Raw genomic sequence first — 72089 nt, 5'->3', positions numbered from 1 at the left:
CTAGCCGAATAAGGTTGGGTCTGAGTTTCCGTGACAATGGCCGAATGTTTCGAATCTTGATTCTTCAATGTTCAACTCTCCGGAATCTCTATGACCCCCAATATTCGGCTCTCACAATATGAAATGAGAAAAGTCCTTTGGTTATGAGTTTTAAAAAGTGTTTTTAAAACTTAATTAAACAACTTATAACTCATAATTAAATACACAATTCAAAACTTTATTGAAAATTCTATTCAACACTTAACCACACTCTTTTTAAAATTCAATTCAAATTTTTTTTATCATTTTGGTCCAAAAAATAATTTTTATATTTAAAAAATATTAAAAATAAATAAATATATATTTTTAAAATAACACGTGGAGATTGGCAATTGAAAAAAAAAACAAAAGAATACTGTTTCTGTCAACCGGTAGGATGATCAGGTAGATCAAAAATTTAAAAATTATCTGTTTTACCAAATATGTTTTTAAAATATATTTTGAAATTTATTTGAAATCATAATTTGAAAACTCAAATCAAATATAACATTAAAATATAAGGATAAAATTAATTTTAAAAAATTCTACTAAACACAATCTTAAATTTTTTAAAAGAAATTATTATTTTGGAAAAAAAAATATGATCGGTCTACATTTATTTAGGGTGTGTTTGGTAACGTTTACGTTTTCAGTTTATATTTACAAAAAATTTATAAACTGATTTTTGTTTATTTTTAGAAAAACATAAACTAGAAACGCTTTTGGTAATTGACAAAATGTTTAAAAAATTTTAAATATATAAAAAAGAGTGAGAAATGGCAAGTGGTGGCAAGTGGCGGCGGAAGACGGTGGTAGAAAGTGGTGACGGTGGGTGGTGGACAGCTGGTGGTAGTAGTGGGTGGGTGGGTGGCGGTGGAGGGTGATGGCGAGTGGGTGGTGGTTGTGGTAATGGTGGTAGTAGTGAGTGGTGGGTGATGGTGGCAGATGAGTGGCAGATGGCGGGTGGTGGTGGGTAATGGCAGGTGGGTGGTGGTGACGGGTGGTGGTGGTGGGTGTGTGGGCGACGGTGGCGGGTGGTAACGAGTGGGTGGTGGTAGTAGTGGTGGTGGTGGTGGCGGGTGGTGGGTGGTGGGTGGTGGTGCCAGATGAGTGGCGGATGGCGGGTGGTGATGGGTGGTGGCGGGTGGGTGGTGATGGGTGGTGGCGGGTGGGTGGTGATGGTGGTGGATGGGTGACGGTGGCGGGTGATGGGTGGTAGCGAGTGGGTAGTGGTGGTGGTGGTGGCAGGTGGGTGGCAGATGGCGGGTGGTGGTCGTGGTGAGTGGGTGACGGTGACAGGTGGTAAGTGGTAGCGAGTGGGTGGTGGTGGGTGGTGATGGTAAGTGGGTGACCGGAGGGTGGTGGGTGATGGTGGTAGTGGTAGGTGGTGGTGGCGGGTGGGAGGCAGGTGGCTGGTGGTGGCAGGTGGTTGGTGAGTGGTGGTGGCAAGTAGGTGGCGGGTGGTGGTGGCGGCCGGTGGATGGTAGTGGCGGGTGGTGGTGGTGGTGGCAGCGAGGGGTGGGTGGTGGCTGGTGGATGGGTGGTGGGTGGTGGTGGCGGGTGGGTGACAGGTAGCTGGTGGTGGCAGGTGAGTGGTGAGTGGTGAGTGGTGGTGGCAAGTAGGTGGCGGGTGGTGGTGGCGGGCGGTGGATGGTAGTGGCGAGTGGTGGGTGGTGGTGGCGGGTGGGTGGTGGCTGGTGGGTGGGTGGTGAGTGGTGGTGGGAGGTGGTGGTGGGGGGTAGGGGGTGGGGGTGGGGGGTGGGTGGTGGTGGCAAAAGACGGTGGTGGAAAATGGTGGCGGGTGGTGGCTAGTATTAGGTGGTAAAAAAAAAAAAAACTCTAAATTCAAAACTCAAAACGAAAACACATTTTTTGTGTTTGTATTTTTTGGCCAAATTTATAAACTGAGACCACTGATTTATAAATCAAAAATTTTACTAAACAAATTTTCATTTGAATTTTTTTAATTTTTATAAATATAAACAGAAAACTGAAAAGTGTTACCAAATAGCAAATATACCCATGGGAGGGCGCGTTGAACACGAGGCATGAAAGATTCCAGTCGTGGTGATCAAACAAACTTCTGTCTGTTGCTCCACTTTTCGCAACTCTTTTGTCCTTTTGCATTGATTTTATGGCTATTAAATTTTGACTAGTATGATCTGTTTGAAAAGTTAATAAAAAAACAATTTTTTGATTTTTTTTTTTACTTTTTAAATTAAAAATTTTGATTTTTTTTTTATAAAAAAATTAAAAAGACAAAAAATTAATTTTTTTTTAACTTGTTGCCAACAGATCCTTATTTGTCACCACCACCCTTGTCGTTTTGATTTTTCAAAAACATATGTTTATAGTTTTATACAAAAATTCAATTTTAAAGAACTGTCTATTTAACAATCGGATTAGAGAATAAGTAGAGAAAATTACATAAATAATTCTACACTTTTGTCTTAGCAATAAATTAAACTTTATTTTTTAAATTTCTTCGATTTAAATCTACCTTTTCAGATTGATATCAATTTTAATAATTCATTCTATTTCACTTAACATAAATTAATAGAGTTGTATTTTAAATTTGTGACTTGTGAAATTATGATTTGAGTGTGAAAAATTTGTTTGGTTATAAGTTTTAAAATTTTTTTTGAATTGAGTTTGAAATTTTTGATGTAGCATATGATATTTGATTAAAAAACTTATAATTTATAGCCAAGCATATAACTCAAAATTCTATAAAAAGGTCATAAAAAATTTTTAAAAAAAATTGAAAAATATTTTTTTTTAAAATACAAAAAAATAACAGGTGCCAATTGCTAAAAAATAGAAAAAAGAAAAAAGAATACTATTCCCGTTAACTATCCGGACGTCTGAGTTGGTCAAATTTCAAAATTCAAATCCCACTTGAAAAGTGTTTTAAAAAATAGGTGTGAAAATATATTTTGAAAACTCTATCCAAACAGATAACTCAAATATAATGTGAAATCATAATTAAAACTTCACGCAAAACACAATCTTAATTTATTGCACAGAAATTCTTTATAGCCCGAATTTTCCTTGCCCAAATGCTGCCTGAGCACAGGTGGACAACACACCTCAGCAGGCAAAGGCAAAGCACCAAGCCCAATCATCCTACAGTTAGAAATTATAATTTGACCCCAAAAAGTTTGAAAAAATTACAAAAGCTATAAAAGATAAAATTATATTGTGTGTAATCTTATAAGTAATAATTATATGCATTTAATTAAAGCACTTAGAGCTAAATAAAAAATAGTTTAGATTATATTTCCGAATTAGAAAGTGAGTTAAATAGATTAAATTATCTTTTGGCTATTACCTCGGGACAATCTGCAATAAATTATAACTAGAGCATTTCCAGCATTAAGGAAAAAATTTCCTTAGAAAAGGCCAGTGTAGATTACTAACGAAAGTTTTACAAGAGTTAATATTAAATTAGATTTGCAATCGCCGCTTGAAATTAGTATTAGAGCCCAATTCTTGACCTTACCAATAACATTAGCGTGCATATTAAATATAGAGCAGAAGTAGAATATAATAACTTAAATAAGGAATAGTCCTCTCCCATTAGGAAGGGTGCTCAATGGTTCGTGGAATTACAGGAGGCACAGACGGACGACCAACAGCACAAGATCATTCCATGGCAGCCGGAAAAACCATAGCACAACCAGAGGATGAAGCCAACGGACAAACAAAGGAAGAAACTAATCTTCTCGAGAGACATCTCAGGAAAAATGGACACCCACCAGGTAACAACCCCCGCTTCAGCTCTTTCAAAGAGGTCCTCGCCTCCCATTTCCCTTCAGAAAGTAACCCCACTCCCCTTCCTCCTAGGACTGTCACTACTACCCTCCTCATTGAGGAAGAAGATGAACCTCCTGTACCCTCAGAGGACTGTGAGCTTCCATACATCACCTTTTCTCAGGAAGAACTAACTCGCATTCGCGATCCCTAGAATCAGTCACTTATTGTTAAACTTATGGGTCACAATGTGAGTTATAGTTTTCTCATGAATAGAATCAACTCGCTTTGGAAAACTTCTGGTCCTATCCATGGGATTGACTTAGGTAACCACTACTACCTCATTAGATTTCAACTAGAGTCTGATCTTCACAAAGTTCTCAAATGATGGTCCTTGGTTTATTGGTGCAAATTTTCTGGCATTACAAAAATGGGAGCCTGAATTTCACACAAACAAAGCTTCTATGTCCACCACAGTCATCTGGGCTCGACTCCAAGGCCTACCTATTGAGTATTATGACAGAGGTACTTTGAAAAGATTGGGTAATCTGCTTGGTACACTCCTTAAAATCAATGTTCATACTGAAAACGACAATAGGGGAAGGTTTGCAAGACTTTGTATCCAAGTGGACTTATCCAAGCCTCTTATCTCCAAGATTAAAGTGGGTTCTTTTATCCAAAAAGTGTCTTATGAAGGTATTACCTCCGTATGTTTTGATTGTGGTCGTATGGGTCATAAAATGGGTGATTGCAAAATTTCCATCTCTGCATCCACACCAACCCCAGTTACGGTACAGACTCCCCATGAACATGTTGATGATCAACCCTTCGGTTCTTGGATGCTTGTTGAGAGAAAGAAAACTATGAAGAAAAACCTCACCGCCAGGAGAGTTGTTGGTAAAAAGGGTGATCAGAACCAAGGACAAAATCGCGACTCCTTGCATGGAAATGAAGGTCACAAAGTTTGGCAGCAGAAAGTGTCCCAACCATTGGCATCCTTGGGCCCTACATCTACCACGCCTATCTCCAATCCCTTTCAAACCCTTTCTGACTGTACAACCTTTGACCAAACCTCCTCTTCTGTCGACCCCAGCTGTCCCCCTACCCTCCTATCTACCTCCCCCACTCTCTCCAAACACGCCCTACCTTTTGCACATCTCCTCCCCTCTCTGTCTACGCCTCTCATCTTAGCTTCCTCTTTGTCACAAACCTCTGCACAGGTTATCCCCTCTGATTCGCGGATCTCTGCAAACCCAGTAACCCCTGCGATGGATCTCCCCTCTTCCTTAAACCCTCTCGCCCCTGTTTTCATCCCCACCTCCACCCCTAATAGCCCAAACCAAACCCATGCCTCGCCATCGCAACCATGCTCTGTTCCGAATGAGCCCATCCCAGCCACACTCCTCTCTTCAAAACTCAACCCCAGATCTGGCTATCCCCTTTCGCTTTACCACCATAGAGCCACAAAGTCAACAGGGCTGGTACATGATGGCAGGAGGTCACTACCAAAGGGTGGACGATCGTCTGATCCAAGAAATTCAAAGGGATCCCACCCATATCTTGGGGTGGTTCAACCTGGAAGTAATGAATATTTGGATGACCCTCTCCCCCCTCTTCCCTATTCCAGCACAACTTCTTCCTCGCCAAACTGTGGTGGTAACTTACCTGTCAACACCCTTCACCCATCTCTCCGATTTCCTTCCACAGGTGATCCAATTGAACTAGATTGTGACCCAATCTACCCAATTTCTCCAAAATCTCCAAAGTTTCCAGAACAATCTAGTTGCGGAGACTCTCCTTCCAATTCCAGAACCTCCCTCCCCCCCCCCCCCCGCTGGACTTTCATCGCCTCTTCACCATCCCAAGGGAGTTCATTCTCTCAGGCTAGCTTCCCAAAGTAGAGAAAATCCTAGCAGAGCCAGATCTCCTTCGCCTTCGTGTTATCGCCAAATCTTACATGACGCCCGTAAATTGGGCTCTAGAACACTCAGTCTGCCTAACCCCTTACTAGAACAGGAAGAAGAAGACCAGCTTGCACCCAGGATGGGTGTCTTCGCAGGCAGACCTGAACTTGGGGAAAACCCCCAACCCTCCCTTGTTTAAGTCTCCAATGAAAGTCCTATTGTGGAATTGCCGAGGGGCAGCTAACCCCCATTTCAGAAGACATTTTCACAATCTAATGAATGAACATCAACCTTACTTGGTTGTTATCACTGAAACCAGAATTAGTGGAGATAGAGGTTGAGAAATCTGTGAAAGCCTTGGCTTCCCCAAATTTGAAATCTCAGAACCTGTTGGTTTTGCTGGCGGCATTTGGCTGCTCTGGAATGATCTTGAAGTCTGTTGCGACATCCTCTCAGTGACTCAGTAGGAAATCCACGCCTTTGTTCAGGTACATTCAAATTCTACTAGTTGGTTTTTCTCTGCTATATGTAAGTCCTCACTATAACCTAAGAAGAGATCTGTGGGATAACCTTAAGCTTTTTGCTGATAACCACAACTCTCCTTGGCTTATAGCGGGTGATTTCAATGAAATTCTTTCAAATGCGGATAAATTTGGCGGGCGAGCTATTAATCCTTATCGTTCCCAGAGATTCAAAAGTTGCTTAGATCACTGTGGCCTTATGGACTTGGGTTTTTCTGGACCCCGTTTCACTTGGACCAACCTTAGACAAGCTGGTGGCATCATCAGAGAGCGTCTTGACCGTGCTCTTTGTAACAATGATTGGCACCTTTTATACCCTGACACAAAAATTTTTCACCTCCCCAGAATCCACTCTGACCACTGCCCCATTCTTCTCAACCTTAATTCTAGTCTCCGTAGAACTGTCCGGCCTTTTCGCTTTGAGTCTATTTGGTTCTCTGACCCATCCTTGTTTTGTGTTGTCAAAGATAGTTGGAGTAATCCCACAAACTCTTACGCCAACTGTGTTTCTAATTTCAAAGCTAGAGTCTCTCTTTGGAATAAGACTACTTTTGGAAATATCTTCTTTAGGAAAAAAAGACTTGCCGCTAGGATTCTTAGGGTTCAAAAATCTCTTGGCTTTGGTTCAAATTCATTCCTCATTGATCTTGAAAATTCTCTCATTAATGACTATAATGGTATTCTCAAAATGGAGGAAGATTTTTGGGCCCTTAAAGCCAGAATTAACTACACTCTTGATGGTGACCGAAACACAAAATTTTTTCATGCTTCTGCTCTGTCTCACCTTAGAAGAAATAAAATCTTTGCCTTGAAAAATGCCAACAACTCCTGGTTGTACGAAGAGGGTCAAATTAAAGAGGTTATTGTAACTCACTTCAAGAACCTCTTCACTTCTTCTAGTATCTCCGAAATTCTTTTCCCTCAAACTACCCTCACTTTTCCCACCATTGATAACATTCTACATTGTTCTCTTTCTAATCCTCCATCCCTGCAGGAAATTAGGTCTGTTCTTCATACTTTCAAGCCCTAAAAAGCTCCCGGCCTTGATGGCCTCCACCTAGCTTTCTTCCAACGCTGTTGGAATCTCATAAAACACTCTGTTTTCCACTGTGTGAGAGAAGCTTTTGTCACTGGCAAGATCCACCTCGAAATTAATCAAACCCTTCTGTGTCTCATCCCCAAATCTGACCACCCTGAAACCATCACTCAATTTCGTCCCATCGGGCTTTGTAACACTATTTATAAGGTGATTACCAAAACTCTTGTGGCTCGTCTTCGCCCCTTTTTGAATGACATCATCAGTCCTCTCCAATCAAGTTTCATTCTGAACAGAAGAGGAATTGACAATGTCATCATTGCTCAAGAATGTGTCCATCAATTCAAATCCAAAAAAGGGAAATTCGGGAACATGTTCATCAAGTTAGATCTTGAAAAGGCTTTCGACCGTCTGGAATGGGGTTTCATTAGGCAAGTCTTAACCTTCTTCAATTTTCCCCCTCTCTAGATCAACCTCATCATGTCTTGTGTTTCCACTCCATTCATTGCTATCTTGTTTAATGGTGGTTTGACTGATTCTTTTACACCCACTAGAGGCATCCATCAAGGCGATCCCCTATCACTATACCTTTTCATTCTCTGCCTTGAATACCTCTCCATCACCATTAACAAGGCTTGTGTTGAAAAACTCTAGGCACCAATCAAACTAAGTAGGGGTGGTCCGCAACTATCTCATCTTTTCTTTGCGGATGATCTCATCCTCTTCGGCAAAGCTACTAAAAGAAATTGTGAGTGCATCAAAAATATTTTGCAAGAATTTTGTACCTAATCAGGCCAGAAAATTAGTTTCCATAAATCTAAAGTCTTCTTTTCAGCCAACCTCAATGCCGAAACCCAGGATCACCTTGCCCTCACTCTCCAAATCCCAAAAACCACCAATCTTGGCAATTATCTGGGCTGCCCTATTCTTCATAACAGACCCAACCGAGGCACCTACCGTTTCCTTGTTGAAAAAATTCAGTCCAAACTTGGTGGTTGGAAGAGCAAATTATTATCAAAAACTGGTCGCACCACACTCATTAAAGCTGTTAATGCAACCATTCCCTCTTACATTATGCAATGTAATTACCTCCCCATTTCCACTTGCAAAGCTCTTGACAAAATCAATAGGGACTTTCTTTGGGGTTCAAATTCTGAGATATGCAAAATCCATGCCATTAGTTGGGACACTGTGACCAAACCAAAAAACTTTAGGGGTATGGGTATTAGGCAATCCAACCTTGTTAACCGTGTTGCGATGGCTAAATTAGGTTGGCGCTTGCAACGTGATAAAGAAGCCTTGTGGGTTAAGGTTCTTAGTGCAAAATATAACAATCCCAATCTTAGACCCACTAGAGCTTCACCGACCTGGAGAGGTATCCAAAAAGGTAACAATATTATTGAAAAAGGAACCAAAACCCTCATTTGGAATGGCTTAACCACATCCTTTTGGCTGCATAACTGGGTGGGAGTTGGTTTACTTAGGAATGTCATTTCGGGTCCTCTCACTAGGGATGAAGTTTCTCTGGAAATTAGTGACTGTTGGTGTGATAATTCGTGGGATCTCTCTAAAATCTCCTTTGTTCTCCCTCCATTCATTGGTAACAAAGTCAAAAGTATCACTCTTCCTTGGTTTTCTTCGGGTGATGACCAAACTGTTTGGAAATTTTCTGTGGATGGTGAGTTTTAATCAAAATCTACCTACCTCCTTTCAAAAAATTTCACCATTTCTCTCCCTTTATCCAATTGGGATTGGGTCTGGCACATCCATGCTAGCCCCAGAATAACCCACTTTCTTTGGTTATGCCTTCATCAACGCATCATCACCAAATCCCTTCTCTTCCGTCGAAATATCACCACTGATGATACTTGCCCCCTTTGCTCGCTTGCATCCGAAACCACTTGCCATACCCTTAGAGATTGCCCAATCTCACAAGATCACTGGAACTCCGTTGGGATTCCTTCACCTCTCAAGGACTCTTTTAACCTTGCCTTCAATGATTGGGTCTGCACAAATTGTCAATCCATATAACTTCATTCCACCAATGTTGCATGGTCCATTATTTTCTTAATCACTTGTTGGTCCCTTTGGAAAGCTAGAAATTCTCACTGTTTCTCCCCAAACAACCCCACCCCTTTCAACCCTTCACTTATCACTGCCTTGGCCCTCGAATGGCAGCATACCTCCAACCTATCCCAACATACCCAAACAAAATCCACCCATCTCATCTCCTGGCACCCTCCACTTCTTTGCAACTACAAATTGAACACTGATGGTTCAGCCAAGGGCTGTCCGGAGCCTGCTTCTAGTGGTGGAATTATTCGAGATAAATGGGGCCATTGGGTTACTGGATTTTGCAAAAACATAGGAACTGCTTCAAGTCTTGAAGCCGAATTTTGGGCACTCCGAGATGGCCTAAATTTGGCGCTCGATAAAGGTTACAAACACATTGAAGTGGAAACCGACTCTTTGCTTGTCAAAAAACTCATCATGGGTAGTAAAAATGCTAACCACCACTTGAGTAATTTAATCCATGATTGCAGGTTCCTGTTAGAGCAGCTGGGAGTCCAAGTGATTAATCATATCTACCGCGAAGGGAATAGCTGTGCGGATATTCTAGCAAATCAAGCCTCTCCTACAACTGATAGCTTACATATTTTTGAATTTGCTCCTCCATGTATTGCTAATCAATTGTATGATGATGCTCGTGGGATTAGTTAACCCAGAACTTTGTACTGTCCTACTTAATTTATTTTAGTTCCAGTTTACCAAAAAAAAAAAAAAACTTAAATAATAATACTCTTTACAAATAATAATAGAACAAAATAATTACTTAATTAGGCTATTAAAAGAAATTAACAAAAATTTAGAACTAATCAATTTGAAATAATAAATGAAGTTAGACATTTTATACTAGATCCAGAAAAATAAGTAGCTATCTTTTAAGAAAAACAAAAATAATTAGATCTATATCCATATCCATATAAATGAAATAATTCCTAAGAATCATTTGAATTAGTTTCACTTGAAAACCAAAAAGATAATGGAATTAAGTAACTATAGCCTAAAACAGTTAGAAGAAATGGTTGAAAAAGAAAATGATAATGAAATAAAATGCAAAATAATATTAGAAATAGTTGAACAATTAGATATGGTAGATGAAGAAATAATAATGATATAATAAAATTAGAAGAAGATATATATAAACAATTAGGTTTAATCAGATTGGGAGAAATGGAATACATTTCTTTTGAAGATTTAGAACAAATGATGGGAAATAGCGACGTAGAAAAAGAATGGGAAAATCATATCTTAGAAGATTTCGAAGAAACAAATGGCGTTAATGATACTGAAATGACAATGGTAAAACAAGAAGGGAGTAGTTCATCTGCCCACCTAATCTAAATCACCCAGATTTTAGAAATTTTATCAAATAACAAATAGAAAATGATACTAGAGATTGTAGTTATAGCAGAAGAACGCGACACTATAGATAGATGATCTTTTGTTAGGGGAACATCCAATTATGCAGACTTTACTCGTAGAAATGAAGTATTTTTAAGGGAGGTACCGCTAAAACCAATAAGTAATATAGGATATTTATTAGATATTGATTGTGTTACAAATACAAGAGAGGTAATAAACAATGGCAGAGAGGCATGCACCATGTGTTAAATATTCATAGCAGCAGCTGGAGCGCATAAAATTTTCTAAATCATATTGAACATAGCTTTATGGAAGGGTTAAAACAATTGGTCTATTACAGAGGTCTGAGGCCTTAAGTAGCACTATGGAGAATTTGTGCCCATTCTATAAGTTGGAAGCAGAGTCAGGGGATCATATTCTATTGCAGTGCTCTGAGATTTGGAAGGTTTGGTCATCTATGCTGCAATGGTGGGGATTATCTTGGGTTACACCTGCTACAATTGATGGAGTGCTGTTATGGTGGTTGGAAACAAAATTTAAGCAGCCAGTTATGAAGATTTGGAGGCTTGTACCAATTGCCATGTTGTAGTCAGCATGGAGGTTAAGAAATGAGTGTGTCTTTAATGCACTACAAGAATTTGCACATTTGGCAACCACTTTTGACGACTAAAAAAAATATAGTCACCAAAATTGTCACTTTGGGCGACTAAAATATGTATTAGTCGGCGTTGGTAAAGGATGTAGCTACTAAAAATTTTTAGTTATGAAATATTATTTATTGGCGACTAAATTATTATTTTGTTGGCAAAAATGTCACTTTTAGCGACTAAAATATTTATTAGTCCCCGTTAGTCTGAATTTTAGGCTACTGATTCTTTTTTAGTCGTCTTATATTATTTTTTGCCTACAAAATAAATGTTAGTAGCCGAAAACAAGGTATATTTTTATGGTTACTCTTTAGAGACTAAAAAATTTAGTGGACAAATATTATTTTTTCCGGACCAAATGGAGATTTAGTCGCCAAATACTTTTGGTGACCAATAAAATAGTCGCCGTTGATTTACTTGTGGCTACGAAATAGGATAGTCTCCAATAAGCACCCTTTGGCTGACAAAAATTAATTTTAGTAGCTAAAGCTTGAAATTTTTTAGGGCGCATACTCTTTTATTGCTATCCGCCCCTTTCTTTGTTACACAAAACAACATTCAAACCTCTCAAACAAAGGCAATCAGACACCAAACCTCAGAGAGAAACACCTTACCATAGTCCACCGTACGGAGGACATTGCTATGGCCAAGGCCACGGCCACCACCACAAAGCACCACTGGTACAGCCGCAGATCACAGGTTCTCTCTCTCTCTCTCTCTCTCTCTCTCTCTCTCTCTCTCTCTCTCTCTCTCTCTCTCTTTCACTTGCTCTCTCGCCCTCGTTGTGTCTGTCTGTTTCTCTCTCTTGCTCACAGTCTCTCTATGCGTCTCTCTCTCTCTCTCTCGCTTCCTCTGTTTCCCCGTTTTCTGATTGTGGCTTTAGGGTTTTATATGCTTGAATCAGTTGAATTTAGAGCATCTCCAACGGTAGTAGGCATTTTACCTATCTAAATATTACTATAAATTATATATTTTATTTTGCGTATCAACTGTTTTATGTTTTTACTCCAACTATGCTCTTTATTTTAGCTATTTATCCAAATACTATTAATTTTATAGAATGCCACATCAACAACAAAGATGGAGGGAAATGATCTTAATGATTGAATACATTTTGCCTAGCGTTGAAGGCTAGCTACATGTAGCTAGCGAATATGAGTTGAGCCAAAATGCCTAATCATATGCCTAGTGCATTGGAATTGAAAAAAATGAATCACACTAGGCATTTTAACTAACAAGTATTATATGCCTAATGCATTGGAGATGCTCTTAGTGTTCATTTCTGAAATGGGTTTGGCTATTGTGTATTGATTTCTAAACTAGTATGGGTTTGATGTCCGAAATATGGTTTGATTTTACTAGTTTCATATATTTCCCCCTCTTTTTCCTTTCTCTTTCATTGGTTTGAGTATGAATTTGTTGCTGATATATGCACTTCCAAATTGTATCTATAATTCTATTTTGAAATTGCTCCATGTTTAATGTATTTGGATGGAATGGATGCATTTGTCCGATTTCTAAAATTAGAATCACAATTGGGGGTAAATTACAAATACACCTTTGCAAATATTTTGTAGTTTTGTACTGTACAATTTTGTGTACCATTTGCTGATAAATAAGAATTTGCAGTAGGTGAAAGGATATTTGGGTTGACTGACCTATGGAGTTGAATACTTATCAGAACTTTCTAAAATAGTGATAGTTGATTTGGCTAACGGCTTCCTCATAATATTGTAAATCAGTTACTATTTGGACCATCTTTTCACATTGTTTATATTCTAGTTATGATCATTTTTAGATCTTTGATTTTTTTCTTTTTTTCTTTTTTTTTTTAAATTTTTTTATAACTTTAGGGAACTCCTGGAGTAATAGGATCAGTGCTTTGGGACAATGAAGTTGTATTGGGGAAGTTTTTAGAGCATGTTGTAGAATTAGGGATGATGCTTCTTCAAGGCAAGAAGGTCATTGAATTGGGATATGGCTGTGGATTAGTTGGGTAATAATAACAACTATTTTTAAGTTCCATCTTTGTCATTATACCGTACCATATGAACAAACAAAGTCAATTTATTTTCCAGTTGGTGAAATGGCTTTCAAATGAGGGAAGCAAAAAAATAAAACTAAAATTACTTGGTCAATAAAATAGGACTTTTATTAGAATTCTAAGCTGATGAGATGGTAGACCATGTTTATGATTGTGACTAGAAAGTGTGTAGCATGAGGAGTGGAATTTTCACTTAGATTTTTCTATATTTATTTACTAATTTTATATAAAAGTAATTGCTTCTCTTAAATTATGATTTTCTTTTGTTGTGTTTCCAGCCGCATTGCTGCCCTTTTGGGTGCTGAAGTTATCCTTACTGATTTGCCAAATTGATTAAGGTTGCTGAGGAAGAATGTTGAAACTAATCTGTACGGAAATGTTTGTGGTTCTACAGCAGTGAGTCAACTCATTTGGGGAGAGGAGCCTGTTATAGAATTGATTCGACCATTACTTGATTATGGTACAAAGATCTTATATCTTCTCTTCCACATAACAAAGGTTTTAAAAATTGGTTGTTTCTATAACCAAGTAGGTATAATGGGCGTTACAACTCCGTTGAGTGCCTGTTACGGTGCCGTTAGAATTGTTATGGCTATTGTAATCAATTTTGCTAAGAGCCAATACTAGCTCTTGGTTGTTGGATTTTGCACTTGGACCTTCCACATGGTGTATCTTGACCTACGAATTTAGTCCCATGCTCCATATACATTTTCATCAAATTACCTAGTATTTGCTTAATGCTTCTGGGCCAAGTTGTGATATTTTATGAGTTGTTTTGGTGCTCATTTAAAGTTTCTGAATTTTAGAGTTTCTTTTCTTTTCTTTTTTTTTTCCTTCTTAATTTTATGCTCTTATTGTGTTTTTCTCTTATTTTGAATGAAAAAAGTATTGGGGTCGGATGTAATTTATAGCGAAGACGCGATAATGGATTTATTGGCCACATTACTAGAACTTTGTGGCACCCAAACAACAATTATTTTGGCTGGAGAACTTCGAAATGGTACAAAATTTTAAGTTTGCTTTGTGCTGCCAAAACCACGAGTGTTTTGCTTTTATTTAAATTTCATGGCACAAAGTGCTCAAGCCGAAAATTACAGGGGAATTAAAGAGAATTTTTCAAAAAAGAGTAGGTTGGGGGTGGAATAGGTTGAAAGGACATAATGAATTTGAAAATGACAAAAGTAGGCAAAAAAAGATAAATGGTTGAAAATAGGACAATCTTGCTTTACATCTGCTTGTACTTGGGGTTATTTGCTCCATCTCACTCAAGGTAAAAGGGAATCACATTATGATCTTGTAACTAATGTAGATTAACTAACTTAATCTGCCGTTTGCTTAGTGTCAACACGAGAGTTTGATAGTTAACATGTTTTTTCATTCTGTACAAGAGTAAGGAAATAGGGATTGCTCTATGAATTGCAGCTCAACTGTTACAATACCTCTGGTGCAGGGACTTTTGTATGCTACAAGGTGTCGCTTTGGAGATGTGTTAGGCTCTGTTGGGTGTGGTTCTGGCATGTATTGTTGGAAAAAAATGATTTTTTGGTGACTTTAATGTGAAATTAAAGTAGGTCCCAACCATTGGTTAAGGTAGGATTAAATGAGTTTAAATTCTTTGTAACAAGGTCTTTACACCACAAAAAGAATGATAAAAAACCATTAAGAATTGAATGAGAAATTATCTCATAAAGTTGACCCCATGAAGAGGTATTGGGAATGGTGTATAACTATCAATGCCACATTGATTGTAGGGGAAAGTTTTGATGGGTATTTAAATCTTAAGATTTTGATATATGCATGAACCCTTTGGGGCATTCAAATTTTTTGAAGGAAGGGAGTTATGGATGCTTCAAGGATGGGCTTGGACCAAGACTATGGTCCAAGTTGGTTATGGCAAAATTGTACACGCGTATAGGCACAATTCGGGTTGGATTCACATCTAAATACTCATAACCTCATTTAAATAAAAGAACAAATAAAATTACAACTTAAAGGAGTTTTGTCAAACGAAATTGCCAATAACAAAAACCTAACAATCTTCCCATTTGGCAATGCCGTGACAAAACACACCTAATAAATAAAAGCCTAATCACCCCAACCCATTACAGCCAACAAAACAAACTTCTTTCTCAAAGTTACGATCTGCAAAACATCTATTAGTACCACAAGAGTATATGAAAAGTAATAAACATATGGCAAGGTTATCTTGAACCATGAGATGGAAATATGAAAAGATGTAAATTGGAGATTTTAAGAACATGTAGGATGAAAAGATGAAAATCCTAAGACACATGCACCCTCTCAAACTTCTCCCCACTTTTGTCAGGAATTGTCAAAGGAAGCTCAATCAACTAAAGCAAGATCATAAACCACACAAGCAGGAACAAGATGATGTAAAAAGTAATAGCAAGCGAGAAATAAGTAATAAATAAGTAGTGCATAGCAACATGCAAACCAACTAATGCCAATCTCCCTGACCAAACCAAAATTTATAAGTTCATGCTAAATACACACCTAGCACTAATAAACCAAACTTCCCCTCATTAAAATCAACCACAAGCACTGAAAACAATGAACAAGAAAAAAAAAATATGGTGAAGTACGTAAGGAATTTCAGATTTGTACCTTAAAACACACAAGATTGTCCAAGAAGCACAATTACTTGAAAACACAATGTGCACAACCTCTAGAAGATTCCTCATAAAATAAAGTGATGTATTATGTGAAAAACATACATCCATGAAAAAAGTGTGTGTGTGACTCTTGGGGTTCGACAAACACTAGATTCAAATCCTAGTAGTGATCTGATAGCTGTATCTCCGACAATAGAATCTAAGAACAACTAAGGAAAGTCAAACCATTAGGAATCAAGGGGTATTTGTTGAGTAAAAGCGGAGGCTCTCCGTCATGCAATTAATCTTCTTCTTCATTTTTTTTTTCTCTCTCTCTGTCTTTTACACATTTTTTTTTCTTTCTTTCTTTTGTACTCATTGGTGGCTTTCACTCTCAAGAGTATGGAAACCAAACTAGAGAAGCATGGATATAATAAGGAACGACATAGTCAGCGAAGTGGCAAGCATGAAAGAATTAACATCATAAAGTCCTCTGCATAGGTACAATTCGGGTTAGATTTGTATCTAAATACTCATAGCCTCACTTAAATAAAAGAACGAATAAAATTACAACTGAAAGGAGTTTTGTCAAACGAGATTGTCAATAACAAAAATCTAACAGGACCATATACGATTTAATTAAATATTCGATTAAGTTTGGAAAAATAGAGATTTGATCCGAATTGGAGTTGATTAGCTTGTGAGAATTGAGAATTAAGATTATTATGAACTAAATTATTTATGAGGCGATCAATTGAATATGTAATTGATCGATGGAGATTTTGGGCTTGATCTAAAATTGAAGGCCCTAATGATGTGAGAAGCCAAAATTGATTATGGAAATAAGTTTAATTTGACATTTGGAGCCTTTTGGGAGTTTGATTAAAAATCTGATTCTGATTGATAAATTTAAATATAATTAATTGGGCTCTAATGGAGGTCAAATTAGATTAATTAAATTATGTGAAACTTTTAGTCATGATTAATTTAATTGTGTTAATCAAGATTTATTAAAATTAAGTAGTGTTTAATTAAACTAATGTGTAATTAGTGTACGAAACTAATCTAATTTTACTCAACTAATTAACAAGTTGGTGTGTATTAAAGAAGGTTCTAGAGAGTTTGAGAGAAAGGAATGATATCACATATATGTATTGTTGGAGTGTTTGTGCTGGGAGGAGCCGAGAGAGAGAGAGAGAGAGAGAGAGAGAGAGAGAGAGAGAGAGAGAGAGAGAGAGAGAGAGAGAGAGATTGTGCTGGAATTCAACCTAAGAGCCCCAAGAAGAAGAAGAAGAAGAAGAAGAAGAAATAAGGAAGGGAAGCCTTGGAAAAAGTGAAGAGATTCAATCATTCAATAATTCTAGGTAAGATTTCTAACTTCAATCTTGGAATTAGTCCTCCCAACATCACAAATCAAGAAGAAATATAATTCAATTGTATGTAATTTTAAATATAATAAAAAGAAAAATAAATTTCAAGAACTAAGAAATTAATTTAGAAATTTAGCAATTGAGTTTAATTTGTGTTATTTTTCATGAATTTGGACTTTATCTTTACATGAATTATAAATTTTGAAGAATTTGAGTTATTCAATTCCATATTTTGAAGAGAAAAAGGAAAAATTTTATAAACATTAAAATCCATGGAAATCTAGAATTAATCTTGAAGATAAATGAGGTTTTGACTTTAAATCCCTAATCGATGCATGTAATGTAATTTAAGAGTCTTACTTGATTTAACCATATTTTGGAATATATATTAAATTAGTTAGTTATTTGAATTACATACATGCAATATTTGCTAGGAAAATTGATAAGAAAATGATGAATTGGAGTTAAGATCAAGTTTATGAAAGTAAAGTTAGAAAGTAATTATTTTGGGCTTGATTTTGAAAAATTATGGTTAAATTAAGCTTCATAAATTACATGCACATATTCTTCTAAGAGTTTTATAACTTTAATTTTATGTTTTGAAAATCAAGGGAAAATATTTGAAATCTTTGCAAGCATAAACCACTGATATAGTAAGATTAAGAAGCCAAGTTGGAAATCGGTCCATTTGGAAAATAAGGATTTAGTAATGAAAGAATATGTGAAATGAGAACCTGATTCATATGAATAAAGAAAGAATAAGTATAGTAGAACTTCGGATTACTTAGACAGAAAAAGACAAGAGAAGCCAAGTTGAATCAAGGAAGTGATATTGTGTTTCAATGCATATATGTTATGTGTTTGTGTAGGTCACTTGCACGAGGAGTATCATCCGGCCAAGCACTATGAGTAATTTCTTTGTAAAGATATTTTCGTATCTGAATTACTTAGAGAATGGCTAGATTATCTGATAATTTGGGCCACCTATGTTTTGTTATGAAATCTTGATATGATACGTTCGTGAACAAAAACCTTGGAATCGTTAAGTTATACTTTGAAACTCTAAAACGTGTATGATATGATATGTCTTCAAAAATGAGGTTTTGTTAGGAATGAATAAGCAAGATATGATAAGCTTTTCGAAAATGGAATTTGTTTAAGAATGAATGAGTTCCTTTTGAAACGATAACTATGAAAACAGCTTGGGAAATGTCTTTTGATCCTCAATGACTTATGTATAGTATTCAACTCGTCATGTATGTTTAGTATAAATTATTGACTCATTGTAATATAATATATGACACCGATCTTTTATGATCGTTTCGCATGATTTCGATTGTATTGATTGTTTCGTATGCTTTCGATTGTATCGATCTGTATGATATATGCCCGTTATAGATGTTTTGAATAAAGTCACCGAAGTGGGAGTTTCGCATAAGCGCGTCCTATATGGACGTTTTGTACCAAGTCGTCCCAAGTGGACGTTTCGCATAAGTCGTCCAATAAGGACGTTTTTGTATAATGTCATCCTATATGGGTGTTTTGCATGAGGTCGTCCTATGTGGGCGTTTTGTATGAAGTCGCCCAATGAGGGTGTTCCGAATGTTTTGTTTTGCTGTGAACGTTTTGTGTGGTATTCCGACAAGTTTTGATTAGGCAATTGGGTACTACAAATTGTGGAAAGATTTGATGATCCATATTAGTTATTATATGTTTCCGAAGTATGCTTTAATTACGTCAAGAGCATTATATTGTTTTGTTTAAGTTATGGATCTCATTTAGTTTACCTTTTTACATCGAGATTATTCATTAGGCTCCAGCTCACTGTATTATTTATGTATGTAGGTGATCAGGCGCGTGACCAAGCCTAGAACTTCTGCTTGGACTCCGTCCTGTCAACCAACCTATGTGCCTCCCGTGGAGGTTCTTGATATGTTAAATAGTCAAAGCCATGTGATTAAAGTTTAATTTTCGTTTGTTCTGTATTTAGCCCTAAGTCCCTTTTTGTCTAGTCGGTATTTATGATGATGTGATATATATATATATATATATATAAAGCTTAAAATTTTTCTGTCTCATGTAAGTCTGCACAACTCAATGGACATTGTATATTTATTATTTGCTTCTGTTAGCCCCTAATAATTTGTTTTTTCGTTTAAAAGGCCTTCAGTAATCTACAAATTACTGGTCGGTTATGATACTAAACCTGTAGAGGCGGGTTTGGGTTATGACAAGTATGGTGACGCTAATTGGATAACTTGACTCCAAATCGACTACTGGTTATGTGTTTACCCTTGGAGGGGCAGTTGTGTCTTGGAAATCTTCCAAACAAACGTATATATCGAGATCAACGATGGAATCTGAGTTTATTGCTTTAGATAAAGCAACTGAAGAAGCGGAATGGCTTCACTAGTTCATTGAGGATATTCTACGTTGGTCGAAACTTGTGTTTGCTATCTGTATTCATTGTGATAGCCAATCGACGATTGGACGGGCACAGTATGATAACCCTGTTCTGTGTTATGTTAATTAACCTTGACTATGATTGTGAATATGTACTTAATGTGATTTTGGGTGATAATTATATGATTAATTATTTTTTTGAAACTATATCTGTTCACCGTAGGAAAATTTGTCCAACTTACTACTATAATTTGAAAATTGAAGACCGCAGAGGCTACATAAATTGAAGTTGATTGTGTTATTATGATTAGCGTGATTTTTAGAGCCAATGGTGAAATTTGATTAAAAATTGATTTGTATTGAAATAATTTGATTAAATTAAGTGAGGCTTATTAGCTTTAATTGAGATTGATTAACTAAGTAATAACCTAGTATATATATGAGCCAATTACACTGAAGCTTATATTTTGAGCTCAAAAATCTGAAATATACACTCTAGAGGGAGAGTGAGCAAAATTTAGAGAGAGAGAGAGAGAGAGAAAGATGGTTCATCCTTGGAGATTTTGCAAAGAAATTCAAGAACTAGGTGGATTAGCTCAAGACTTAGCTATATTTGGAAGAATTAGAGCCTTTAGGTGAGTAACCAACCCTTAATTCATGAGTTTAAACTTGTAATTATATGGATTCCAAGAGAGTTGGTGATCAAGAGCAAAATTTGAGTGGTGTTTGATGAAATTGAAGTTAATATCTCCATGCATATAAAGAATTGCCATGAATGTGCATAATCATGAAGAATTGAGTACCAAATCACACATGGATTTGGTGATAAGTTTCATGGATTTGGATTTGCCCTCGTGCTTGACAAATATTCATGGATTTGGATTTCACCAAATCCATGAAACTTATCACCAAATCCAAATACTTTCAAGAATGTGCATAATGTGTTATGAAGAATTGAGTACCAAATACTTTCAAGTATGCTACTTTCCAAATGCTACTTCTGTATAAGTTTCATGGATTTGGTGATTTGTGAATGAATATTTGTTATGCCCAATGTTTGTATAAGGCTTTATAAAGAAAATGTATTGGGCCAAAGGCTGTCTGAATATGAATGTGATTATAACCATGAATAGGAAATGCACATAAATATGCATATGAATGAATTGGGCCTGATGCCGTTTGACATGAATGAATTGGGCCCGAGGACGTTTGATATGATTAGGCCCGAGGCCGTTTGATACGATAATTGGGCCAGAGGCCATATGATAAGAATGAATTGGGCCCGAGGCCGTTTGACAAGAATGAATTAGGCCTAAGGCCATCTGATATGATTGGGCCCGAGGCCATTTGATACATTTGATAGAAATATGAATGGGCCTAAGGCCGTTTGATGTGATTGACAAGGATATCACTTATTAGAGAATTTTATTTGTATAGCCTCTTTACTTTGGTATTATTCACTAAGCTTTCGCTCACTTTTATTTATGTGTATGCAAATGAGCAAAGAGATGTGCAACCCTAGCCTCAATAAAGCTTGTAAGAGAAGTTTTGTGAAGTCAGCATGGATGTCTCATGTATGAGACTCCGTTTTTATCCTTTTGTTTTACTCTTTTGCTATTTTGGTGGATCTGTTGGATCACCTATGTATATAGACCTTCTGTTTGGCTGGCCGTATGTTTGTATGATCCTGGATGCACAAGATGTTTATTTTGCTTCATGGTGTGAGTTATTAATACAAATATAGAAATGTTTTTGGTATGCCATATAAGCACAACTCAATAGACAAATATTTTTTTTAAGACTGCTTCCATTTGGCCCCTTTTCTATTATAATGTGTGTTGGTTTTGTCAGAGGCCATAGATAATCTTACGATTACTAGCTGGTTATGACCTTAACCTACAGGGGCTAGTTCGGGTCATGACACACAGAGCCATATGTATAATGGAAAGCCTAGACATATCCGTCGTAGACATAATTCTATACGACAACTACTCTTTAATGGAGTTGTCTCTCTAGACTATGTAAAGTCTAAGGACAACATTGCAGATCTGTTAACCGAAGCGTTAACTCGATAGTTAGTAGAAACTTCATCTAAAGGAATGGGGTTAAGGGTTTAGTAATGTTACCGAAATGGAAAACCCAACCTAGTTGGCTAGAGATCCCAAGATCTAGGTTCAAATGGACAACCTAATTTCATGTAACGAGTGAGTCATTGAGTAGGTAAATCTTCTTGCCCATTCCTTTGTACAGTGATACCCTGTGGGGATGAAAGGTTAAGCTAATGCTTTTAATGACCTAAGTGATATGAATAATTAACCGTGGTATAATGAGATACCTTATATAGGTCACCTATGTGAGTGCAAAGAGGGGCCGCTTCTTTATAAATTGGTAAGGCTGAATTCTTTAAAAACACTACCTGAACTAGTCTAGTGTTCTAGGGCCATACCGGACACACCAGTGAGAACAAGAATAATGGTTGGACTAACTCTTGTGTGAGGTCTATTGTGTCGGTTTACACAAATGGCAAAATAGTTCAAGACATCAAGTTCACTGGTCAGCCAGTAAATTCGATAAGCTTTCACTATGAAAGGTTCAAGGCCAACAACTACTTTTTCTGATGTAGGGTTAGTCTGTATGCTCTCTTTTCAAGTCTTTGTTGTAAACGTTGTCCGTTTTCTTTATTCGGTCAATTTTTTTTTCATGCAAGGGATTGTTAGAAAAAATGGTTTTTTTGTGACTTTAATGTGAAATTAAAATAGGTCCCAACCATTTGTTGAGGTGGGATTACATGAGTTTAGATTCTTTGTAACAAGATCTTTACACCACAAGAAGAATGACCAAAAACCATTAAAAATTGAATGAAAAATTGTCTCATAAAGTTGACCTCATGAAGAGGTATTGGGAATTGTGTATAACTACCAATCCCACATTGATTGTAGAGGAAAACTTTGATGGGTATTTAAATTTCAAGATTTTGATAAAGGCATGAGTCCTTTGGGGCATCCAAATTTTCTGAAGGAAAACAGTTATGGATGCTTCAAGGATGGGCTTAAACCATGACTATGGTCCAAGTTGGTTATGGCAAAATTGCCACAAGCACGCGCCGCCCGCCGGGTCCAGGTCCGTGATCACATCATGGGTTATGGATCTTGGGCTTGGGCTAGTGGCTTGAGGCTTGTTGGAACGGGTTAGGTTTGGGCTGGGCCGGATTGGTGGTCCACCAACCTAATCTTTTTGGGCCAGGTCTGCTGCAGATATGTATATACACACAGGTGTATAGTGTTTAACTTACACATTGAATCCCCATCAATTTTTTGCATTACTCCAGCAGTTTTACAAGAGTAATGGGTATTGGTTGCTAGCCTTCATGGCTGGAGGCTCCTCATTTCTCTCCCACATAAATAGAGACCAACCTCTTTGGTTGTCAACACAGATTTTTGCCTTCCAGAATTATACAGTCAGTTTGTTTGCTCTTATAATTTTCTTCTTGTGTGAGAGAGTGCTGCCATTGTCGATTTTCTAAAGTTAACAGAAGGTGCTTCTGCGTTAGCCGGTCTATAGAAGTCAACGTACCTCCAGCACCAATGGTGAAGTGACTAATCTATTTTAAGGAGACTGTGGTACCACACATGTTTCGGTTTGATTCCTCGTCTTTCAATATATTATGTGTTATGTATTTTTTTTTCACGTTCCATAATGTAATTTATCAAATATAGATTTATTTGGTGTTCTATAATTTAATTTATCAAATATGAATTTATTTGTTTTGTTTATTTACATAATTTGTACAACATGTAATAATCTTGTTAGCTCTTCGTTGTTGTTGTGTTCCATATGTAGGCATATGGGAATATGAATAGTTTATGTTCATTTGAAGAACCTTTGAGTAGTTCTTTTCCTGATGCTTTACAAACAATAAAATGGAGTTGAATTGGATTAATGCAAGTTGTTCATTTAATCCCATCATTTAATTCATTGATCATAGTACTGTGTGGAGTGTGCTTTGAATTGATTTTTGATAAATGATTTATGTATGTGCCTCTTGTGCAATGTCATTGAACTCAGTGAGCAGACACACTCTTGGAACTCTATTTACTATTTGGTGGGAATAATGAACTTATTGAGCCCTTTTTAACTATTCACATGTCTCTTTGGATTAGAATGTGAATAATTTTTTTAACTGAAAGAAGCAAAAGAAATATTAGATGACAACATAGTTGCATAGCTTTTGCAATCCCTACACCAATGACTGACATGGATCACTTATAAATGTAAAGCAATGTTGATTATGCTTTTATCCTACGGAGATGCTGGAAACTTTTGTCTACTGGGGTCTGCTTGTTAGTCTAGTATAGTTCACCCTACACAAAAATGTGGTTCTTTTTATTTTGTCTTATATTTTGTTCTTAACTATCCTACTACTTTTGTCCCTTAAATTCTGAGATGATGGTACCATGGATTCTAGAGTTTGACTTATGAGCAGATCAATTTCTTAGGGAGTGTATAATAAGGTCACAGTTAGATGTTGGTTTTGATGTTGAAATACTGGGTGAGTAGAATGCCATCTTGATATTTGAGGGTTTTTGTGTGTGTGTGTGTGTGTGTGTGTCATGCAAAGTTTTGGTGTTGTTCTAAAGATAATAGATGTCTTGAAGCTAAACAAATAAAATAGGAGTTTTTCTAGGAATCCACATTTTGGTACTTGTGTGTTGGAATGGAAAACTTTCCCTCGAGAACACTAATTTTTTATTTTTTTGTTTTGAGCAGCCAAGAACACTAAATTCGGAAACCTGGATTTTTTTTCTTATTAGGTTTCTTTTATAAGACAAAACATCAAATAATGTTAGGTATGTACCCAATCTGTCCCCTCCCAAACACATTAATGTGAATAGGTTGTTTTGTTTGTTTCTTCTTTGTTTGTTTTAGTTTGTTCCATCACTATTTATTAGGTGTCTTTAATTTCTTTCAAATTTAGGGAAATTTTTTTTAAAACATCCACCACATTGTCCGGAGATCATCACCAGCACCTCACTCTAGATTAAAAAAACTTGTAAGAGCAAGTGGAGCGTCAATAGGACGCACGATTAGAGAATTAGAGACAAAATGTGAGGAAAAAAAAAAGGCGAAAACGATCCGTTAGGTTGGCAAAAATGCAAAACATCTGCCAATCTACTTGAAGACCATCATGAACATCTCACTCTATATTAAAAAAACTTGTGAGAGAAAGTGGTGCATTGATAGGACGCACAGTTAAAGAATTGGAGAAAAAAATGGGAGGAAAAAAAAAGGCAAAAACGAGCCCCCCATTTGGCATATATGCAAAACAACTGCCAATCTACCCAAAGACCATCACTGGCACCTCACTCTACATTAAACAAACTTGTGAGAATAGGAGGCGCGTCAATAGGACGTACAGTTAAAGAATTGTAGACAAAAATGTGAGAAAAAGGCAAAAACGAGCCATTGGGGGGTAAAAAAACAACACAACCCCCGAACCACTGTACGAATGTTACGGGAAGCTTCCTCATGACAAATAGGACCTGTGGGACAGACTAGACGTAATTAGCACATGTAGGTTAGGAGTTAGAGTCAAAAATGCCTTAAACTTAGTCGAAAAAGGACATTTGGGGGGCAAAAATGCAAAAAAAAACCCCAAACCACTGTACGGATGTTACATACATCTTCCTCATAAAAACTAGGACCTGTGGGGATAGACGATAGGTAATTTGCACACGTAGATTGGGAATTAGAGTCGAAACTCCTTAAACTTAGTCGAAAAAGGGCGTTTGGAGAGCGAAAATGTAAAACAACCTTTGAATCATGATACAGATGTCACAAGTAGTTTCATTGTGATAAATAGGACCAATGGAAATAAAAGGAACGTAATTAGCACACGCAGGTTGGGAGTTAGAGTAAAAAAAGTTGAAAAAGGGTGTTCGGGAGGCAAAAATGCAAAACAACCCCCGACCCACTGTATGGATGTCACGACCTGCTTCCCTATGACAAATAGGACTTGTGAAAATAGACGGAATGCAATTCACATGTGTAGTTTGGGAGTTAGTGCCGAAAACGCCTTAAACTTAACTGAAAAAGGGCATTCAAGGGGCAAAACTGCGAAACAGCCCCCAAACCATTGTATGGACGTCACAACCAGATTTTTTGTGAAAAATAGGGCCTATGACAACAGATGGAATTTAATTTGCAAGTGTAGGTTGGGAGTTTGAGCCGAAAACGCCTTAAACTTAACCGAAAATGGGCGTTAAGGGGGCAAAAATGTGAAACAGCCCCTAAACCACTGTATGGATGTCACAGCCAGCTTCCCCGTGATAAATAGGACCTCTGACAACAGACGGAATGTAATTCGTACGTGTCGTTTGAGAGTTAGAGCCGAAAATGCCTTAAACTTAACCTAAAAAAGGTGTTCAAGGGGCAAAACTGCAAAACAGCCCCCCAAACCATCGTATGGATGTCACAACCATCTTCACCGTGACAAATAAGGCTTGTGATAATAGACGGAATGTAATTCGCATGTGTAAGTTGGGAGTTAGAGTCGAAAATGCCTTAAACTTAACTGAAAAAGGGCGTTAAAGGGAAAAATGAGAAACAGCCCCTGAACCACCGTATAGATGTCACGACTAGCTTACCCGTGACAAATAGGACTTGTGACAATAGACAGAATGTAATTCGCACGTGTAGTTTGGAAGTTAGAGCCGAAAACGCCTTAAAGTTAATTGAAAAAGGGCGTTAAGAGGGCAAAAATGCGAAACAACCCCCAAACCACCATATGGATGTCACGGCCAACTTCTCCGTGACAAATAGGACATGTGACAACAGATGGAATGTAATTCGCACGTGTAGTTTGGAAGTTAGAGCCGAAAACGCCTTAAACTTAATCGAAAAAGGAAGTTAAGGGGGCAAAACTGCGAAACAACCCCTGAACCACCATATAGATGTCACAGCCAGCTTCCTTGTGACAAATAGGGCCTGGAAAATATATGGAATAAATTGCATGTGTAGTTTGGGAGTTAGAGTCGAAAACACCTTAAACTTACACAAAAAGGGCGTTGAAAGGGCAAAACTGTGAAAGCCCCCGAACCACCGTATGGATGTCACAGCTAGCTTCCTTGTATTAAATAGGGCCTAGAAAATATATGGAATTTAATTTGCATGTGTAGTTTGGGAGTTAGAGTCGAAAACATCTTAAACTTAAACGAAAAAGGGCGTTCAAGGGGCAAAACTGTGAAACAGCCCCGGAACCACCGTATGGATGTCACGTCTAGCTTCCCCGTGACAAATAGGACCTGTGACAACAGACGGAATATAATTTGCTCGCGTAGGTTGAGAGTTAGAGCCGAAAACACCTTAAACTTATTTGAAAAAGGGAGAGTTTGACATCCAATCAACTTTCAACATTTTGATTGTAAACGATGTCATTGTTTCATCATACGGTGGTTATTTGGGTGGTATACGTATTAAGAAAGAATGATATGGTTATGGAGATAACCCCGTAGGTTACTCATTTATTTAATTTGACTAGGAAAATGGGAATGAAGAAGAGGTAAATAAAATTACAACCAAAACATTCTAGCAATAAGCATTTATTTTATGAAGAGGTATGCTCCTAAGAATTGCATTTTTGTAAATTGAAATCAAGTTTGGAATAAATCTTTCATGATACATACATATAATTGTATTTCGAAAAAGGCTTAAATTGATTGTTCTACCTTAAATGCATGTTACAACCTTTTTCCTATGTTTGAATCAATCGATATTTTGTAATGGATGCAATTTTTATTTATTTATTTATTTATTTTTAATTTTTTGTAGATGGCTTTTGGCTTGGACTTGTGGATAATCCCTTTTTGTGTGCAGAGGACGCTTTACACTTTTGTATAATCCTGCTAGCTATGTCGTCCTCTGCTTTTGTGTATATTAGTATTGTTGATACAAATAACTTCTGTAATCCAATTGATAATTATTGGCATGGCATATAGAACACCTTTTGTGGTGGTACAAATTACGATCCAAAAGGCCATTTTGCATGGTAGTAAACATATATATATATATATATATATATATGGAGGGTCAAATTTTTGTATGATTCTCTATTTTGTATGGAAATATAATTTTAGTTTGAACAATAGTTGGTTTATATGGAATACATACATTTAAAGTTATTTATTTTTGGATGGTTGGAAGTAATATGAATTGTGGAATAATTGATAAAATATGTATTATTTTGTTTATATATGTACTACAGGTTACACGAAATATGGACAAGTTGTGGAGAAATTACAATTTTGCGATAAACATAATATCATTTTTTTGGCGGCTAAACAATTTGTCGTAAAAATGGAATTACATGTTTTAGCAACTAAAACGTTAATTAGCTAAAAGCAAAAAAAAAAATTCAAAAAACAATTATGGTGACTACAAGCTTAGTAGCCAACAAAAAGTAGACATTAGGCGACTAAAATATTTTGTAGCTGACAAACAAAAAAATTTTGCCGACTAAGAGTTTAGTAGCAAAAAATGTGTACCTAACTAAAGAGTTTTGCCTACTAAAAGTTTAGTAGCCAAAAAAATTAGACTTTTGACGACAAAAAGATTAGTTGCCAAAAAGAAAACCTAACTTTAGGTGACTAAAGCTTCAATAGAAAAAAATAATCAAACATTTGGCGATTAAAATATTTTGTAGCCAAATTTTTTTTGATGAAGAACAAAAACACCTTTGCTGACTATAATTTTAGTAGTGGAAAATGTGACACTGTAGGTGACCAAACTTTTAGTAGCTACAACACAATGACACTTTAGGCGACTAATATATTTAGTAGCTAAAAAAAATTATAGGATGAACAAAAAAAAAAAATTGGTGACTAAATCTTTAGTCGCTGGATATAAATAAGGTTTTTGGCAACAAAAAAATTTTAGTTGCTAAAAAGTGAGATTTAATTTTATTTCAAGGCATTTGGCTACTAAAAAAATAGTCAGCATTTGAGGGTAATTGATGACTAAAATAATTTTAGTCGCCAATTACCTTCCTCGATAATGTTTCAGCGACGAATTTTGTGACCAAAGATTTTAGTCACTAAAGAGTTTGGACTACTAAAATTTGGCTTGGCGACTAAAAATTTAGTCGTCAAAAATGTAAATTCTTGTAGTGATGGGAGCCAGCCAAATATGGATGAGCTTGGTGAAATTGTGAAAGTGAGGATTGGGTTGTGGGTTAGGTCTGGGTTGCTTGAGATCCCTTATACAATGCATGATATTATGGATAATTTTAATCAGGTAAGGCTGTGGTTGATTGTGGGTGGTTTGATGTTGTGTACTGATAATTTTTGTGTTAGTGCTGGTGTTTTATTGCTTATGTTGTTTGTTTTTTGTTGGCTTCTCACCAACTCTGGGTTTGGTGTTGTCATATGATTATTCTTGTTTCTGGGTGCCAACCTAGTTGGGATTTGGACATTAAGTTATGATGTCTTTTGCACCATTCTCCCCCCTTTATTGATGTAATGTTCTTATACATTATATTAGTTTCTCATTGATAAAGGTCTCTTTTTGATTGATCAAAAAAAGATTTACAGGTATAGTAGTAAGCTGGTATGACAACCTAAGAGAAAGTAACAAAAAAAATTAACAGCATAAACTATCCCAAAAGGTATGTTAAACCTATTTGCAAAATATATTGAAAATGAATTCGTAGGAAAAGAGTGAGATGAGGATAAAATAAAAAAGAATGAGTCAGAAATGTAAATACTTCTATTACTACTATCAAAGAGGGAGAAATAAAATTCATTTAACTATATTTTTTTCATAAATTACCATATCTAATAAATGTTAATATAGAAGAAAAATATGGAAAATGGTTAAAAGAATTAGGAGATGTCACACGTGACACCTTAAATCATAGAATTAGATATCTAAGAAAATGGGTAGAACATGAATCCATGAAAATGAAACAAGGAAGAAAAATAAAATAAAAAATAATATTTACATTGCTTTCAAACATCTAATTCATAGGGATATGAGCCTTCAAGAAGAAGAACATATAATAAGAAAAAGAAAACATTTTATAAAAGAAAAAATTTTAATAAACAAAGGGAGAAAAATATAAAAGAAAATGTTATTAAAAAAACCTGTATAATTTCAACAAAAGAAGAAAAAATTTTAGAAAAAAACAATTGTTCTCTTGAAGGAAAAAAGACTTGTAAATGTTGAGTATGTGGAGAAATAAGTCATTTTGCTAATCAATGTAAAAATAAGAAAAATAATAGAAGTCTTAGAAAGCTTGGATTATATAGAGTTAGAAGAAGAAGAAGAAGAAGAAGAAGAAGAAGCATTAGAATTGGTTCCAGAAAATAATAAAGGAATAATAGAATTAATTGAACAAGAAATAGAAATAGAATACGAAGATTATAGCGATACCGATAAAGAACTAAATTTTATGATGATAGAAGAAATAAGTACAGAAAATTTAAGAAAAGAACAATTTGTCATAGAAAATTCTCAAGAAAAATAAATAGAAAAAGATTAGATATTACCAATAATACGAAAAGACGAAATATATCAAAAATCAATATTTAAATTAAAAAATAAATATATATGTGAAAGAATGGAAAGAGATATTGAAATTAATGATTGTGAATATGATGTAGAAGAAATAAATTTAATAAATTATGAAAATATATTAAAAAAATAATAAAGATAATAAGTATAAATATATTCATATAGGGAGTATACAAATACAAATTACATCATTGTTTGATAAAGGACAAGATATATATATATATATATATATATATATATATGCATTTTTGTGTGATATTACACAATGAAATTTTGGAAGGTCTATAATCAATGGAATAAAAAATAATTTATGTTGAGGGCTATTAGGTTTTAATTGTAGATCAGAATACCATATTAGCTTAAGAAATGGATTCATTAATAGATTCTTAGTATTAAATATAAAGATTATAGGAATCGACATGCATGAGACCTATCCATTAAAGATATTTTGAAAAATAATATATAAATTAGATAATACCATAGATCTTAAGATGCAACATAAAATTATAGAAGCAAATAAATTTGAACCTACTAATGGAATACCAATAGATATAATTACACCTAAAAAAATTAAATCCTAATGAGATTAAACTAGATAATTGATGGATAGCAAGTTTCAATAACCCTAAAAATATTACAAAAAGAAAAAATATATAATAAAATTGATAATACCAGAAATATTAAAATAGAAACTCCTAATACAATAGAAAACAATGATGAGATGGATAATGTAAGTATATCATCAAGAAGACACTCTATAGATAATTCCAGAATACAATCGAATAGGAGTTCAGTTAGTAAAAGAATAATAGGATATAGAGTTACGAGTGTGCCAGTATATGAAGATGAGGAAAATCTCATGGCTTAGACAAAAGACGATAAAGAAGAGGTGCAAAAGAATACGACACAAAAAGAATAATACACTAATGTTAATAGTATATATATATATATATACCCATAAAAATACGCATGGAATGATTTAATACTTACAAACTATTTGCTTACTTAGACAGTGGATGCTCGGTGTGTTTTGGAAAGAAAAAAAAAAAGAAAAAAAAAGGAAACTCTTTCTTGAGTATATATGGAAAAAGCAAAATCCACCATTAATAGTTCGAATAGCTAATAATAGTACAATACATAATGACGCCATAGAAAATTTAGTTATAGAAATTAATTCCATCACCTTTATCATTCTTAAACTTTGGGCAACCGGTCAACCATCACTAGATGTAATTATAAGAAATAACTTTAAAAAATTATACAACCCTTGTACTCAAACATTACACTCTGTTATATTTACAAATAACAATAAATCAGTTGAAGTCTTAAAGCTAAAAATGGTTGTTACACATCACAACATTGATTTCGTCTACAACAAGCGTGGTGAGGAGGTAATCTCTCCAACTAGACGCTTAGAAATCAGTATTCAGAAAGAAATTCAAAAAGAGCAACAAGAAAGAAGCAAAAATCTATATAGCAAAGATCTATTAAAATTTTAATACAAAAATATAAGTATAGCTGAATTCGACTTAATTGACCCTAATAAAATAATTAGAGTAAAACAAATGGTACATATTTATAATGATATAGAGGAATTCAGAAAAGAGATAGAAGATCTCAAATGAAAAGAACTAATTAGAGATAGTAAAAGTCCACATAGTAGTCCAGCATTTATGGTTAGAAACCATGCTGAGATTAAAAGAGGAAAAGTGGAAATGGTAATAAATTACAAAAAATTAAATGATAATACTAAAAAAGATGGTTATTTTATTTCAAATAAGTAAGTCTTTTTTAACAGAATATAGGGTTCTCCTGGTTCTCCAAAATGGACTGTAAAAATAAATATTGGTAAATCAAAATGGATAAAGAAAGTATACCACTAACAGCTTTTAGTGCGCCACAAGGACATTATAAATAGCTTGTAATGCCATTTGGATCAGAAAAATGCACCTCCAATATTTCATAAAAGAATGGATAATATATTTAAGGAACTAAATAATATTTGTCTTATATATATAGATGATATTTTAATTTTCTCTAAATCCATAAAACAACATAGAATAGATATCAAAATAATAATAGAAAAATGTGAAGAACATGGAATAATGTTAGGTGAAGACAAATGTGTGTCTGCATAAAAGGAAATAGAATTTATAGGACTTGAAATCAAGATAGGATCAATAAAAATGCAAAGTCATGTTCTCAAAAAAATTAATCAATTTCCTGATAAAATCACGGATAGAAAACAATTACAATATTTTTAGAATGTTTAACTTCTGCCTCAGATTTTATAAGTTAAAATAAGAAAACCTTCACAAAAGAAACTAAAAAAGGATGAGAGTTGGACTTCGAACTCAGCCGACTCCACATTAGTAAAATTTTTAAAGAAAAAGTGTAAAAATTTTCCTACCCTTACACTTTCTAATGAAAAATGATGAGCTAGTATTAGAAATCGATGCAAGTAACAATCATTGGAGCGCAGTGTTGAAAATAAAAGATAATAATCAACTATGTAGGCATTGTAGTGGAAATTTTAATCAAGCTGAATGTAATTATCCCACAGTGGAATGAGAATTATTAGTCATAATAAAAGGAATACAAAAAAATTTAATAATTTTTGCACCAAAACCATTTTTAATAAGAGCTAATTGTAAATGCCTACTAGGTTTCGTAAATAAGAATTTATCTAACATACAGTCGCAATGAAGGCTTTTACGATAGCAAGTTTGATTAAAACAATTTACCTTTGATGTAGAACATATTAATAGTAATAAAAAATAGTTTAGCAGATATTCTAACTCGAGAACTTGCAGATGGCTTCCACGTCCACAAGACTCACAATGCTAGAGAAGGAAACACTTCTGGCAAAGACTCAAGAAGTGTTGGACTTAGTGACACAAAACATGCTGAAATTATTAGAAAAATACAAGCAATAGGAAAGTGTCGTTCAATCAACAAGCTCATTAGGACCACCCATTTAGTTGCCAAAACCTTTTTACGGTTATAAGTATTATATTTGTTTATTCAACTCCCTCATGATATCCAAAATAAAATATCCAAAATAAAATAAGAGAGTATACTTTCATTAAGTTATTTCTAAAATGGTATGAGGAAAGTGTCAACTATCTGGGAACTCAGTGGTGCTACTTTAACAGACGTACATCCTTGTACAGTTATAGAATGTTAAAAGTTTAATTTGATCTAGACAAATCATTAGCCAAAAAAATCCTTTGGTTTAAATGTGGAAATTGAGAATAATCAATACATTCAACATTCCACCTCACCCACAGAGTACATTGTTCTCTCAGTTCCAACAATTCATGTTCAAGAGAATTTATGAAATCTATAAAGAATATACAAGCATGAAACCCATCACATTTACAACTGCACAAACAGAGATAAATGATGGACGTCTAAATGCAACTTATTATCTGATAAAATTAAAAGATAAGAATGACGTGATCCCCTACAAATGTGATTGGTTTAAAGATTGGGAAGCACCTTTTTTAATAGAACCAATATAAGCAAAGACAAGAGGATTTTTCATAATATCTCATGAAACTACAGAATTAGCAAGGGTTGGATTTAAATTAGTTAATTATGGAAGGACCACCTTTGCAGTAACACCATCCTTGGCCAAGAAAACAAATTTTCTAGGATTGCCTTATGAATCAATATACGACTACTTGAAACAGGTAGATTATGGAACATATTTATCTGAAAGATGATGTAAATTTTTAGAAAAATATCTGATGGAGCAAGATCTAGAAAGATGGGATGAAATGTTTGAAGAGTATGATGAGAATTATGATCTTAGTGATGTCATGGGTGGTGAGGGTGTATGGAATCTAGAGAATGCAATGTATTGACAAAACCATGGGCAATTTGGCAAAATCAAGGGCTGAAAAGACTATACCTTTATGTGACTACACCACCAGATGTTTCTTGTTCATAAATAATATGTGATTATCATGTAATCACACCACTTGCTTACTTGTCTTTTGTTTGTCTTCTAACAACAATAAAATATAATATGTAAAAAAAATTATGTTTATAGATTAGGTTGAAGTTCAGACTTGAAGTCCACAAAGTGTCTATATAAAGGCCTTAAGGGAAAGCAAAAGAGGACACAGATTATTTAGAATATACTTGAAACTAAGAAAGAAGTATGATTCTCAGAGCAAATAATACTCTAGCAATCTAACAGTCTACAAGCACTATTTTCCTTATAAATATTTGTTCAATAAATACAAAAGTTTTTCATTTCCAGAACAAAGTGTGTTACTATTGTATGTTAAGTTATTGATCTTAAGTCTAATACATAATCAAAGAAACAACTTTTGAAGCAACGGTCTGAGGTAGGAAACGAAACAAATCTGTACTAAGCTTGATCTAAGGAAGGAAATGTTGAGGTCAGACACCTCTGTAAACTAAAAGCTTGCCAATGACAAAGCCCTACGCTGACTATATTCAGGTGAAAATCAAAAAATTTAGATACTGTTCTTATTTTAGAAGTATAGTGGGCTTAAAATCGAAATATCTTAATAATGTAAGAAGTAAAATAATAAATAGTTTTTTTTTATATTTTTTTTATGAGTGTTTTTCACCATTTCTATATCCAAGATCTGTTGTTAGATCGTAATTAAGTAATAATATTAATAGTAAACTGCCAATAACAACGTAATTTTTTACAAAATCTACTAAGTACTGATATTATTAAAGACATAGAATTTATTAGAATAAAAAATTGATAAAATAATTTAAGAAATCATATATCATCAATAACAACGAAATATAATATCATAAAAAAATTAATAAAATAAAAATATATATATTCCATATCAGTGCCACATAAGCAATCCATCATTCGGGCCCAATAGTGGGGACATTGTCTCGGGCAATTTAGCACTGTCCTTTATTGTAATATGATTCAAACTCTGACTAATCCGGATTCAAACTCTGACTAATCCGGATATAATTTATTGTAGGGCAAATTACATATACACCCCTCGAGGTTTGGCTAAATTACAGATGCCCCTGAGGTTTGAGAAATTACGAATTCCCCCCTGAATGCTATATTTGCATAAGAAATTAAGGGGTAATTTGTTATGAAATATAAACCTCAGGGGGCAAATTGTTATGAAAATACAAACCTCAGGGGACGGGATGTAATTTCCGAAACCTCAGGGGTATCTGTAATTTAGCCAAACCTCGAGGGGTGTATATGTAATTTGCCCTTTATTGTAGTATATATTATGCTTCTCATAGGAAACATACAAGTCTACTCTTCTATATTGCAACCATTCTTGAATAGTAACAGATCAGCAGCCTTTTCTTGAATCAACTTCCACAACCCATCAATATGTCGTTCCTCAGTGAATGTCCCTCCGATCGCGCAACGTATTAGAAATGTACCATCCACCACTGCATGGGTCATGAAAGCTTTTCCACTCGAATTCACTTCCTCCAGCAGCTTCCAGTTCAGCTTCGACCCATCTTCTTCACGCCTCCTCGGCTTCAGCCGAAAACACACCAACGCAAACTTCCTCGGCACAACCACCTCAAACCTTTCATCTTCCACAACGAATCCCTCAAACTTCTTGGCTAGTTTGATATCACTTCTGATGTGTTCCATCAAGTTAGCCACACCATACCTTCTTATCACAAGCCACAGCTTCAAGGCTCTGAACCTCCGGCTCAGCGCGATTTGCCAGTCTTTATAGTCCACTACTTTCTTTGACTCAGTGGCTTTGTTTCTTAAAATCTCAGGACTTGTGGATAGAGAATCAACCAATGTACTTGGGTTTTTGACCCATAAGCAACAACAGTCCATGTTGGTGAGAAACCATTTATGTGGATTCATGCTAATGGAATCAACAAGCTCAATTCCATTCAAATACTGCCTGAATTCCGGGCAGATACAAGCACTGCCCCCGTAAGCAGCGTCCACGTGGAACCAAACTTCGTAGTCTTTTGCCACCTGTCCGAGTCCCTCTAGAGAATCCACAGCACCTAATGCAGTGGTACCTATAGTTGCACAGAGAAACAATGGCACCAACCCGGATGCCAAATCTGCCTCCATCGTTGCTCTAACATCTTCCGGTGCTAGTGCAAAGCTTGTCAACGTTGATGTTTTGATCGCGCGAAAATTGTTAGGATTAATTCCAACAAGTTTGGAGGCCTTTTGGAGGGTGAAATGCGTTTGATCCGAGCCATACACCACCAATTTGGTGATTTTATCGGCACCCAATTCATTCAAAGCCTTATCTCTGGCAGCAGCCAAAGTACAGACTATGGCCTCGCATGTACTACCATGCAAGACACCTCCACCTCCGCCAGAGAAGAGAAACGACTGTGGAAGCTTCAGCATTTTGCCCATCCAGTCCACGACAATGGCTTCAAGTTCAGTGGCAGCCGGGGAAGATATCCAGTTGAAGCCAACGACGTTAAGGCCAGTGCAAAGCATCTCTCCTAAGAAAGCAGCAGTGCTTGCATTGGCTTGAAAATAGGCAAAGAAATTGGGGCTCTGCCAGTGAGTTAAGCCCGGTAATATGTCGGTTTGAATGTCTCCCAAGATAGTCTCTAAGGACTCTGGAAAGTAGGGGGCTGAATTGGGAGATAGCTTTTGAAGATAACCGGGCTTGACTTGGCTTCGAACTGGGTAATTCTCAACATTTTTGTAGTAATCGGCTATGAATTCAAGAACTCTAGATGATTCATCGACAAAATTTTCATTGTCTAAAGGGTTGAATAGATCTATTGGCAGGCTACCCATTTGGTGAAATTGGTGAGTTTGGATTTTTGAACTTTGAAGAAGAGAAGGGAAGAGAAAAGTGGTGTATTGTATTTTAGGTGGTGGTGTTTGTAGCAACACTAAGCATTCTTTTATATAGACAACTAAAATTACTACCACTTTGAGCTACAAAACAGGACCGTCAACCAGTAAGGAACGAAAACATTCGTGCGTTCATCTTCAAACCCAAGGTTGTTTTTGGTAGAGTTTTAAAATTATGATTTGATAATAGAATTATATTTTGAGTTTGTGAGTTTTAGATTTATGATTTAAATGTAGAAATTTAATTTGGTTATGAGATTTGAAAAGAGTTTTGAGTTAAGTATTGAATTGAGTTTTGAATATTTGATGTGACATGTGCAATAAGAAAATTTATTTGGTTATGAGTTTTGAAAAGAGTTTTTAAAACTGGGGTTGTTTGGGGTGTTCTAAATAAGTGCACTTTTTTTCTTTTTGGACTAAAAAGTTGAAAAAATATGAATGTTTGGGTTAACTTTTTGACTTTTTATGAAAAAATGTGTATTAAAAATATATATAAATAAGTGTAGGAGAAGGTAGGTAGGAGGCGTACGGAATGGCAATGGTGGCTGGTTGGGTGAGTAGATGAGAAAGTATTGTCTACTTCTCGGGTTTTGATTGAACGTTGTTGTTTGGCCCATGAGGGCCCACCACGGGTCCCGTTTTTCTAATCGAAACCGTTCAATGTGTAGAACTCATTGAATACTACATGCTTGTAAAAAATCACGTTGATTGGATATCAATAACTATCTGATCGTGTTAGTTTTCTTTGTTAACTGTTAACTATAATACTATCCAATTTTTATACAAAACTGATTTGATCATATAGTTAGTGATATCCGATAGACGTGATTTTTTACAGGCATATAGTACTAGATGATTTCTACATATTGCACGGTTCGGATTATCAAAACAAAACCCATGGTGGGCCCCCACAGGCCCAACTTTACCATGCAAATAAGTGAATGTACACATGTTATTATTTTTTGTTTTTCCTTTCATTGCAAGTGACTGACGTGTCCGTACGTTGATGGGTTGGTCAGAGTGAACTTTTACATTAATTTACCATTTAAATTAATATTTGTATACTCCCTCCGTCCCAAAATAACGGTCTCTTTTGGGGAATCTAACTTTTTTTAGTAGTACAATTATTACATTTGAAAAAAGTTGATTTTCTAAAATTATCCTTTTGATAGTACATTTTTTGGAAATATCAATGTCATAATTATACTTTTTATATTGTTTATTAATTTAAAAGAATGGCAAAATAGGAAATTTATATTATTTTTGTACTTGATTTTTGAAGAGGGACTAATATTTTGGGACAATGAAAAATGGAATAAGGAACTAATATTTTGGGACGGATGGAGTATTATTTTTTTAATATTTTTTTTGGTAAATAGTGATAACTTTTTAACTTTTTTGGCAACTTTTTGACTTTTTCAAGAGTTGCCAAACCATTAATTAAAAAAGTTATAACTGGCAATCAAATAGATAACTCAAAATTCTATTGAAAAATCTTATCAACAGTCATAACCAAACTATTTTTCAAATTCAAGTAAAAAATTAATTATTAACAAAAAAATAACACCCAAAACCAAACACTTTTTAAAATTTAATTAAAAAAATTAGTTATTAACAAAAAAATAACACTCATAACCAAATTATTTTTAAAATACAATTCAAAAAATTAATTATTAACCAAAAAAAAAAAATAACACTCAACCAAACTCAATTTAAAATTCAATGCAAAAAGATTAATTATTAATACTCATAACCAAACTCTTTTTAAAATTCAATTCAAAAAATTATTCATTTATATCTTTACCATTCCTTCTGTCCACCACCTACCGAAATTCACTTCAATACAACCACCAACTTCTTTTCAATACGACCACCAACTTTTGATCCACATATACCCATCTCCATTACTTCTCTCCACCACTTGCCTAAATTAATATCACCTTCCACCTCCGTTACTTCCCTCCATTACTTCACTCTATATATGTACGAATAATTTCGGTATTCTTCATGAACGGAAGTCGAATACAAGATTTGATCAATTTCTGATTCACAGAGCACAAGCCGAATACAAGCGTTGAGCAATTTTTGAGCAGAAGCTGAACAGAGGACGAGGTTTGAGCAATTTCTGATCCACGAAACAGAAGCCAAGAACTAGCTACCTAGAACTGGTCGACTGGGAGGTCAACTGGGGGGTCTTCTGGCCAGTCAACCGGCAGCACCTGCTCATAATTTTCATAAAGGCTGACTTCTGTTTTCACACCAAGAGCTTACCCGTTCATACCATTTCCTCACTAAGGTATGAGGCTTCAGTTGTCATACCAATTTGCTTACCTTTTCACACTATTTCCTCACCTCCACTAATTTACCACCTCCAGTATTCACCATTCACATTGACATTGCATAATCAGCTTGGCCTTTACTATATATTCAGAAGTCATGCCTAGAACCAAAAAAGTAAGACCCGAACATGGCGAAACCTCTAACCCTCAACCACGCCAACTGTCTAAAATTCAAGCTTATCTAACTACTGATTTTCTCATTTACAATCATGAACAAGCCTTGAACAATTTTGCAATCGATCAATTGTCACCGGGAGAAGGGTAAAGCTTTCTCATCAATATGATCATCTGTTGGTGAACAAACTTGAGACGAAGGGGTGGCTAAATTTAATCAATTTACCACAAAAAGTATATCCACTTCTTATGTATTTATTTTATGTTCATTTGAGACCTACTGAGGGACAAGCTAGAAAAAATAGTCTTACATCTTATGTCAAATGTAAAATAATAACATTAAATATCCACACTTTGGCACAAATTATTGGAGTTCAGCCAGAGGATTTGCAAATCCATTTTTAGAGTGGGTCTGACCTAGTTAACATTGTTAGTGATATAAGTGAAGTTTATACTACAATTTGTGAGAGGCGATTTACCGGCAGTAATTTACAAGCAAAACATTTGAAACCTTACCTTCGTATTCTCCACCAATTTATAGTAGAAAATGTCACTCCAAAAAAATGACATTTTGATGTGGTTCCAATTTTTAATGCTTACTATTGTTTTGAAGTTGGACATAAATTGGATTTATGCTACATATTACTGAAGGAAATGGTAGTTGCAAATCTTGATACTATCAGTGGCCGATCACTAGTTTTTGGAGCTCTACTAATCAAAATTTTCAAAACTTTTCATCTTAGACTTGTTGGTGAAGCAGAGATTAAAATCACTTCACTGATTTCAGAGTACACACTTATCCAAGATGGTAGCACTGAAAACTTATTGGGATCTCTAAATGTTACAAATGCACCAATAGCTGATGCTCCCGAAGACCCCCATGACAATGCCATGCAACAAAAGGAACAACCGCAATACTAGAATGATTATTTGGCAATGGAACAAGAAGGACACAATTAGCGCATTCAATGAGCACAACAAATGGCTAATCAGTTCAATGCATTGGGTAATCAATTCGATACATTTGTCGCTGCTCAGAACTCACTAATTCAACAATTTGGTAAGTTTTATGTGAATACTTAAACACGTCATGAAGTGACAAGCAATCGTTTAGATCAAATTGACCATCGAGTCAGTCAGTTCTACCATTACTAAAAATAAAGATTGGTAGTTCAAATTGAGCTTGCTTGAATGATCTAAATTTGTGTTTGTCTGTGGGCCAGTCGAACAATCACCTGGATGACCGATGAAATACTTGCCTACCACGATTGGTACCTTGTCGATCGCTGTTGTCAGTCTTCTTATCAAATGATCTATTGAACAACTGGCCGGATGACCCGCCGATTTATTGACAAGCTAAAATTTTAACCATTCAGACAAAATAAAATTCAAGTTACGTAGCAAAATTCTTAATGTAATGAGTCCCATCATTAGTATCTTATTTATTAACACGATAGTGATATTAATGTCAAAGATTTCACCACTAAGAAGTGCTGACAAATAAATTAACCTATGATAAAAATAATCATGGTTGTAGCATTGACATGATTCCTATTACTCAGAAGAGAATTAATGACCAAACAAAATCATAATTTGAATATTAAGGAATGGTAAAACGTGGAAGGCAGTACGAAATCAAATTGGTCAATTAGATTAGGCCACTGGACCAATAGTTGGAAAGTTAGGGAATGACAAAAAATGAAGAACAATGTTAAATCAAATTGGTCAATCAGATTGGGCCATGTGTACACAAATAACTTGTTTAGGATAATTAAGGTAAAACATAGTTCAATTACGACCATTAAGAATGAAATTGGACAATAATTTTGACCATTTATTTTCAAATCCATCCTACTAATTTACAAATTATTACCCCACTTCGCTTTGATAAGTTATTTTTTCAAATAAAATTTGTCAAGTTAAATAATAATGTTATACTTATTATATTTTTAGATCATATTATATCTGTTTTTTAACTTGTCAACACAATATTAGTAATGTATATTGCCAACACAATGCCAACGACTGGAGTAACACATTAAATGACTAGTGTATGCTCGTGCAAGGTATAAATAAAAATAAGTAAACAAAAAGAAGGAAGAAAAATTAAATAGATAGGGAGGAAAATAAAAAAGGAGAGAAAATTAAAAATAAAAAAATAAAAAAAAATGAAGAAGGTGAGATCATGGGATCATTCATGAGATTATTCATAGGATCATGGGACGATGGGTGAGAAAAGAAAAAAGTAAAAGAGTGAAGCGGGAAAGTAGGATACATCACAGCTGTTGTTTTGTAGTTTGAATAGATCTGAACAATCCAAATGTCCTAGTAAGACAAATGTGTAGAACAAATTCAAAAACCATCCTACTTTATTATACAGATATTAAAAAAATAATAGAATTAAATGGTTATTATAGCATTATTCTATAAAGTATTGTTATTCAAATCTAAAAATTAGACTCATTTTGAATTCAATGATGTGTCATTATATTAAAATAACTAATTATTTTATTAATACATCACTACATCTAAAAAATGAGCTTATATATCATTTTCCTAGCTCCATATTAAAACCTCCATTACAGAGTATGTTATTGTCAAACATCAATTACCATAGGTGCACTGCAATTACTGGCTCACGATTAATTGTGGGTAGGCCTGCTAATCAGGCTAGTATGGACTAGGCCTAGTGCTGTTTTAGGTCAGCCCAAAATGACCCAGACCACAATAAAAAGGACCTGAGCCTATTAAATTCCTAAAAACTGTTTGAGGGCCACAAAATCAGTGGCTCAAATGGCTTGAAACTGTCAAAATGATGTCGTTTTGCATCATTTTGCATCGTTTTGCGTCCAAAACGCTTTCGTTTTAACAATTTCGAACCATTCGAGCCACTGAATTTCGGGCCACCAAGCATTGCAATAACTTCCTCCTTTGCTCCAAAAACAACCAAAAAATGAGGAAAATTGACATGTTTTACTTTTACATAGCAAAGTTAGGATAGCTTTTGCCCAACTCTTTTGGGCCAAAATCCTACACAAATCACCAGGTTAAACTTGAATGTATTTAGTTATAAAATCTATTAAATTTGTTTAATAATTATAATTTTTTTTATTTAAAATTTTAAACATCTCTTCAAAATGTGTTACAATTTTAAATTGTAAATTTGTTACTTAATTTTGAATGTTGAATGCTAAAGTTTAAATATGATAGGAAAGTTTCCCAAATGAAATGAATACTTTTAAACTAATAGTATGAGCTTTTTTTTCTTTTTCTTTTTCTTTTTCTGAAATTTAAAAATTGCATGACACTAAATTATTAATGCATTAAATTTATACAACTTCTCTATTTGCGCATTAAATTTATTTTATAATTATCTTATCTCTAAGCATATAATCTTATTATTTTCTCTCCAATTTCTCAAACATAATGGACGAGGGAGGAAGAAAATTAATTAATTTCATGAGTTTTATAGAATCAAAAATTAAGCGAAATTACATTATTTGTGCATTAACTCGTACTTTTTCATTACATTATACAACTTTCAAATTTAAGAATAATTTTTATTTATAATAATAAAAGAATATGAACAAATATATTATTTTATTCCATTGTTACAATTACTCTATGAGTAATATTAGAGATCCACACATACATACCCACAAATTCACAATATGGCATGGGAGTTTGGCTCACTATAATTAAATGTTTAACAAATTAAAAATTGACATTATGAAGGATTAAGAGAGAGAGAGAAAAGAGAGAGACTGAATGACTGATATATTCAATGTCTGTTATTGTATTTGTAATGTACAAGAGAATGTGCTCTCTCTCTTTATGGAGAGGAGAAGGAGACAATGGAGCACCGAAAGCATAAAGGCAACATTAAAACAATATAAATGCTACTGCTAAAGCTGAAAGTGTGTGGTAGTGGGTGTTTGCCCTTTACAGCTACAAATGCACTATGGTACTATAGTGTGATGTATATTATATATTAACAGCCCCCCGCAAACTCAAGGAGGGTAGGCATCGACCAAGTTGAGTTTGGAAACAAGATCACGGAAGCGCCCAGGAGGATGAGCCTTGGTGAAAATATCAGCAGGTTGATCGGCAGAAGCAATAGAGAGAAGATGAACAGTACCACGTGTAACATACTGTCGAATGAAATGACAATCAATCTCAATACGCTTGGTGCGATCATGAAAAATATCATTGTGAGCAATCTGAATGGCACTCTGATTGTCACAATAAAGAGAGGTAGCGCCAGAAGAGGAAACACCCATATTAGTGAGGAGCCAGCGAAGCCAGTGAAGTTCCTGAGTAGTATCAGCAAGAGCTCGGTATTCAGCTTCGGTGCTAGAACGGGAAATGAGGGATTGTTTCTTGCTACGCCAAGTAAGAAGAGAATCCCCTAAGAAGAAACAGAATCCCGTGGTGGAGCGTCGATCCGTAGGATCCCCAGCCCAATCAGCATCAGAAAAGGCACGCAGTTCAAGAGAGGAGGAAGCAGAGTAGTGAAGGCCATGGAACAGAGTGCCTTTGAAGTATCGAAGGATGTGGAGTAGAGCAGTATAGTGGGGAGTGCGAGGAGCCGACATGTACTGACTAACAATGTGAACAGCATAGGCAATGTCAGGACGAGTCACTGTGAGATAGACAAGACTACCGACGAGCTAGCGATAAAGAGTAGCATCATTGAGGAGAGCCCCATCGAGAAGAGTGAGACGAATCTGAGGATCAACTGGAGTAAATGTAGTTTTGCAATCAGTAAGACCAGCACGAGCCAGAAGATCGGATGCATATTTGGCTTGAGATAAATAAGAACGAGTAGAATCATGAGAGACTTCAAGGCCTAAAAAGTAGTTAAGAGTACCAAGGTCCTTCATCTCAAACTGACGGTGGAGAAAACGTTTGAGGTGGAGAATACTAGCTGCATCATTACCAGTGATAATCATATCATCCACATACAGAAGGAGAAGAGTGGTACCATGAAGAGTAGTCCGTATAAAAAGCGCAGAGTCATAGGAGCTAGAGGTGAACCCGAAGTCATGAATGGTAGAACTAAACTTAGCAAACCAAGCGCGGGGTGCTTGGTTGAGGCCATAGAGGGCACGCTGCAGTTTGCAAACCTTATGAGGTGGAAAAGTAGAGCCAGGCGGAGGTTGCATGTAGACCTCCTCAAGAAGATTACCATTGAGGAAAGCATTTTTGACATCCATTTGAAAGAGCTCCCAGTGGCGAGCAGCAGCAACAGCCAGTAAACTGCGAACAGAGGTAAGCCGAGCAACAGGGGAGAAGGTTTCCTCATAATCAATCCCATATTCCTGGTTGAAACCCTTGGCAACAAGCCGAGCTTTGTAGCGTTCAATAGAGCCATCAGAATGAGTCTTGATTTTGTAAACCCATTTGCAACCAATCGCAGTTTTGCCAGGAGGAAGATCAACAAGATCCCAAGTATGAGTTTTGTCCAAAGCTTGGAGTTCATCAGTCATAGCTTGCTGCCAAAGAGGATTAGTACAAGCCTCACGATATGAGGTAGGTTCATAAGTAGAAAATGCAGCAGACCCAACAATATAATCACGAAGGTGGATAGGAGGTTGAGTTACCCGGTGTGGTCGACCCGTAGGAGGATCGGTGGGAGGAAGAACCGGTGGAGAAGGAGGTGGTGCAGGGAGAGGTGGACCTTCAGGGAGAGCAGTCTGGTCGGGAGCAGGAGTGAGCAAGGGCGTCTCAATGAGGGAGGAACCTGTATCAAAATCATCAGAGAAGAGATCTATGGAAGGATTAGTAAACAGTACATTAGTGGAAAGTGTGGGTAAGTAAAAGGAGGATAGGGAGGAAAACATTTGGTGCTCCCAAAAAACAACATGGCGGGAGATACGAAGACGTTTAGAGAGATGGTCCCAACAGCGAAAACCTTTATGTTCAATTCCATACCTAAGAAAGCAACAAAGACGAGAACGAGGTTCAAGCTTGGTGTGTTCATGAGATTGAAGGAGAACAAAGCAGACAGAGCCAAAAACCCGAAGATTAGTATAGGGAGGGGGAGTTCCATGCAGACGTTCAAAGGGAGTTTGATTATGGATGACAGGGGTAGGAGCACAATTGATAGTGTAGACAGCAGTGAGGGCAGCTTCCCTCCAAAAGCTTTCAGGGCAGGAAGAAGAGAGAATGAGAGCGCGAGTAGTGTCAAGAATATGCCTATGTTTCCGTTCAACATGGCCATTTTGCTGGGACGTGCCAGCACAGGAACGATGAGGCAGTGTACCATGACTCTGAAGAAAAGAAAGGAAATCTGAATCCCGATATTCCATAGCATTGTCAGAGCGAAAAAGTTTGATGGATTTAGAAAATTGGGTGTGGATCATTTGGGCAAATCGATAATAAAGGGTTTTGAGTTCAGACCGAGTTTTCATGAGAAAAATCTAAGTAAACCGTGAAAAATCATCAATAAAAACAACAAAATAACGAGATCCCCCCATAGTAGTAGTAGGGGAGGGGCGCCAAATATCCGAATGTATAAGATCAAAAGGTGCACAGGAAACAGAAGTACTTTTATTGAATGATAAAGCCAGTTGTTTGGCAAGTTGACAGGGTATACAATCGAAAGTATCTGGAATTACATGACCCAATTGTCCACTAGAAACCAAAGACTTTAAGCGATTAACAGAAATATGCCCTAAGCGACAATGCCAAAGATGAAAAGGAAATAATGAGGAAGCAGATCCAGGAGCAGCGATCTGAGGAGAGTCAGGAACATGAAGGTGAATAAGCTTATAGAGACGTCCGTGCTTACGGCCGATCTCAATAGTCTGCCCCGTCTGAGGGTCCTACACCAAACAATGAGTAGCAGAAAAGGTGACAGTTAGACCAAATTCACATAATTGACCAATAGAGATAAGGTTTAAAGTGAGAGCAGGGATATGATAAACTTGAGGTAAAAATAAAGAAAATGTGGAAACAATACCAATATGACGGACAGTCATGAGAGAACCATCAGCAGTTTGAATTGAGGGAATATGAGGAGATGAAGAGATGGAAGAAAATATAGTTGAACTGGAGATCATATGATTACAACAGGCAGAGTCAAAATACTAAGAAGAGTTACTTGGAATCACAGACAAAGCAGTATGAGGAGGTGTACCAGAAGGGGAGAGAAGGTGTTTGAACATGGCCTCTACATCCGTTGAAGAAAAGAGAGGGGCAGACGGAGCAGGAGACTCAGAAAAACCCTCAGCGACAGCAGCAGCAGTGTGTTGAGACTGATTCCCGGAATGAGACTGATTCCCGGAACGATGAAAGCTCTCCCGGGAAGAACCACCGCGAGAAGAGTGGCTGTTAGAGGATGAGCGGGATGGATTGCGAAAACAATCCTGTTGCAGATGACCAGGACTAAGTTTGTTGCAGTATCGGTAGGTTCTGATGGGGCAATTGACTAGGAGATGTGTTGAAGGAAGGCCTCGATTCTGACAGTAGAGGCAGGCAGTGGTCCGCTGGGTGAATGATGGCCGGTACGGAGGAGTGGCAAGAACAGAGTCCACATGATGAGTTTGGAGAGTACCAAGATGAGTCTCCTCTGATAGCAACTCAGAAATAGCTTGTTCCAGAGTGGGCATGAAGAAGAGAGGCACGTACGGGCTCAAAAGATGAAGTGAGAGCCATGAAAAAGTGCACCAACCTTTGCTGATTACGATAAGCAGTAAATAAGACAGCATCTTCTCGGTGAGGCCAAGTCGGTTCGGAAAGAGCAAGCTGGTCCCAAATGGAGTACATTTGAGAAAGGAAGTCATTGATGGACTGACTAGATTCTTGGCGCATCCGATGAAGTTGGCTCTGAAGTTGATATTGATGAGCAAGACCAGTAGTCTGGTATCGTTCTTTCAAAAAATTCCAGATGTCTTTTGCAGGAGTAGTGATAGAGTCAAGCTGAAAGCGACCAAACTGAAGACTGATAGAGGTAACAGAAGTATTTCGAAACCAGGTATTGATTTGGTAATTCTTACAGTCCCATTCCTCAAGGCGGTGTTCATATGTAGGAGTAGCAGGAGAAACAGTGGTTTCAGCAGTGTCTTTCACCGGTTGGGTCATATCCCCGGTGATAATTCGCCAGAGCTTCTTTCCTTTGAGGAAGGAAGACATGGCTTGGGCCCATAAAACATAGTTGGAACCATTCAAAATAACGGAAATGGGATGGGAGGCATCATGACGATCCATTATAATAGTTGAGTAGGGCTAAATTGATAGGAATAGACCTGTAGGAGCAAAATTAGGTAAAACAGAGTGTACCAGTGAGTCCGGAAGGTCGAAAATAGCTAGGAAAGGTGCGCTGTGCAGAGATGATGTCAGTAGGATGGAAAATGATGTCAGCGGCGCACGTTAGCAGAGAGGGCGTGCGGCATACATTAGCAGAATGGCGTACGCGGGTGCACGGTAGCAGGCGCGGCGCACGAAAGAGCAGAGTGGAAGGCTCGTGAAGGCGCGTGTGAGCGTGGCAACGGAAGCAGAGACGCGCCGAGCAAAAGGGCGGCGCGTGGGAGCGCGTGAGAGCGTTTCTGGTGACGGGCTTGGTGCCATTGGAATCGTAAGGAGATTTTGAGCTGTTTGGTGTAGTTCCACTGTGTACGGGACTAAGCACCAAAATTGAAGAATGCCAGAATTGTATTACTGTGCTCTGATACCATGAAAGATTGGTAAAGAGAGAGAGAGAAAGAGAGAGACTGAATGACTGATATATTCAATGTCTGTTTTTGTATTTGTAATGTACAAGAGAATGAGCTCTCTATCTTTATAGAGAGGAGAATGAGACAACGGAGCACCGAAAGCATAAAGGCTACATTAAAACAATATAAAAGCTATTACTAAAGCTGAAAGTGTGTGGTAGTGGGTGTTTGCCCTTTACAGCTACAAATGCACTATAGTACTATAGTGTGATGTATATTATATATTAACAAACTCGTACTTTTTCATTACATTATACAACTTTCAAATTTAAGAATAATTTTTATTTATAATAATAAAAGAATATGAACAAATATATTATTTTATTCCATTGTTACAATTACTCTATTAGTAATATTAGAGATCCACACATACATACCCACAAATTCACAATATGGCATGGGAGTTTGGCTCACTATAATTAAATGTTTAACAAATTAAAATTTGACATTATGGATAGATTTATGAATATTTTTTAAAAATTTTAAACATTTTGCTTATTTTATTTTATATCTATTCAACGACAAATATATATGGAACTTGTGTGAATGACACACTCACCCACAACAAATTTTCTAGTCTTTCACATTTCACACAATTAAAGGTAGCTTTCCTTGAGCAGAGAGGATCAACTCCCTCCTTAATCAACTTCCAAGCGGCAACAATGTATGTGGCGCTCTTCTGTTAGCGTGGGCCCCACTGCAAACCTCGACATGTATATCCCACCTGCTATTGTGTGGGTCATGTATGCCCGACCCGTTGAGTCTACCCACTCCAGTGGATTCCTGTTTAACATATCCGTGTAACACGGGTCGGATCCTGGGTACGATTTATCTGAAACACACCAACCTTGGCTCAGACTTTACGAACCCTTCAAACATCTTGGCTATCCTGACATCGGATCGGACATGGCTTTGGAGGTTTGCAATCCCGTCACTATGCAAAACTAGCCATAATCGGAGCGATTTGAACCGGTGACCTGTACCTACATGCCAATCTTCGTAGTCCACCAACGAGTTAGACTCACTCGATTTGTTTTTCAAGTACTCCGGGTTGGTACTTAGGGCTGGTTTGGATAAACCTAAAAAAGATAAAAAATAATTTATCAAAAAAATCAAAAAATTATACTATTCACAAATTAAAATATAAAAAACTAAATTTATACAAAAAAAAAATTACAAGCCAACTCACTTATGAAGTGATGGTATAATCTGATTTTGGTTGTACAAATTACATAGGAGGGTGTACAAATAGGATAGCGTTGTGTAGACGTCCCCGAACGCCCCGGGAGGGACGAGCTCCCCGTTCCGTTCGATATTGGGCTCACTACAGCTCAGGACTCTCAAATTGTCACCGTTCTTAATTTGAACCAAAGAGTCCAAATCCGGCAAATCGTTTTGAGAAAACAGATTTTTAGAAAAGAAGTGCCAAACATGGACTGCTTTGCCAGATACAGAGTCGCCACCTAAATATTTTATTTTGAGAAATTTAGGAAACCCTGACTCATTGCCTAAGGCCACGTGTCTGTCATCACCAAAGTTGTCTCGGCTCGGGAACTTGGGTACGATTGGGGAAGGTCACTTCGTGAGCACCCCCGCTCGCCCGATCAAAGATCGGCCTTTACTAACCATGATATCTATTTTTGAAAACATTATGTGTTCTTATTCTGGTTATTAGCCTAGATTACTATGTGATGCGCACAGCATACAAGTATAGACTGGGTCGCCTGATTTGGAGCAAAACATTTCATGTTTGTTTATTTGAAAATGGTTTGATGGTGCTACTCGCAAGTAGGCTAAGACGTGGATTTGCCACCCTCGGGTGGGCTTAGAAAACATGATTTTGCCACTATCTAGTGGGCTTAAAACACACATTTGATGAATTATTCCAATCCAAATAACCCAACCTTCACCCACAGGCATTCAGGCAATTATATCATATAAGCACATAGCCTCATGGTAAACATGCTATTCATGGCAGTCACTCACACGCATGCAAGGATGCTAAAGCATAAAACTTACCGAGTACTCCAAGCCAAAACAGAAGTTACGTTAGAAATCCATGCATGATCCTAACTATACAGAAATGCCTAATGCAACACATGCAAAATGCAACTAAGATAGGCTCGGCTATTCTAAACATGGCATATGAGATGCAACAACTAACAAGTATTCAACTTTGAAATTGAAATACAAATGCAGTTAGTATGATGCGCCGAGCCCGGTGCATGCAAAACAGATGAATGATGCAAACATGCTGTCATACTGTATGCTAATTGAAACATGCCCTAATCTAACCATTATAAGCTGGTAAATAAAAGGGAGAAAGACGTGGGGTTGGAAGACATACATCACACTCACGCACACTTATTACAGTTGTGCCCTCGCGCAGAGGATCCAAATAAATATACAGTCCCAAATAATACAGTCCAAATAATACAGATTCCTAATTAATTTACAAATTAACTAAGAAAAATAATAAACTGGCATGCAAGCCAGGGACTGCCTTGACTCTTCTTCAGATGATGGATGATGCATGTCTGGGCTGCCTTGCGCGGAAATCTACTGGGATTGCCCAATTAGCCTCTGTTTTGCAATTATTCTTGGAAAGCGCGCCAAGCTCCGAAAGACCGCCGATTCTTGATTTGCTGCAACAGAGAGCAGGAAAGGGGCATAACAATGTATTTTCACAAATGTATGCATGCCTCGATCCTCGTGCCACCAATCACGTATATCGATGCATGATGGCCGAGGAGTCGGTTTGCATGACTCAATATGGAATGAATGCACATGAAAACTCAACTAGAACCTAACTCCATCATGGATGATCCGGAGTGTCGGCGACTGGGAATTGAGACACGTTCCGTCACTCGGAGTACGGAACGTACCTCGTTTCCCGTGCTTGGGGTAACTCCTATCCAAAGCACAATGCAATATGCATAACATGCATGAAATGCAACTAATATACAACCTAGTATACACAATGCTATGAAATGGCATACACGATGCACGAGATAACATGGCATACACGATGCGCTAACATACAACCTAGCATACGCAATGCTATGAAATGAAATGGCATACACAATACATAATGGATTTATACCAACATGAGTGGACCTCAGCCACACTCACATAGGAGGCGATCAGATGAAAACAAGACAACTCGAAATGCGTGCACGCGTGCACGCAAACCGAGGACCGACCCTTAGGCACCGAAATGCCACTCTAATGAGACATGGCAAGATGATATGCTAGCATGAAAATTTCAGTAGCAAAATGTGAGGCAAAACAGCCCCGAAACATGAAGAAATGGCACTCGATGCATGGCATGCGACCCGAAACATGAAATTAGGCACATGCATTGGCCTATAGCTATACAAAGAATGCATTATTTGAACATGGAATGTAAAGACAAAGTCAAGAAAGCCCAAAAATAAGCACATTTACAGTTCTAAGCAAGGTCAAACAGCGAATGCAAATGGGGCTAAACTAGCATGCAAAAATGGCCCCGAAAGCAAGCTAATGAAGCAAGTCATAGCTGCAAGCCTCAAACAGATGAGGGCCCTTCAACAATGTTGAAGAGGGGCCAAAAATATGATATTTTACAGTTCTGAAAAGAGCCCAAAAACAAACACAGGTATGACTAAGCTCTCATGCAAGAAATGGGCCAAAAATGGAGAAATGGAACTTACCCTTGAAGACAGTCTTTAGCAACTCTTGGCTTGAGTTTGCAGCACTCCTAGGCCTTGAATAACATCCTCCAGCTGCTGGAATGGAAGATGGAAGGGTGAGTCTTGGTGGTGTAGTGTAAAATGGTGTAGGGTTTGAAGGTTGGAAGCTTTGGAGATGAAGAGGGAGAGAGATATAATGCAAAGGGCTTGAGGGGAAATTTTCTAACCCTAAACCAGCAGCTGGAGCTGCTGATATATAGGCAAAAATGGGGGGAAAAGGGGGGGGGGGGAAATGGAGGGAAAAAATGGAGGGAAAACAATCCAAGTTTCCCTCCAAAAAGGCCAAAAAGTGGGATATAAAGGCAAGTGGTAGCTTCTGGACCCAAATAGCCGAGAGCCCTTCAACAAAGTTAAAGAGGGGCTCAAAACAAGACACTTTTTAGTTTATGACCAAGTCCGAAACAGCTCACAAGTAAGCCTAAAATACCGTGCAAAAATAGGCCTAAAAGAGCGTTAAAGAAGTAAGTGATAGGAGGAGATCTCAAACAGCAAAAGGTCCTTAATCAAACATGAAAAGGACCTCAAAATATGACTATCTCAAGTTCGGGTCGGAGCCCAAAAATGTAGAATGAAGGTTCGGGAGCCAAAACACGCAGTTCGGGGCCCCGAAAGTGGGCTATTAGGCACCGGAAGTGGTGTCTGACCACGAAGTTGGTCTCTCGGACCGCAGTGTCCCTCAAAAGGGAGTAAATAAGATGCATGCCAAAAACTGGAGCAAACGGAGGTGGTTAAGCGGTCCTGAACCGAGGCACACGGCCAATGGCTCCGAAAAAACCGGAAACCAGACTCCAAACGGGCAAAATGGCCTACGACCACAAAACGTAGCCTACGGCCACTGAGAGATGATCTACGAGTCCTCTCCCTCCCTTTGGGAAGAGAAACAGAGAAAACCAAGCCTGGCTCGCAAACCGAGACAAGGTATGAAAGAGTCCGAAAGTCCGAAGGCAAGGCTCGCAGCCAAGACTCTGAAACTTCTGAACGAGAACAAAATGCAATATCACCGAGCGCTCAATCGGTGATGTTTGAGTCCTAAGGTCGGTCAAAAATGGGATGTCTACACGTTGTTCGACCCGTGGGGGTCTATCACAGGTTTCTTTTTGATAATCTCGACCATTCTATGTGTAGAACTCGTCGAGTACTATATGCCCATAAAAAATCATGTTAATTGGATATTAATAACTATATAATCAACTTAGTTTTGTATAAAAAAAAATGAACGGTGAACAAATTAACGGTTCACAAAAAACTAATCCGATGAGATAGTTATCGATATCCAATCAACGTGATTTTTTACAAGCATATAGTACTCAACGAGTTTTACACATTGAACGATTCCGATTATCAAAAAGGGACCCGTGGTGAGCCCCACGGGCTAAACAACACCGTCCAGTCCGATCTCGAACTGGAGGCAAACTTTTCCTATACATGTTCTGAAGTATTCTGCCCACCGTACTGGCTATAAGTCCCAATCACTATCAGTACGCCTTGTTCTATATTAGGGATAACATGGTAATTTTGTTATTTTATATAATATTTTAAGAGTGCTGCTATTAGCACCCACCAAAATTCTTTGGAACCCCCATTTCTTTGGACCCCAACCCTAAACCCTAAATTTTAATAATATTTTTTTAGACACCCCACTTATTAGCAAATCTACCCATATTCATAATAGGAAAATGTTTCGTAGCTCGAAACATTTGCCCCGAACGGCTCTATTTCGAAGCAGAGGGGAAGAGAGAAGCAGAGGGAGAGAAAAAGAGAAGTAGAGAGAGAGGGAGAGAAAGAGAGAAGCCGAGGGGAAGAGAGAGAGAGAGAGAGAAGACGATCGTCGCCCAGCCACCGATCGTCGTCCCGCCCAGCCGCCGATCCGCCGATCGTCGCCCAGCCCAGCCCCGCCGCAGCCTCCGACCGCCGTCGCCCCGCCTCCGCCCGCCGTCGCCCCGCCTCCGCTTCCTTCTCTCCCGAATATTATGCCCCCTCCAGTCCTCCTCCTCCTCTTTTCTTCCTTCTTCTTCCTGGTCTTCGTTCTTCTTCTGCAAAAAAAAAAAAAAAAAAAAATCGAGCCATTCGGGCTCCCTGTTTTCGAGCTACGTAGCACGATCGTTCATAATATTTTCACAATGAAATGCACACCCACTTAATTTTTCATCCATCTTCTTGCCTGACTCACTCAATCTTCAGAGTTTGGAGCTTTGGTCCAGTATAGAATTCTTGGACCCCAACCCTCCATCACTCTCGTCACCATCTCGGCCGTCAGCGGAGCATTCCGATGACTCTCATCTTCTCTGAACGCTCTCCGTATCGCCGAATCAGTAACCTCTCACATTCTCTCATTATCATCTTCTTCGTTGCTTTTTGTATCTTCGTCATCGCTGAGATCGATCGAAGATACTCCAATTTCTACGGGATTTATATAACCGCTTGCAAGATGAGGAAAAACAAAATCATCGTCTGAATCGCTATCAGAATTATCATTTGAATCGCCATCAGAATTCTGAATGTAGCCCAAAACAATTTGTTCACCACTGTGTAGCTGAAAAAATGTATTTTGTTCAAAACTGTTTTGTCAAACAATAATGATCCTGTCAGCACTGTATGTCCGAACAAAATTTGTTCATCACTGTGTAACTTGAATCCATTCCAATTCACAACTTAAAATAACATGAATTAAATCCATTCAAAATACGTAACTTAAATCCATTCCAATTCACTATTTTCCATTCTAAGTTTGTTTAACAAAGAAAATTACATAACTGACTATCTGCATTAATGTTCAGAACCTATGTATTGAACGAAAGGATTATGTTCAGTACTGTATTACCGAACATAATTCTAACAGTCAGCAAACCAGTACCGAACAGCTCGAACGAAACAAGAATAATCGAAAACGACCGAGAATGTTAATGCAAGACAGATAAACTTATAAGATGATGAAATATATGTTATACTTGAAGCAAAACTTTTAAGTTCAATAGCGTTGATGATGGTAATGAAGATGACACATTCAAGAGTGAAGATGATTATGAAAAATAATAGATTTAGCATTTATGTTAGTTGGTTATGAAAAGTAATAGGTTTAAGGTTTACAAACATGGAATACATATAGTTGGAGTTGGAGTTGTAGTTGGAGATGGGGGTGAGGGTGAGGGTGAGGGTGGGGGTGAGGGTGAGGGTGAGGGTGGGGGTGGGTGTCCAATATTATAGAATATTAGTTCTTATTGATAGGTGTGTGTTCTATTTAATAATGTCTTTTAATATAATTTTACTTTATGGTATAATTGTAATAAAAAAAATTATAAAATGGGGGTCCAAAGAATTTTGGTAAGTGCTAATAGCAGCACTCTATTTTAATACACATTTTTTCGTAAACAGCAATGCTAGGTATCATGAAAAATCTTCACGAAAACAATTATGAAAACTTTGTAACCCTTGGATTACACTTAGAATAAAGCACCACACACTAATCAAGGGAAACAAAGGATCATAAATCTTTCATGATCATTTTCATGAAAAAAATTTCATGATCTCTAACTTTTCTCAAAACCCTACATCCTAATTAAGAGATAAAAAATCTTCATAATTTATTTCATGATATTTTTGTCATGGCTCCTAGTATTATTCAGTTTGAGAGTCCACAGGTGATGGCTTTCTTATGGTCAAATTTCTCGGTCTCTCACGTTTGATGACGGTGAGACGATGATAAGGGAAAATTATTAGTTGGTCCACGACTTGGCCTCTATTGATGTAATCGAATTGGGATAATATTGTCAATTCGTTAAATTATCAACCAATCACAATGTGATTAAATATTAGTTGACATGTTGAACTACTCAATAACTTGTGGACAATTAGGGTAATTGTCAATGATTCCAGAGTAATTATTAAATTATTAAGTGTTGTTCGTTAATTATGTGGAATTCTCCATGTTATATTTTTGGAGATATATATATCCTGTTTGTCACTTTCTTTCTTTTTTTTAATCATTTTTATTACCATCTATGTGATGATTAATTCGTTATTTGAAAAAAAAAAATTATTAAGGAAATAACAAACACAAATAATATAGTGTTCTGTATCTAGTCATATAAAATGGCAAAGAAAAAATAAATGACAGTATATAACACTTCTCTATTTTCAATTAATAATAATAATAAAATTTATGAACGGGACTATATTGATCAACTTTTGTTTGGTAATTATAGGATGGATAAATCACCTAGAGTTTTGCGTTATTTTATTACTTATGAGTATTATATAAATAATATCATATTTTACTCTAAAACTACTTCATAATTTTTATGATTTAATGAAGGAATATTTTATACATGGATTTTTTTCTTATCAAATACAAATGCAATAGATCTTTACGGCTACTTATTAATGTGGGATTGAGATCCTCTGGAATTGAGATTTCTTTTCCATAATCAATAACTAAAAAATATTCATCTCAATATATTTTTATTTTAAATTAAAAAATAGTGTTGTGTGAGATGAAGGATTTTCATTAGGAAAATATTTGGTAACTCAAAATTTTGTGACTCAAATGGTTCAAATCTATCAAAACAACGTCGTTTTACACTCAAAATCTGTCAAAACGACATCGTTTTAAGTGATTTGAGCCATTTAAATCACAAAATTTTAAGTTACCTAACATTATTATTTTCAATATTAGAAGTTAAACACATGATAACTGTCGGAGTGGAAATTTTAAAAATCTTATTACGGGCCCACAAGTTAAAACTGTTTATAACTTTATTATATTCCCATTACTTATATATATGTATATATATATATATATATTAGAATTGATGAAATAAGTTCCATATTTTAATGTTTGGTGTGTTATTATACATTGATTTTGATTCATTTTAGCAGGTTAGCCATTTGATTCACATGGGTATATTGATTCAATTAGGTTATCTTTGGTCGGGAGATTTGGAAACAGATTTGAAAAGAAAAACTTCCCATTTTATTTATATTTTTCATTTCTTTTTTCAAATCTATTTTCAAATTTACTGAAGAGATAAGAAATGGTGGATGAGCTAGAATTTCAGAAAGAAAGAAAGGCAGTTTTGGAGAGCTATCCCCTCAACTGTGTTATGGTCTGTGTGGAAATGCATAAATGAGTGTATTTTTTCTAACAAGCAACCAATTCTAGAGGAGTTATGTGAGCTAATTAAAGTTCGAGTAGCACTATGGTTGAAAACATTTGATCCTGGTTTTTCTTATGTTAATGGTCACATTGTAAGGGATATTCATCTGGTAAGAAAATTCTTCTAGTAACTCAAGGGGTAAGCTGCTATGGTGGTCGTCAGTGGGTGTAGCTCGGGGTAGCAGTGGAGCTTTCTTTCTTAATGGTTGCTGCAGTTAGTGACGAAGCCAAAAAGTTAAATTAGGGGGGCACTTATTAATTACAATATCGAAAATTTTTACAAAAAAAATTCACGCAAGTTTTTATAATTGATTTCGAGAAACATAAAAAAAAATAATGTTATTTATAATTAATGTATTATGGACAATATAAAAAAATATGGATATAAGTCTTAAAATAAATTATGTGGGGAAGTGGTTCTGGAAATACTCTTTTGATCCAATGGGGCACTGGAGATCCTCAACTAGTAACCTAAAAAAAGTTAAACACTCCGGTCGGGGGTGCTGGAATTAGCACTCCGACGGTCAAGTCAGTATCTACTCTCTTGATTACTTGTATTTTAAGTTAAGCGTACTAATTCTCACATACCTCTTTCTGGCTGATGTTTTTCTATTTATATCTTTTCTTTCTTGAGCCTCGGGGCTGGGCCCACTTTCAATTCGCCGTATAACTATTTATTCGGCTCCTTTTGTTGCAAAACGCTTTTCACTCGGCCCCTTGCTCAACTGGCTATTTGGCCGAATAGGGCAGGATTTAAATGTGCAAGACGGGGCCGAATGCGATGTATATATTTTGACTCTTCGGGTCCAATTATTTGGACTCTTTACAACTCCCAATATTTGGCCCCCACAATTGCCCCCTAAGCACTCCACTAACGACAGTTAGCTAGAGTGTTTGGTTTCGAACTCGAAAAGTCAGAGCCGAAATTCGGCGGCTAACCTTATTCCAACGCGGATGTCAGAGCACACGCCTCTCGGTTATCATTTCAACTTCTCGCCCCTTCGTATGCTTCCATTTATTGTGATTTAAAATCTTGTCGTCTTTTCAAACACACATTTTTTTATGCTTAAGAGTTTTTGGACTGCCTTCCAACTCACCTCTGTAACTTCCATTCATCCTTCATTGTCCTCTCCGTCTCTTGTAAGTTCTCTTCCTCTCTGCTTTGAATCCTTTTTCCTGGTTTGCCTTTAGTTTAGTACGCTCCTATAGGCTGACCGAAATGGCAAAACATCTGAAAGACCTCCTCTCCGCGGATCGAATCTCTGGCTTTCAACACCATTTTTCTATCTCTGATGACGTCCGTCTGTCGCTTGTGACAGACGACACCCTCGATATGGAGAGAGATGATGAAAGCACAATCGTCTTCCCTCTCTTGTCAATTGCAGATGGCGGAATCCGTTTCCCGCTTCATCTATTTCTTAGGGCTGTCCTTTGCCATTGGGGTCTAATCCCCTCCCAACCCAATGTCAACTTTTTTAGAATCGTAATGGGGATTATAGAGCTAAACCGTCACCTTAGGATTAACCTCGGCATACCAGCTATTCGGCATTGTTACGCCTTCACCAAGTCTTCTGGTCGGCATAGACGCTATTTCCTTAGGGCTAAGGACACCGACCATCAACTAGTGACTATGCTTTCCAGCTCTGGGAAACAAGTCGATGATGTTATGGTCATTGTCTGAGGTAACTGGGAATTCAGCGAAGGCGAGGATCGCCTTGATCTTATTCCTAGACGGAGGGGCGAACTAGGTAGCCATATAGCTTTTTGCGTTTATTTTTCTTATATTTATAAAGCTTCATTTTTGAGATGTCATGGTTTTGCTTGTGCAAGAAACAATTTGAAGAAAGTCTTGACTTCAACTGACGACGCCGTTCTTTCAGAAATTAAAGTCGCGCTCAAATATTTCGACCGTCCGACTCTTCAGAAGCAAGGGAGGGCGGCCCACATTCTCCTTCAGTACGAGCCGACATATACGACGTTTTCGGCGGCAGAAAACATCCCAATTCCAAGGGTGAAGAGTTTCTTACGGCTCTTATTTTGACCGACTTCAAAAAATTGCGGCAAGTTGGTTTCGAGGGGTCCGATTCGGAGCGGGCGGAAGTAGCTGAGGTTGCTGAGTCAGACCAGTCTGAAGCCGAAGTAGACGAGGCTTTGAGGTTGGCTTTCGAGGAAGCCGGCCTCAATTCAGCCAACCCTCCGTCCACTTCGGGCCGAGGGGACCTTCCGTTTGACGACATTTTTACCAGTTTAGAAGACCTTCCCGGTGCATACCCCGAAGACATAGCTGGGTTAAACCTCACACAACTCGCCAAAAAGAAAAATGCTGAAAGAATGGCCGCGCGGCGAAGAACAGAGGCCGTTCGATCTAAAGTGCCACCTACCACAGAAGCTCAGCCCTCCCTGCTTGTTTTCGAGGAGAAAACGGCTCAAACTCGAGGTGTCAAGTCCGAGGCTGTTGTGAAAGCCAATCAAGAGGCTGAGGGAAGGGCGGAGAAGCGTCCTGCCGAGGTCGAGGCTGGTTTAGAAGAAAATCGTGCTGACAAACGGCCGCGTTTAGAGGAGTCGGATGTGATTGTGCCTTTTGTCATTCAACCAAAGATAAAAAAAACACGCCGATCTCCTCTAACGCGTCGGCTATTAAAGACCCAGCCGTCGCGTTGAGCATGGCTACGTCTGTCGCATTGCCGGCTGACAAGGCGACTTTCCGGGCGAAGCCAGATCTACTGGCAATAGCATTAGTCGCTCAATCGACTCTTCTGGTATATACCTTGACCTTGTCTTTCCCTTTTATACAAATATCGTTTTGGTTTTAATTTCTTGTTTTGCAGACGGTCGGAAGAATAGCCGAGATGGGTCGTCGCCAGTAAGACGCCGTCGAACGACTTGGCCATTTACAATCGGAAGTAGAGGGCTAGAGGAGCAAGGCCGATTTCGAAGCGGCAAGGGCGAAGATGGAAGATGCAAGGGCCGAGACCGAGATGGAGAGGGCGAGAAATATGGATCAGCTGAGATTGGCCGCCAAGAAGAGGGCAGACGCGAGCGAAGATGTGCTCAAGTTAGCCTAAGAGGCGATTGCCAAACTGGACGCTGAATTGGAAGAATCGAAGAAGGTGAAGGAAGCAGCTGACTCCAAGGCTTCCAAGGCGTACGAGGCCGGGCAAAGCGCTGCTCTCGCGAATTATGTGGAAGATGTCCCCAAATTTGAAAATCGGAGATTCAAACACGGCTGGCTCAAAGCCCTTGCTGCTGCTGATGTGACATTGGCTATGCCGACTCCATACGAGCAAGTCGATGTTGAGTCGCTGGAGTTTGACTCCGAGGATTGATTAGGGCGACACTTTAGTTGTTTTTGTTTAAGGATTTGAAATTTTTCGTTCAGTAGTTTTTATTTACGTGTAAAATGACTACAGTTTTTAGGTTTTTGCTAGGCGCTTTCATGCAAACTTGTAGCTTTTTGTTTGGTAGTTTTCATATGTAAAATGGCTACAGACTGCCCAATTTACTAATGAAAATCTCCTTTATACTTTGCTATTATTTGTGCTTAATTTTGCTATTGATGAATGATATTGGCTTTTGATACTTTGGATAAAACATTCATGTACACTTGCCGATTAGATAACTAGGCAATTTAACAATTTATCATTGTCGAATAGCCGATCAGATTAATAAATCTGCCCTTACCCTAGCCAATGCATGAACTCCTAAAAGTCGAATATTATTAGTTCATGGAGTGGCTGCGGCACAGATCGATCGGCATCGGGCTTAGATATTTGGCCGATCAGATTAATAAATCTGCCTTTGCCCCAGCCAATGCATGAACTCCGAAAAGCCGAATATTATTAGTTTATGGAGTGGCTGCGGCACAGATCGATTGGCATCGGGCTTAGATATTTGGCCGATCAGATTAATAAATCTGCCCTTACCCCAGCCAATGCATGAACTCCAAAAAGCCAAATATTATTAGTTCATGGAGTAGCTACAGCACAGATCAATCGGCATCGGGCTTAAATATTTGGCCGATCAGATTAATAAATCTGCCCTTGCCCCAGCCAATGCATGAACTCCGAAAAGCCGAATATTATTAGTTCATGGACTGGTTGCGACGCACATCGATCGGCATCGGGCTTTTGGAGTTTAGCTTTAATGAAATCGCCTCAGGGGCGTTGCATGCATTAGGAATAAATTGAGTGGGCTCTTCGCGCTAGTGATTCCACTTATTGTGTTCAGACTTAATTTAAACCAGTTTGTTGCGTAAGGTTAGATAAGTGCAAATGTCAAATAGACTGCTCTTCAATAGCAAAGGAGAAGGGTGAACATTTGTTGAGCTTGACATTGAAATGAATCGCAGCAGTAAGCCCACACGCATGGGAGGTAGGACGTCCACGGAACGGGAAAAACGTCAACCCCCAAGTCGTCGAAACAGATCACCCTGAAAGGAAATGAGGCTGACGTGACGCCGCGACTGTTGAGTTTTGTAATTTTTGTGGGGAATAAACCGATGACGGAGGCGGATTTTATTGTCAACGACCCAGGTGTAGCAGTCGAGTTCGCTCGACAAATTTTCCATTGGAAGTCCAGCAGTCGATGGTTGGTCGACAGGATTTCGAAGTATTTTGAGAGGGCATCCACGGAGCAGTGAGAGGGTTGTACACCGCCTATGAAGTCGGCATGTGTTTGCGCGCCGCGTGGCGGGAGATAGAGAAGAAGGACGAACGAATTCGGAACTTGGAGGCTCGTGCGGAGAAGGCCGAGCGCGAGCTAAAAAAGGCCCAAACGGCCGAGCCGTGTGCAGCCGGACAATCCAACCTAATCGTTGATGAAATAGTGACTCAACGACTGTTAAGCCATGCAATTGCCGATCGAGATATGGCAATTATGTTCGCACTAGAGAATGCGAAGGCCGCGGCCTATGAACGAGGCTTCCACGACGGCCGAAAAGTCGAGATAGAGAAGACCAAGGAGAAACTCGCAGAGGAGGTATGTCGATGCGAGAATCGGGGCTTTAGGCATGGGTGGATTAAGACTCTCCAAGCCTCAGAGGCACTCCAAGGAGCAGGAGTTGAATCGGCGTTGCCATTATATCAACATCATCACTTTCCTTTTGGTGCCTTCGAAATTGAGATGAGCGATGACGAGGGCGATGCCGAATAGAATTGAATATATATTGTAAACGCTCCACCACAAATTGGGCGTCAGCTATGGATCTATTGGCTAATTTAATAAAATATTTTATTTTAAATGTTTGTGTTTTATTTTGAATGTTTACATGCTTAATTAGGCATCTCATTTCGAATGTTTGCATGTTTTAATTTGTTTATGCGGTTACGCTGACCCAACTTAATTAAGCATTTCATTTTGAATGTTTGTATGCTTTAGTGTAAACGGTTTTTGCCGGCCCAACTTAACGAAGCATTCCGCTTTGAATATTTGTATGCTTTAACCTTCGTCATGAAGGGCACTCCAAATCCGGAGTTTTATTTGGCCCATAAGTGTCATGCACGAATGGGGCTCCGAATCCGGAAGCTTAATCGGCCCAAAAGTGTCACGCACCGATGGGGCTCCGGATCCGGAGACTTGGCTCGGCCAATCGTGGTATCCACGAAGGGCGCTCTGAATCCATAGGCTTAATCGACCCAAAGGTGTCATACACCAAATGGGGCTCCGAATCCAGAGACATAATCGGCCTAAAGGTGACCTTCACCAAATGGGGCTCCGAATCTGGAGACCTAATCGGCCCAAAGGTGTCATGCACCGATGGGGCTCCGGATCCGGAGACTTGTTTTGGCCAATCATGGTATCCACGAAGGGCGCTCCGAATCCAGAGACTTAATCAACCCAAAGGTGTCATGCACCGATGGGGCTCCGAATCCGGAGACTTGTCTTGGCTAACCGTGGTATCCACGAAGGGCGCTCCGAATCCGGAGGCTTAATCGGCCCAAAGGTGTCATGCACCGATGGGGCTCCGAATCCGAAGACTTGACTTGGCCAATTGTGGTATCCACAAAGGGCGCTCCGAATCCGGAAGCTTAATCGGCCCAAAGGTGTCATGCACCAAATAGGGCTCCGAATCCGGAGACTTAATCGGCCTAAAGGTGTCATGCACCAAATGGGGCTCCAAATCCGGAGACTTAATCGGCCCAAAGGTGACCTGTACGAAATGGGGCTCCGAATTCGAAGACTTAATCGGCCCAAAGGTGTCATGCACCGATGGAGCTCCGGATCCGGAAACTTGTCTTGGCCAATCGTGGTATCCACGAAGGGCGCTCCGAATCCGGAGACTTAATCCTCCCAAAGGTGTCATGCACTAATGGGGCTTTGATTCCGGAGACTTGTTTTAGCCAATCGTGGTATCCATGAAGGGCGCTTCGAATCTGGAGGCTTAATTGTCCCAAAGGTGTCATGCACCGATGGGGCTCCAAATCCGGAGACTAGACTTGGCCAATCGTGACATCCACGAAATGCGCTCCGAATCCGGAGGCTTAATCGGCCCAAAGGTGTCATGTACCGATGGGGCTCCGAATCCGGAGACTTGACTTGGCCAATCGTGATATCCACGAAGGGCGCTCCGAATCCGGAGGCTTTTGCACTAAATTGCGCGATGAGGAAACGGGAAACTTTGCATTGCAAAAATGAAATATGTACATGGTGGACTATTCAAAACTAGTATCATTCCCCATAGGTCAGGTTTAATGATAGAATTTACGCAAGTACGTTGAATTCAAAGGCCGGGGCAGACTCCTTCCAGACATGTCTTTCAGTCGATATGCCCTTACTCCCACGATCGAATCGATCTGATAGGGGTCGTTCCAGTTAGGACCCAATTTTCCATCAGCCGGTTTCCTGGTAGCTGGAAGTACTTTCTTCAGGACCAACTCTTCTAATATGTAGCAGCGCAGTTGAACACGTTGATTATACAACTTAGCCAGCTGTTGCTGATACCGTGCCATGGATACAAGGGTACAGTCTCTTCGTTCTTCAATCAGAATCAAGTCCAAGGCCAGCATCATGTCATTTCGGCCCATATCAAAAACTTTTGATTTCAAGGTTGGGAGGCCGATCTCCAAGGGTATGATTGCCTAGGTTCCAAAGCATAAAGCAAACGGCGTTTCCCCAATGGATCGCCTCAGCGTAATTAGATGAGCCCACAACACACTCGGCAATTCTTCGACCCATTTGCCTTTAGCTTTCTCCAGCCTCTTCTTGATGCCGTCCAAGATGGATTTGTTAGAGGCTTCGGCTTGACCATTGCTTTGTAGGTAAGCCAGTGTAGAGAAGTAAGGTCGGATACCATACTTGCTGCATAGCTCTCGGTAGACACCACAATCAAACTGGGTGCCGCTATCTAAGATAAATGCTCTTGGAATGCCGAATCGCGTTATGATATTTCTCCATACAAAGTGCTTAATATCAGCATCTCAAATGTGAATTAGTGCCTCCGCTTCGACCCATTTTGTAAAGTAATCTGTCGCAGCAATCAAGTCTCGCTTGTTTCCTGGAGCCCTCGGCAATGGTCCGACGATATCAAGTCCCCACTGGGCGAACGGCCAGGGACTGGTGATAGAGCTTAACTCTTCAGCAAGTAGATGGGTTAAGGGGGAGAACTTCTGGCATTGTTCACATTTTTTCACATAACATTTGGCATCTGCTCTCATTGTCGGCCAATAATACCCCTGCGTTACAGCTCGATGGGCCAAAGAGCGCCCGCTAGAATGGGCACCACAGCTACCTTCATGTATTTCAGTCAGGAGTTCCTCGACTTTATCTGAATGAACGCATTCTAAGTATGGGCCAGTATGGGATTTTTTATAATGTTTTCCTTGCGGATCCAAGTAGTATCGCAGGGCTTTATTTCGCAGCTTGTGTGCTTCTTTCTTATCCGACGGGAGCTGTTCGGAAGATAAGAATGCAGCAATGGAGTCCATCCAACTCGAACCTGGCTCTATGATATTGATCTGGGCTACCTCTGAAGGGTCAATGCTCGGCTTAGGGATGAAGCCCACTTCGATTGTCCGTTTAATCTCTGAGTTAATAGCGGAGGGTAGGCAAGCCAGGGTGTCTGCATATGTGTTCTGATCACAGGTTATTTGGTTCAATTCATGATGATCGAATTTTGCCAACAAGGAATTTGTCGTTTTCATGTAAGCGGCCATACGGTCATTTTTGGCCGCGTATTCCCCCTTTAATTGATTGATCACAAGTTTTGAGTCACAGAATATAAGTAAGCGCCGAGCACCCAAGAGATACGCATTCCGCAAGCCGGTTAGCAGGGCTTCATATTCGGCCTCATTGTTTGATGCTTTGAAGCCGAGTTTGACAGCCTGCTCAATTATTGCTCTGTTGGGAGCCATGATCACTACTCCGGCTCCGCTGCCGCGTTGATTGGACGATCCATCACAGTATAACTGCCAAATGTCCCCAACATAAATTCTCCAGTTTGGCTTAGGTTGAACTTGATCAGACTTCAAGTCGGCAACACCTCCAGTGAATTCGGCCATAAAGTCGGCAAGCACTTGACCCTTGATTGAGGTTTTAGGCAGGAAGTGAATATCATACTGGCCGAGTTCAAGAGCCCACTTTGAAACGTGCCCTGATGCTTCTGCACTGCGGAGTACTGCCCGATGGGAGTAGTCCATTAGTACCCCGATGGTATGCCCCTGAAAGTAATGCATCAGTTTTCTTACTGCCATGGCGAGGGCTAGGATGAGTTTTTCCAACGAAAGGTAACGTGTTTTGACGTCAACCATTGCCTTGCTCACATAATACACTGGTCGATGCTCTCCAAGCTCTTCCTTTAACAGTACGGTGCTGACGGCCCGGTCGGAGACGGCCAGATATAAAATGAGCGGGTCGCCAGCCGATGGTGTTATCAATAGTGGAACTGATTGGAGATAGGTCTTTAGACCGTTGAAAGCGGTTTCGCACTCAGAGGTCCATTCAAAAGCTTTACCCTGCCGTAGAGTGTGAAAGAACTGTCGGCAGCGGTTCGTGGAGCGACTGATGAACCTGTTGAGTGCGGCGGCCATCCCCATTAACTTTTGAACCTCCTTGACTGATCGAGGGGAGCCGAGTCCCAGGATTGCTGTGATTTGCCTTGGGTTGGCTTCGATTCCTCTGTGGTTGACAATGTAACCCAAGAATTTTCCAGAGCCGATCCCAAAGGCACATTTAGAAGCGTTCAACTCTATTCTACATTTGCGTAAAATGCCGAATGTCTCGTCCAAATCGGCTAGATGATTTTTCTCTTCCTTGGACTTGACCACCATATCGTCAATATACACTTCCATAGTGTGGCCGAGTTGCTTCTGGAACATGGCAGTGACTAGTCTCTGATAAGTTGCCCCTGCATTCTTTAGCCCAAAAGGCATAACCTTATAGTAATAGGTTCCTTTTGGGGTGAGGAATGCAGTTTTGTCTTGGTCCTCCGGATGCATGGCAATTTGATGGTAGCCTCGGTAGGCATCGAGGAAGCTCATACCCTGATGACGTGCTGTAGCATTTACCAGTTGGTCTATTCTGGGGAGAGAAAAACAATCTTTGGGGTAGGCTTTGTTTAGGTCCGTGAAATCAACGCACACTCGCCAAGTCCCATTTTTCTTCTTCACAACCACAGTATTAGAGAGCCATGTGGGGTAGGTCACTTCCCTGATTGCCCCGGCATTAAGCAACCAGTCAACCTCTTCAACAACGGCGGCAGTGTGCTCTGCGGCTGATCGCTGGCTTTTCTGAATAATCGGCTTGCATTTAGGGTCAACATTTAAACGATGCTCTGAAACAGAAGGATCAACACCCGGCATCTCATATGGTGTCCACGCAAATACATCTAGGTTGCCGAGCAAGAAGGAAATTAGCTGCTTCCTGTCGGCTTCATTCAGGGAGGCGCCGACCATGAAGAACTTGTTTGGATTCCCGTCAATCTCAACTCGATCCAAGGCTTCCATGGCCTTTTCATTGGGGGGCTGCCCAACATCGTCGAGGCTCTCTCAATCCGTCACCTCAATAGAATTCACTTCTAACTCTTTTGGTGTTTTTGAAGCAAGGAGGTAGCATGCTTGTGCCGATTTCTGGGAACCACGAATTTGCTCAATGCTGCAGTCTGTCGGGAAACGGAACAATTGGTGATAGGTGCTTGGCACGGCCTGCAGAGCATGCAACCAAGTTCAACCCATGATGAGATTGTATGGCAAAAGCAGCTTGACGACCAAGAATTCTACATCCACTGTTCGAGAGCCCGCTCGAACTAGTAGTGTGATTTTGCCCAATGGGTACTCTGGATTAGCATTGAAACCGAATAATGGATAAGGAGCCAGAGACAGGTCTAACTCAACGAACCTGAGTTTGATGAAGGTCTTGTAATACATAACCTCCGAAGTACTCCCCTGGTCTATGAGAACGTGTTCAACGGTAAATCGGTTTACGCGTAGTTCAATGACCAACGGATCAATGTGGGGGAGTGTTACGCCGATTAAATTAGAATCGTCGAAGGTAATATTCGGAGCTTCATGGGGCCGTTTTGCTGGTGTGATGTGCTTTTGGGGGATTGGGTGCGACTGAATTGCATGCACTGTTGGGGTTGTTGGCAGGCTGTATATCATATGGATGACGCCGAGCGGAGGTGAGTCCTGCCGAAGGGCAACTGTTTTGGTTGAATTCTTTGGACATGTTGCTGGAGTCAAACGTCTTGTACCAACTCCTTAAGGTGGTCTTTCAAAGCATAGCAATTGTCGGTATCATCGCCGTGGTCTTTATGATATTCGCACCGCCTATCCCGTCTCCTCGTGTCGGGAGGTCCTACCATTTTTTATGGCCATTTGAAGAATTTGAGGTGTTGAACCTTAGCCATAACTGCACTAACCGGCTCCGATAACTCCGTGTATTTTTTTTCGGCGCGCCTTGCGCGCCTGCTATCCACTTGAAGCTACTCATTAGCTCGGTGTGGACACTGGTCATTTGATCAGCGTGAATCCCGTCTTCGATCTCGCTTACCCTGATTCCGTGATTCAGGGCTCCATGGTGGTACAACATTTATTGGCTGCACGACTTCAGGCGGGGCCGACTTAGTTGTTTTATGCCCATCTTTTGACCGAGAGGGCATCGTCTTCGACTTTGCAGTATTCCTCAACTTTTTTCATCAACGCCCGACCGTTTTTGGGAGCCATCTGGTCAAAGAGCTGAAAAAGGCACTGTCGGGATGTAACCCCATCTTGAAGGTGGTAATGGCCATGGAGTCATTGCAAGCATCATCTACCAAATTAAAACACTCCCAATATCGCGCCGAATACGCACGAAGGGTTTCCCCCAATTGAATCTGCATTGCCCAGAGGGAATCGGCTTGCTTTGGCTTGACCTCATTAGTGATGAACCTTGCCCTGAAGGATTTTTGGAGTTGGTGGAAGCTCTTGATCGAAGCTGGCTCCAGTTTATAATACCACCTGACAGCCAGTGGTACCAAACTGATCGGAAATATTCTACACATGAGAGCCTCGTCATCTGCATGCAGCGCCATGGCTTGCTTGTAATGGCGGATGTGATCAGTGGGGTCTGATTTACCGTCGTACAAGGTGAATAACGATGCTTTGAACTTCTTAGGTAGCACTGCCCTTGCAATCCGTCGTACAATGGGATCGTGCTGGTCTTCTTCGTCTAAACTGTTTCTTCTTCTCTTATGCCTTATACGTGGACTCTCTTCTGAGGAACTGGTAGTTTCAAGTCGACCCTTCTTTTTGGGCTCTAGGGATAATGAATCAGAGTTGATGTCACTAACTCTGACTTGTCTTTGAGCTTGAGGTCTTTGACCATCCGCTCTCAGCGGTCGTCCCGGATCTGGGTGTGTAACCTGTTTAGACTTTGCCACTGCCAAAGCCAAATCCTGTCGAAGGCACTCGTTCTCAGCCATCATGTTTTCCAACCTATGTTCGTTTTGCTTTGCTTGCTCCATAATCGCCTGCATTGTCTCATGAGCGGATGTTGATAGTGAATCGAAGTTCAGGACCCTTCTTGCCGTAATATTCTCTGGTCCAAGCATGTTGCTTGGAGTGGTTTCATCTTCTGGCGTAGGGTCGCTAGCGACTACTAGAGGATCTTCCATTGTACCCGCCTTGGATGTGCTTGAGTATTCCCACAGACAGCGCCAATTGTGGGGGAGTGGTTCTGGAAATACTCTTTTGATTCAATGGGGCACTGGAGTTCCTCAGCTGGTAACCTGAAAAAAGATGAACACTGCAGTCGGTGGTGCCGGAATTAGCACTCCGACGATCAAGTCAATATCTACTTTCTTGATTACTTGTATTTTAAGTTAAGCGTACTAATTCTCACATGCCTCTTTCTGGCTGATGTTCTTCTATTTATATCTTTTCTTTCTTGGGCCTCGGGGCTGGGCCCACTTTCAATTCGCTGTATAACTATTTACTCGGCTCCTTTTGTTGTAAACCACTTTTCACTCGACCCCTTACTCGACCGGCTATTTGGCCGAATAGGGCATGATTTAAATGTGCAAGACGGGGCCGGATGCGATGTATATATTTCGACTCTCTGGGTCCAATTATTCGGTCTCTTTACGACTCCCACTATTCGACCCCCACAAATTATATAATGAAAAATTATTTTTTTATATAAAATTTGATTAAAAATTCAATATAATGGTAATACCATGCCATCATTAGTATATGATATCACCAACTAATAGTAAATAAACATATAGAGAGTGAACCTCACATGTTAAATGTAACTAATAATCTAATAAATTTCATATCTTTGTGGTGAGATTACTTATACTTACATGTCAATAATAATGACATCACCATTACATTCAAAAATTTTCATAAAATTTTTATAGATAATATGGTTTGTAATAGTCTCTTCATTTTCAATCAAAACAACCATTATTATTTTCATAATTTTTAAAATGTCATTGACATTTCACTCTAATAATATTTTTGTAATTTTTTTATTTAAAATATTTTCTTTATATTTGGAAAAAAAAAATCTCAAGAATCTAGGAGAGGCACGTGACCCCCCTGGTCCTTACATAGCTCCGCCACTGGTTGTAGTTTTTCGTCTTGGGCATTGGGAATGCAACTGTAGTTGTAGGGTGTATCTAGCCTTAGGGTTATTTTGTTTTACTATGTTTCTTTCTATTTTTGGTTGTCGTTGATTGGTCTCTCATCAATCTCGGGTTTGTGCTAGCATATGATTGTACTAGTTCTCCGGTGCCAACTTAGGTGGAATTGTAGAGTTTAACTATGATGCTCGTTGCACTGCCTTGTTTTATTGATGTAAGTTTTCTCATGTATTTGGTTTTTCATCAATAAAACTTTCTTTTATTGATCAAAATACTATATTCTATTACCTTTGTCATTAAAATAATAATAATAATAACAGGAAATGAACTGCGAACTTAAATGGATTTGATTTTTATTTCTTTGTATCGACGTATGGGGATGTAGCCCTGTTTAACATGTGTACAGTATCATTAATATATATATATATATATATATATAAAGTCGTGCTTTTTATTGACATATTTTGAGAATTTGACTAGTGTTGATTTGCAAATTTGTCATACGCACCTGGTGAAAGTGTAAAATTAAAATTTCAAATGGGAAATTTCTCTTTGGGAAAAAGTTGTTTGTTTCGGAAGAGGATTTTTTGGGGGATCTATTGAGGCTTTTTGGGCAACATAAAATTCAAAATTCAAAAAGATAACAAGAAATTAATTGGACCAAGTTGAAATTGAGAGTAGCTACACGAGTAAAAGGGAAATCTGGCAGAGTTTTCTACCATTGAGGATTTGAAGGTTGAAAATTGAAGCCTAAAAGATATTCTGCATCAATAGTAATAATCATCTTAGTAATGTTCATGTAGCAGCGATTTTTTGGGGTGAACTCTACTTTAATTTTGCTGGCAATGTAGTAACAACTTTAAGCAACAGACATTTATTGGCTAAGCAGTAGCTTTCAGTAATAATACAAAATACGATAATTACATACATGATATGATGAACACAGCGATAACGTGTGTACATGTCTCTCACAACTGTGACAAGGAGAAGAACATGGATCCACACATAATAATTATGCATTTGTGTTGGCTACATATTTTGTGCAAGCCAGTTACAATTCAACGCGTGGCAAAGTAACGGTAATATGGGGAGACCATTCAAGTCTTCGATCCTGATCGTACACATGGCAGTTAATATTGGTTGTTATGAGATCTGAGTAGCTGTGGATCAACAAAGAGATGTAAAGTGACGTGGCTTCAACAGTTGCTCACATTCAAATTCAAATATAGGAGGGAAGCCTAACTGCAAGTGATGGCATAGTGGAACTACTTATAAGGCAGCATGATCAGCGACCACGGAGGAGCAGTTCAACGGTTTGAAGTGCAATTCGATGGTCATCTTTGAGGAGTATAAATAGCAGGGAAGGCCCCAGAAAAAGCCCCCAGACTCAGATCCAAGAAACCAGTCTTACTTTACATATTTCGTTCCAGTTTTTATATTTCTTGTTCTTTACATTCTTGTACTTTAAATTCCTGCACTGCACTTCGTTCATAGGAGTAGTTTCAAGTAGATTGTCGCTGTAAACCTCTACGAGGCTGAGTTTGGATCATTGTAAGTTTTTCATACTAATGAAATGCTTCAATTGCTCTCTATTTAACTGTTCTTGTGCTTAAATTCTCCTAAATCAAGCCACCAGTAAAAGTCCTCTTCATTGAAGCTGAAAGAACTACAACACAATCGTCTGATAATTGGTTGGCAATAAAAATTCTATAAGGACTGATTGATCCTTGCTGGCACACTCATAATTACAAAAATAGCCTTCGAAAGCCAAAAAGCCAACATATATTTTTGGCACGCCCAGTGGGACCCATTTAAAATGGCTAGACGTAGGAGGCAAGGAGAAA

General features: G+C 38.2%; 3 protein-coding genes and 1 long non-coding RNA gene across 6 annotated transcripts; 3 read left to right on the top strand and 1 right to left on the bottom strand.

Annotated features, from left to right (window-relative positions):
- Positions 1–5954: 5954 nt before the first annotated feature.
- Positions 5955–7226, top strand: LOC145798190 (uncharacterized). The gene is made up of 2 exons (XM_082885680.1): positions 5955–6109; positions 6209–7226. The coding sequence occupies exons 1-2, from the start codon at positions 5955–5957 to the stop codon at positions 7224–7226; spliced, it is 1173 nt and encodes a 390-aa protein (XP_082741806.1).
- Positions 7227–11804: 4578 nt separating this feature from the next.
- On the top strand, positions 11805–14087 carry LOC114271083 (uncharacterized). Of its 2 annotated transcripts, XM_082883830.1 has the most exons (3): positions 11805–12004; positions 13159–13301; positions 13628–14087. In XM_082883830.1, the coding sequence occupies exons 1-3, from the start codon at positions 11948–11950 to the stop codon at positions 13680–13682; spliced, it is 255 nt and encodes an 84-aa protein (XP_082739956.1). In that variant the 5' UTR covers positions 11805–11947; the 3' UTR covers positions 13683–14087. The 2 variants fall into 2 exon arrangements, 1 of the variants encoding a protein (XP_082739956.1); XR_003632206.2 differs by lacking the exon at positions 13159–13301 and having other exon boundaries at positions 11808–12004.
- Positions 14088–35111: 21024 nt separating this feature from the next.
- LOC114271054 (tyrosine decarboxylase 1) lies at positions 35112–37168 on the bottom strand. The gene has a single exon (XM_082883829.1). The coding sequence runs from the start codon at positions 37073–37075 to the stop codon at positions 35582–35584; it is 1494 nt and encodes a 497-aa protein (XP_082739955.1). The 5' UTR covers positions 37076–37168; the 3' UTR covers positions 35112–35581.
- A 1626-nt stretch (positions 37169–38794) lies between these two features.
- LOC145797219 (uncharacterized) lies at positions 38795–40994 on the top strand. 2 transcript variants are annotated; one of them, XR_014338469.1, is made up of 2 exons: positions 38795–39431; positions 40376–40994. It is a non-coding gene; the product is annotated as an uncharacterized LOC145797219 (long non-coding RNA). The 2 variants fall into 2 exon arrangements; XR_014338470.1 differs by having other exon boundaries at positions 40332–40994.
- The last annotated feature ends 31095 nt before the right edge of the window (positions 40995–72089 follow it).

Source organism: Camellia sinensis, chromosome 8 (assembly GCF_055761805.1).
Source record: "Camellia sinensis isolate YWXY chromosome 8, ASM5576180v1, whole genome shotgun sequence".
In the NCBI taxonomy this organism is placed as follows: Eukaryota; Viridiplantae; Streptophyta; class Magnoliopsida; order Ericales; family Theaceae; genus Camellia; species Camellia sinensis.
Note: the sequence above shows the minus strand (reverse complement) of the source record. Positions and strands in the feature narration are given on the sequence as shown.

Coding starts and splice junctions, on each gene's coding strand:
- LOC145798190 (XM_082885680.1), top strand. CDS start 5,955: ATGAACATCAACCTTACTTGGTTGTTATCACTGAAACCAGAATTAGTG. Junction 6,110..6,208: donor TGCTCTGGAATGATCTTGAA/GTCTGTTGCGAC, acceptor GCTATATGTAAG/TCCTCACTATAACCTAAGAA.
- LOC114271083 (XM_082883830.1), top strand. CDS start 11,948: ATGGCCAAGGCCACGGCCACCACCACAAAGCACCACTGGTACAGCCGC. Junction 12,005..13,158: donor GGTACAGCCGCAGATCACAG/GTTCTCTCTCTC, acceptor TTATAACTTTAG/GGAACTCCTGGAGTAATAGG. Junction 13,302..13,627: donor TATGGCTGTGGATTAGTTGG/GTAATAATAACA, acceptor TTGTGTTTCCAG/CCGCATTGCTGCCCTTTTGG.
- LOC114271054 (XM_082883829.1), bottom strand. CDS start 37,075: ATGGGTAGCCTGCCAATAGATCTATTCAACCCTTTAGACAATGAAAAT.